This window comes from Pyrgilauda ruficollis, unplaced genomic scaffold (genome assembly GCF_017590135.1).
Source record: "Pyrgilauda ruficollis isolate IOZ18807 unplaced genomic scaffold, ASM1759013v1 scaffold35, whole genome shotgun sequence".
In the NCBI taxonomy this organism is placed as follows: Eukaryota; Metazoa; Chordata; class Aves; order Passeriformes; family Passeridae; genus Pyrgilauda; species Pyrgilauda ruficollis.
Window position 1 is genome coordinate 1,270,515 of NW_024524934.1, and position 72,089 is coordinate 1,342,603.

Consider the following 72,089-nt stretch of genomic DNA (forward strand, 5'->3'; position numbering starts at 1 on the left):
ACATGGAAGAGCTCTTTCTTTTAGAATTATTTTGTAACATGGTCTCTACTTAGCAAATGCACCTAACTGATTATTTTGGATACCCCAGGTATGTTGCACATGGCACCTGTAAGCACACTGTCTAGAGCTGGCTTTTTTAATTACATCTCAGGCCTCCACCAGTTCAGTTCCTGGAAATTGAGTTCAACTAAACTGTTTTCATCATAGTCTCTAGTGGCTTCTTAACTGCATCTTACAGTTCTAGCGCTGCAGGCTTTCAGTTCTTGGTCTGCTGGTGGCTCTTGGCACAACTACATCATTTCTGAAAATTTCACACTCATTGGCTTCAGGGTCTCCATTCTCTCCATTCTCTCCTTGTTCTCCTCCACCCTCTACAACAGCGCCCAAAGCTCTTTGGAGGCATCTTCATTCCACCCCAGCACTGCAAGGAGGATGGGTTGTTCTATCAAATCCTGGGTTTAGTTCCCTTCTCCTGCCCCTTATGTCTGAATAATCACTCCCCTGGTCCACTTAACAACTTCATACTCATCACTTACAGATCCACATTTCCACTCTAGGCATGAATCATTTCAGCCAGGCTAACAACTCAGCCTGTCCTTCCCAACAGCTCACTCTGGCTGTGTAATCATCAGTGGAAGCTTTATATGGTTAATTGTTCTCCCCCTGTAATTGCTTTTCCTGGCTTTGGCAACACAGTCTTGCACCACCCAAGTGTTTCAGCAAAGGTAAATTTTCTACAATAAGATTTTTATTCCATCTCATTTTTTGAGACACCTCTTATCCTTGCTTTTTTAAATCATGTGAAATTTAACCCAAACAGTTTTCTGTTTGTAGGACCCATCACAGTCTATACCCTGATCTAGTGACTGCATGTTTCCTATTGAAATGCTGAGTATGAGAGGTCCTTTCAAATACCTTGTTACACCTGTCCCATTTTGAGATCTACACCTATGCTTTTTTCCTTTATCTTGCTGATGTGTGCCTTCATGTGTCCCTGTAAAATGCTCCATTACAACAAATGTGAGTCCCAATTATGCTAACAGTGAAATAATTTAAGTTTCATCTTCCTTACCAGACTATGTTCCATTGTTATGTTTTTGGGTTACTCTTCGATTATAAGCTCCAAGAGGAGAGAACCACCTTGACAGCAAAGGGGTTTATGGTACCTGAGTAAAAATTTTAATTTTAATAGAAATATTTGCAAATTAATAATGTCTTGTCCTTGTATTATTGTATGGTACTGTGCAGAGTTCCTAAATACTATAATCCTTCTGTAAATTGCACATTTTCCAAATAAAATTTACTTCTAAAGTACTCTAGGCACATTGCAAATAACTGTGTATCAAGTTATTTAGTATAATCTTATTTACTTACTAGAGCAGAGGCATCCCATATTTCACCACAGTCAAGTAAAATGACTCCATATAACATGTATTCTCAGTCTGGAAACCCTGGGAATCAATAAGCAATTAATAAATACAGTACAAATGAAGAGCTCTGATGAGCTCCCTAACACTTATACCTGAGCAGATTTATTTTAGAATACCTTTTTTTTTTTTCTAAATCAGTATCCAATGCATTGCAGGATAATGTCTATATATGCCACTATTGGAATGTGATATGAGTGCCAAGTGAAGTGACTATGCTGTTGCATGAGCAGAAAAATAAAAGCTTTTTGCTTTTATTATATTTTATATTTATATTTTGCTTTTATTATGTTATATTTCTGCATATAAGGATCTATTTAAACAGTGAAGATTCTTGATCTATATATGAAATTTTAGAACAGTGTAATTGGAAAGAACTGCTACAGAGGAATATCCTAAAATTGCCAGAAAATAAAAATGTGAATTGGCAACTAAAGAACATTTATAAATACACCATGTAACCACTTTACTATACAGAAGCATATGTAAAAAATTTAGGAAAAGGTGGCAGTGATAGAAATAGCTTAAGGAAATAGAAATTCTGCATATTATGAAAGCTTCTTAAGAAGTAGAAGTAATTTGACTTTTAAATTTTTCCGAATTTAATGAGTTTGGTTTCATTAAATGCTGTATGGCATGATATATCTAATGTAACACTACACTCTGCTGAGGGACATACCTGATTTAAGGAGGTGCCAAGGTAAGGAAAATAAAAGAAACCTGTGCTTTTCACCTTTCAGGGAAGTTCTTACAGGATCCAACATTGATGAATGTTTTTATCAACATTTGATTATTTCTTAATACATCTTCTGCCGTCATCTACCTTACAGTTTTTGTAAGATGGGAAAAAACAGCATTGTGATTTCTCTAGTCCTTCATCTATTGTAAGTTCAAACCACTAACATTTCCATTATCATTCAGCTAGAAAATTATATTTTGCTGTAAAGATCCTGTGAAAGAAATAGACAAACTTTCTTTCGTTTGGATAGGTTGAAAATTACTTCTTTTTCTGAGTTGTTCTCACAGAACAAACTGTTTACATGAAGGCAAACTTTTATATAAATTTTCACCCTAAACACAGCATAGGATAATGTCCACAGTTAACTTGATCCAGTGGTCTGCAGTCACAAGCGGGCCTGGAAATTAATATGGAAAGAATGGATTTGATTTCTAGATGTATTCACAAGCAGCTGAGCTACAGAGCCAGGTTCCTGTCACACTGTACCTGCCTGTGTATTGACACACGTACAGATACAGATATCTTCCCTGCATAATGTGCCACCAGTCTGTAACCTGTTCTAGTACATTAAATTCCTACATCCCTTCTAGTAAACCTAAGCTTTATTTTTTAATTCTGCAAATATCAGAGGCCTCCTCTCCTCTTCTTTCATCTGATGAAATCTCAACGTGTTCACTCAGCTTTTCCCCACTGCTTTGTGAGGTAAAAGTTCCCATCACTTTCTGCAACCTGCTTTCACCAACTTTCCAAACTTATTTCCAAGGAGTGAGACCAAGATGGCCAGCTTGTTTCACCATGGTACAACTAGTAGGCTTAGGACTCAAGTCTCCAGGGCTTCCAAGTTCAGTCACATCTACTGGTGTGCTCTGAAGATTGTCTACAGAGATGCTTTAGTTTCTCTGAAGCAATTCTTAGGTCCTTTACACCCCTCTCACCTCTTGTCCAGCTGCCTGGGACTCCCCCAGTTGTGGCTGAATGTGGATTTCCCCCTAAATGGGGAAGTTCCCCAGAAAAGACAGGACTCACAGAGAAATAAATGCAAGTCTCCAGATGTAATGAGCATCAAAAAGATTCCCCAAGGGACTAACAGAGGGGACAATTATTTTCTTCCCATGAACTACCTCCTCTCTGAATCTTGTGCTCACCCTTCAGAAAGAAGGAAAAAAAAAAAACAACACAAAAAGCAAAGACTGAAAAATAAGTACGAGAATCTTGATAGCCTAGCAGAGGATGCACAGTCAGGAGTGGAAGCAGGGATAAAGAGGATCATGCATGCAGATATGGCATTTCTGCCTAATACTGGTTTTGAGAAAATGGCCTGGACCCCTGGGAGCTCAACCTCAATAAAGGCTGAACACAACCTGAGTACCACATTCTGCTCTATCACACTTGAGAAGCAGAGAAGAGAGATGAAACTCTCAGAAAAGCTGGAACAGGGACAGTTGGCCCATGTAACAACCTTCATATCCAGCCCAAGATATTTCTGGAGGAAGTTAACTCAGAACAAGCGGGCAGGATAGGTCAGTCCAACTGACCTTGGAAGGGGTCAGACTGTGTCTGCAGGTCCATTTTTGTTGTTAATGATTCTCCTTTTGTGAAAATACTGCCCTGTTGCTTGTCTGATTACAACACATGAATCCAGTCCTACTTCTGAAGAATCAACAGGAGTTTGATATCTGTGGGATCGTGAAAACTGAGACCCATGCTGCACCAGACATTGTCCTATGGCATTTAGTTTAACCTCACTGAATTATGGATGAGGGCAGAAGAAAATCTCTTCATTTGGTGTAATTTTTTTCTCTAATATCACTTCCCCTTTTGTTCCACTTTACACTGTGTTCTGTCCTCACAATTCACACACTTTCTATTCTCCATATTCTTCTTCTTTCATTTTGGTTTAATGATTCAGTCGCATCTTCTTTGGGGTCAAGAACAGCTTCACATGGTAGATGTGTGAAACGTGGGGGCATTTACAGGAACTTGGAAGCATTTCTATAAACGTTCCTATCAAAAAAGGAACATTTTAAAACAGAATTTGGGGTAGGGGTTTTGGGGTTTTTTTCAGATGAAGTAGTTTCACAGAGTGTCTTCAGTGGTTTCCCTTTGTAGAAAGAAAGAAACTAAAAATAATCATTATTAAAGCTTAATGGTAAGATCTGAACAGTTTCAGAACGAGCTTTAATTACCTCAGTGCTTTTTGTGTCTGATAGTGACATCTTTTGTTTACACTGAAGTAGTGCAACCAATATTCTTTACTCTGCATTCTTGCTTTGAAGAGTAAACTTTGAAGCTGCAGTTCAGTGGATGTACATTACACAGTATTAATTCTTTCACCCATAATTCCAGTTTTGCCTTTTCTGTTGTGTCAGTGATGAAATGAAGATTCAGACAAATACTGAAATTAATAATTTATATATCCTGTATCTGAATCAGATCCTGAAGCTTCCAGCTTGACATCCCACTTCATTTCTTGTCTCTACACTGCATCTTAAGAAGAAAAATTTCCACTAGATTCTTATGCCACAGATACTAATCCATGCTATTACTTTCTCCCCCTATTTTAAGAAGGCATGACTGAGAAAGAGCCAAAGGGAGAAAAAAAAAATCTGTATTAATAGTTTCCTGTGGGTGTCTGTCAATATATCCTGTCACAGTCTAAATCAGGGACTGACTTTTACATGAAGAATACAAAAATTAAAGAAATTAGAAATTAAGAACATGAATCTCAATAACCCAATTTTAATATTCTCTTCTTTTGCATGTACTGATATTTTAATGGTAACTTCATTATCGAAGAAAAAATGAATTTTAATCAATCATGAAACCAAAAATCCTAGAAGGTAAAAATGCTGGTCAGAGTAAAACAGTTATTTTGCTATTTTACACTAAGAAACATTTTTCTTTTTATAAAAGATAGCAAAGCAGTACAATGAGTATCAGTTAGAGACTGAACATTACCCACACCAGGCTTGCCTGGAGATATTTGGGTCCATATTATGCCCTCCTTTTCTTCAGATTGGCGAAATAAGCAGTGAACAAAAAATATAATGGAATATTTAGACCCATGGCAAAGAAATATGACTCTTCTACTAAGCAGTGCAGCAAGATCAATGTGCAGGTGTTCATGTCAAACCTTTTCAACTGCAATATGTTTGTAATTCTTCTCCTGGAGTCTTGCTCCATTGTGGATTTGAACACACCAAAAAAACTTCACCTCTGGGGTGAAAAAACACCCCAGATCCAGATGGCGATCATGCCACATGGCCATGCCTTGGTTTACCTCAGCGAAAGACCCAAGTCAAGTTCTGCAAGAGCCATCAGAATGCACCTCTTGGTTAGCCTGACACGCACCCTGGGCCTGCTGTTGCCGTAGCAGTCTTTAGTGCATAACTTATTTCAAACTGCTAGGCAGCAAGTTAGAGGGCTAAATGCCAAGGCAAAAGTAAATTCTGCATGGTTTTATTCAAATATGCTTACATTATATCTTCAAATAACTTTGCCATGTGTAGCACAGTTATGGGTGAAACCAGCAGCTGCCTCTAGTCTAATACCCCTATACCAAAACTCCTCAACAGATCTGACTCTTCTCCCCCATCTGCTGCTCTGTTCTACTCTCTACAAGTCACCCTGTTCTAAGGACAAATTCTTAAAGACCTCTGCTTCCCCATTCATTATGTCCTCCAGAAGGCTTTTGCCAGCTGTCACCAACAAACAAGGATTTATTTTGAGACTTCAGACAGGTGAAGCTTTCTTTCACCAGCCACAATGTATTTCTTACTCCTGGAAACCAGTAGCTGTATGGCAAATGAAGAGTCTGCCAGGTTTTTTTGCCACTTGAACTCAAATGCAAAACTAGATGAAACAGTCACCTTCTCCACTTCCCTAAGTGGCCACACTGGACCTGTCAACCAGACTGTGCAAAGCATTTGTACCCACACAAAAAGAGCAGAAAATCTCTACAGTGCTGTCCTAGGTTAAGAAAAAGGACCCCCTGGCAATTGTATGCGCAATTCTACCCTGCTCTGAAAACTCTCTGAGTGGGAGTAGTGAGACGAGGCAGAGAGCTGGCTTAGCTCCTGAGAGTGCCAGATGGGAAAGAAAGCTTGTGATTAGATGCAAGGCACAGAGAAAAACTTTCCAAGAAGGCAAAGTTCCAGAAACTACCATCAGGAAAACAAGCCAGTGGGAAAAGCAAGTCACAGTCTTTTCCAACCAAAATTATCCTCACTTTAGGTGTCATTGAACATTCAGTCTCTTGTTGTCCTGAAATACTGAAGAGGATGACCAACTACCAGACACAGATGAGGGTAACCAAGCAGCTTACATTTTCCAAAATCTTTGAGATGCTCTAAATGCCTTTCCTTCATGCCCAAGCCAAACATCTAAAGAAATTCGATTCTAGGGTTCACACAAACTGTTTTCTGTTGATACAAACATCAGTTCATCTGCCTGTTGTAGCAGTGCCACAGTGATTTTCAAATCACTTTTCAAATCACTTCGCACCAGATAATGACAGCTATTTAAAGAAACACCACACAATTTCTACACACTAACCAGGAAACAGATTCCTCCTAGTGCACAGAATGAAAACAAAACCTTCCACAGCAGGGGCACTTAATTTTCTTTGTTGTCATCAGTTTGTTGACTGTCCCTGAGAAAATTCTCTTAACAACATTGCATTTTGCTGTCATTCTATTACCACTCATTCAAAACCTGGAGGAAAGCACAAAATGATTAAAGGTGATCTCAAATGTGTGACACTTGCAAGATATCCAAAGCTATTTTGCCACAGACTTCCTCTGAATAGTGCTGGGCAACTTGTTTCATCATTGTGTCAAGCCTAATGCAGGAACAATTTATTTTTCACCAGAGTACAGTAATATCAAATACTGTGCCAGTGGAGTAATTTGGATATCATAAAACAAACATAAAATTTTGTTTACAACCTTTAATGTGCTCTTCAAAGAAAAATTCCAGGTGAGGGGAAGAGTGGTTGCCCTGCACTGGGGGCCGAGTGCCAACATTTAGGAGTTTTCTATCATTAATAACCTCATCGTGACCTGTGAGTTGCAGGGAGTATACACAGCGCCTTTATCATCCTTGCTACCTATTGCCTCTCACTTGCAGAGGATGTGGGTGCTGTGGGTTACCAGAAAATGTTGGTAGAATATGTTCCTCTTGCTTGAGAGCACAGTTCACAGCGAAACCAACTGTTCATGAACAATTCCATGCCACAGCCTTGGATCTCATTCATACCTGCATGGGAGTTATCAAGAACAGGGTCGGGACCTGCACAGGAGTGCTCTTGACTCCGCAATCTCCCTTCAGGAACAATGAGCTAAAAACACTGTTCTACTACCCTGTGAAGGAGTGAAAACACATCAGGGATCTTCTGTCAGTTTTGGTAAATGTTGGCTGTAAAAGTCAGTGTGGTAGTCAACTCAAATCATTAGTTATAGATTCCCATTTAAATAAATCTGAAATAAATTTGAAATGCAATTTCATTCTGAACTTTTTTCTCTGCCCAAGTGGATACCATCATTTAGCACATTAAATATTATTTATCATCTTTCTGTGTATTTGGCAAACCATTAGATCCCTGATAAAGAATGGAACTTCATAAACCTGAGATGATTACTTTCAGCTTTGCCAGGAAACACCTAAATGTCCATAACAAATTTACCTTACTGTATATTTGCAATATTACAAAAAACACTGGTTATTGAGTCTCCCAAGTGACCTCCATGAAATTAAATTTTCTAATAATGTGAGGGAGGGAAAGGATATGTTTAGAAAGAAAACCATGTAAGCCCTACAAATAAAAAACTGAAGAGCTACAGTTCTAGATGGAGGAAAAACCCTCTCTGTAAAAAGCATCTGGGAGTCCAGCAAGCAGTCAGGAAAGGTCCAAGGTCACAGAGCTAGTAGGAAGGCATTGATTTCAGTTCAAGTTTTTAAAATTTTATATGCAGTCATATAAAGCATATATCAAGCTTTTGGATCTTTTGGAAATATTCATTACATAAATTTGGTGAAAATAGCTACCTCATGTTGCTGTATTTGCTAATAGAAAATATTTAGACAAAAATTCCACTTTGGAAGGAAAAAAATGTAATTCTGTGCTTTTGTGCAGGCCTTATACTCTTGTCCTTTACTTTTATTACATATAAAAGTACACACTTTTCATGTAAGTACAGGCATATGCACATATATGTAGTGACTAAAAGAAAAAGAAGTTCACAAAAAATTAAGACAAATTTGTGCGTCTGGAGAGATGTGCTGGTTTTAATCTTACATACTATCTCAGTGGAGAATTGCATATGAAACTGTGCCTGGCACACACCTGAAGCAACAAGACAAGAGGTGCCTTCTGTAACATCTGTAATATACCCAACCCCATAACTACACAGGAAGACTGTGAGGAATAATAATTTTCCTGGAGCCAATATGCCAAAGGGCAAATTTTTTCACATGCCTCCAAACAAGAGGTGGGTCTAGATTTCCTTCACCATCAAGTGGGAACTTCCCTTGATGGGAAAATCATGAGTATATCATGGGCTTCTCTGTCATAGTGATTTTCCAGGCAGGTCTGAAAAGGACTAGAGTAGTATCTGCAAATCCAGCCCTTGATCAATGAAAAATTCTTAGCACACTGCATTTGTGTAAAAAAACCCCAAAAACTAAACAATCACCCATCAAAGGCAGCCCATCAGTACACCACTATCCTATTTCTGATCTATCTTTGACGTCAAGACTCAGCTTCTTATGTGAGCGCAGAAGAAATTGGCAGAAGTTCAATTTGTATAAATTGTAACATATCAGCAATACAATATAACTTCATGCAAAACATCAGCAGCCGACTTCCTCCTAGTAACAGTCACAAGTTGAACTCAAGAAAGATCAAGAGGAAATCATACTGGTTTAACTTTTTAAAAGGACACTTAGGAAATTCACTAAAAGATAGTGTTAGCCTTTAATAAAGGGACATTATGAGATTTTAGGATCTCCTTGGGTTTTTTAAATTTGGTTTCAAAATAAATTATTGGAGTTTTGCTTTAGGCTTCATCTCATGTTTACTTCCCCACACACTTCTAGAATTCCTTCAAACCACAAATCAATTTCTTAAGAGCTGAGCTTTTTTATCTTTTCCCTTCTCAGAACTCAACCATTCCAACCCAGAGGGCTCATGTTTCAAGGCCGCAAGACTTCACACTTATAAGTAAACTTGACATTTGCTCAGTTACTAGGAAATACCTCTGTATTCAGGCAAAGTTCTTCTAAAGCAATAGAAAAAGAAGGCAGCAAAATTGACACAAGACAGCATGATGTACCTGTTCAGATTTTTGAGGTGAAATTATGGATCTTGGCCTTTTCTCAGGAATTTATATTAAAATCTCAATACAAGCGTGGTCGATTCACTGCCTGTTGGAAAAGGTGACACAGAATCCCATTGCTGGGACCATGCTGGGCCCAGGGAGCATTTGCAGGGAATACATGAATTGTAAAATCAGAACTCTACAGCTTCACTCAATTTCTGAAGAATTAAAAGGAAAGATGCTATGCATATGGTTCAGGAAGGATATTGAAGTGGCAAATTTTGTCTTGTTCAAAGCCCTGGGAAGCAAGGCAGGAGGCTGGTGAAGGGAGGGGTGTATTCAGAGAGGCAGAAACCATCAGGGAAACAGCAGCAATTGCTTCCACCATTCTTCTGCTGTCCCAGGAGCATCTGAGGGCTTTCCTAAGCTCCACCATATTTCACTTTCTAATCCTTCCATCTTTGTCTACCTCTACCCATCCTTGACATCCTCGGACTAGTGCTGCCATTGGGCTGCTCCTGCCCAACATGTTGGCAAGTCACCACAGGGAACATCGTGGCACTACTTGTGTGTGAGACAATCTGGGCCACCAAAAAGGGAAAGGTTTTCTAAACAGGGGTGGAAATGAAACAATGCCCAGTCACAGAATACAGTTACAAGGAAATGAAGGCTCAAACAGATCCTGGAGAAAGGGAGGCCCACAGGCCTGGTGGTACTTTTGTTACTCATAATGTAATTTCATTATGTATGTGGTCCCTTTGCTTTCTCTCACAACTTCCTTTTCAAAATCTTGTACAATACATGTGCTAAAATACCACACTACTGTTATATGGGACCAGCTTCTACATGGCTGCCAGACTGCTCAGGATCTGGCCTTTTTTAATCCCTCATGCAGCCTTCACCTTTGTTGTTGCATTTTCTAATTGAGCTCAAAGCCTATTCTCTTCAGAGTCCTTGAGCATAACCCTCAGCAAGGCAAATACAACATCAAACAAATCCCCAAGTATGCAGCAGGACTAGACACCTCCACAGCAGTCCACCAGAGGAAGGAAGGAAGGAAGGACAGGACTTTTAAACAGCTTCTCCTTTTTCACAAGCTCTTCCTGCAAGAGCTCTTACAAGCTAGCATTGTAAAGTGAGAAGCTGCAGAATCAGGCTGCAGTTTGATGCAATCAATTCACTTCACAGGACTTTCATTCACAGGGCTCAGTATTAAGGCAGGTACTTTCAAAAGCTTCTTTTCTGAGTGCCTTTTTTTTCCTGCCTGGTATTTACATGGAAAAGACACTCTAGAACAGACCTGATCTCAACTCCTCTACAACAGCTCCTCCAAAAAGCATTGACTGACAGAGATTGTAAGATGTCTGTTTGTTTTGTAATAGAGACAACTGCCAAGAAGCCTAATATTATTTATTAGGAATATTAAACTGCAGTGTTCAATGGATCAAATCCTACAGAGGCACCTACTGGGGAAGTATGTCCACTGAAGTTCTGTCACTAGGTTCCTCTTAAATTTAACAACAGTAGCAGTTCAAATCCGAAGAAATTCAGCTCATCCTTTCGTCTTTCACGTTATAAATATGAGATAAAGATGTGAGACTTTTTCTGAATATGGCTTCATTTCCAAGGTAGAGTTTTGGAATACAGACATGGAGATATAACTTCATTAAAAACTGGGTTAAAATATTTTGGCTTCACTTTTATAGAGGAGGTGGCTGTAACTGCAGCTGTACTTAGACTACCTGTAGTAACTGTTAGCTATTCTAATTAGTGCTAATTGGGGCCCTCTTAAACTGTATAAGTACTTCTGACATTAAAAACTGCAAATAAAATTTAAAATATTTATGCAGGTAACAGAAATGGCGTCTCGGACTGCATAGGCTGGCTTTATAAACATAGGTTATCAAGCAATAAAAGCTGACTACATACTCAGCTGAGTGCTTAAACTTTGTACCCCACAGATGTTAGGATTAAGTAAAGACTTGTACCCAGTTTAGGATGAACCTTTCTGTTGACAAAAAAAAAAAAAAAATTCTTTTATTATCAATAGGGAATGTTTACAATCAAGACTCACAGTCTTCTTTTCATGCAAGTTATTTAGTTTTGATTCTGGATCCTACAGAAGACTTGTCCTTGGTTTTCATGCTGACAGCTGTTTTCCTGTTAGTCCTGTACACTATCTGAATGCAGCAAAGGTTGCTCTATTTGAAAAACCATGTACAGAGGGAAACAAGGGCTCACTTTCTCTTCTTTCACATTGCATGACATCACTTACATACAATCATTTCTCTCCACACACCCACATTTTTCATTTAAGAACCAAAATTATAAGTACAATCTGACACATGATACTGCACAGTCCTGGGCTCTGGGAAAAACATAGTTAACCTGTAAAGCCCAAAGTCCAAACCTGCACAAGCTGCAGCTCAACCCTTGGCTTTGCGTGTGTCTTTCTAACTCTAGGGGAAGCCAGAGGAAACCTTCCTAAGCAGCACCCCTAACACATGGCAGTGCATGAATTTTGCATTTTTTAGACGCTGCTGGCTCTCAGCCAGCTCTCCCTTTACACAGCATGTCCTGTAGCACGTAGGGGCTAATATGTGTAACACACCTTCAGCCTAAAACCATTTATCTACACAGCCCTCACCTGTACATTCTGCAGGGGGCCAGGAAAAAATGATGCAGTCTAGACATCTGACTAGACCACTGCCATTTCCTCCTCACCACACAGATTCTCCACCCCAAGAAGAGATCACATCAGGGTTTAGAGAAAGGTGAACAGTACAACTGTTCAGTACAGCTGCTGAGTAGGATGGTATGGATAAAAAAATTGTCAGCAAGGTGCTCACACTCACAGATCCTGGATGAATACACAAGCATGCAGTCCCACATCTGTTTCAAACAAATGGTATTTTCATAATCTTTTATATGAATCCCAGCATGTAATTGTAAGCAGGCAGTTTTCCAAAATACAATTGTGTTGTGCAAGTGAGAAAGCAAACAATAGATGCTATGTACTACACAAAGAATTATCACAGTGTCATTCTTCTCTAGAGACCTTTCAACATAGTGAAAGAATGATTTTAAGTTTTATACTGCTTCAGGGTGGCAAGTCAAGCAAGGAGGCTGGATATGGCGATCAAAATGAAATTGAAATTTGTCTTTGAGAACAAGACTTTCCAGAAGCAATGCCATGAGGAGATGACATGGGCATTAGAAAGTCAAGTATCAGCCCTCATCAGAAACCTAAGAGCTTTAGGAGCATTGCCTGCCATGTCCATGCAAATAAAGAAATTAGTCACTACATCATAAGGGATGAAAACATTAGAGTTAGTGAGCACTGAAGAAAATACGTTCACACAGCCTTAATCCAAGTCATGCCCCAGCACACGTAAGGCTCAGCAGAAGCCTGGCATGTTTCCAGCAGGCCTGAAAACACCACTGTTCTTCAGAACATATTGCTGGGGAGAATCGTTTGACTAAATGCCTCTGCAGCAAAACCACCAACACCTACGAGGTTATGCAAGCAGCTCAGTGTTTGTTCTATGATACTGTTAGAGCAATGCTCAGAGAAATTCAAGTGTGATCCATAAACCATCAGATTATCTATTTAATTATATCCAAATCTGCCTGTAATACAACAGATGAAGTAAAATTTTGAAGTCTGCCATGAAACAGAGATGTTTGAAAGAGAGCAGTGCATGCTCTTTTGGTTAAAGATTTTGGTAGAAGAAGAAGGGAAGAAATTGGTTTCTGTTAGCCCCAGACCAAATGTTCCTGTTCAAATCCTGTTATATCACTAATAAAGCAGATGACTAGTTATCCACAGAGGTTTCTATTCCCTTATTATTTTTTTTTAACTCAATTCCATTACTCATTTACACAGCCCAGGAAGATGTAGTGCATGTTCTTGTTCCCATTTCTCTTATATTTCTATTTTCCTATCCTTCCTTACAGTTAAAACAACCTTGGTTGAAGAGATAACCCTATTACGTGGCAACAAGGTCTCCTAAGATCAGCTCTTAATTTAATTCATAATAATTCACAGCTCTGCTGTGGAGCAACATTCAGTCACAGCAACAGTATTTTTGAGCAGAGTGCATCCAAGCTTCATCACCCTTGGCCCCTTTTCAAGCAGGGAGGCAGAATGCTGTCAGCATTCGTGTCACTTGTGGGCTGTGATTCTCCAGAGAAACAGCAGCAGCAGGGGAGACGCCCTTCCTTCCCTCACTCCTGGAACACTCATCTTGGGCGCTAGTTGACCTTTTGAAATAAGCATTCATGATAACCAGCTTTTTCATAACCTTAGCCTTAAAGCCCTTCTTTGAAAGCTTTTTGTTTCTGAGAGCTCAACCCGAGCTTGCTCTCATGAGTGCCTATTGCCAAGGGTTCTCTAAGGAATATGCTGATACAGGCGCTGAGTGGCCCTTTGATACTCCCACCCCATCTGATTCAAGATAGGCATCAAGATAAATGAACTTGAGTGAATGACTGCTCAAAACAGGAGTCTATGCTACTTTCCCATGGCCAAGGAGATTGTCAGTGGAAGAAATGAATTGTTCTACTTCCCAGACTTGCACATATTCCCCTGACTGTCCTGCCTCTAAACCACAATAATTTTTCATGTTTGTGGATTCACTATCACAAACACTAATGCACACTTTTCCAGGAACAATTGTGCTATCATTGCAGTAGTTTGAGAATGGGAAGAAATTACACATACCTTGCTATGCTATCTTCCCACAAAGTAAAACTGCAGTAGTGAGGAATTCTGTTATGGGACAGAGCAATTAAAAGGGGGAAAAAAGGCTATGATGCCTCTTTATTCAAAAATGTATGGAGAATTCTTTAGGTTGAACATTTGAGTTTGCAAAGAGAGGAGAGGGAAAGGAACTTATCTCTCTTTCAATTTTCTACTTGGGGTTTTGCTGTAAGCTTTGACTGCTGCTACATTACTTGTCAGGTTGAGCCCCTGAACCACAGAAATTAATCCCAGAACAAACTATTTTGGCTTGTGAGGTGGTGTGAACACAGGATGCTAGATGACAATAGGCCACAGAAAAGGTCAAAAAACCCAACAGGGGAAGCAATGTACATGTTGAGTGCTGTGAGAGTCATGCTGAGTAACTGCACGGATAACTGAGTTTGGGGGATTTCTCAGCTCTGCTCATTGCTCTTGGGGTTTGCAATACTGCAGGTAGCAAAGAAAGGGGGATGGGAAGGGGCTGGGCAGCAAAGATGTCTGGCAAGGAAGTAATTCTCAAATGTAAGGGCCCTATATCAGCAGTGTTGGATCTGCACTACTAGTTAGGGTGCTGCAGGGAAGTAACTTCGCGCCTGTGCCTTTTGCGTAGGAGGTCTGGGAGCAAACGGGGATACCCCACAGCAACATGAAAAGAAAGAAGTATGCATATAGCTGTATGACTAATGCCCCTTAGTGCCTGGGACAGACCTTTCTGAGCCATACACCAGTCTTTGCCAACTCTTTCATGCAGACCAAGCTAGAAGCAATCTAAAGCAATGGGGCACACTGACTTGTGTGAATTTTAGTTCATACTACAGCAACAAACTTAATATTTCTCAAACCAGAACCTCCAAAACACAAGCAAACTATTGAATTAACAACTTGTATGAATATGTAATTTTGCAAAGCTCTAATCTCCACTCGGTCAATTGCCAAAATATTGTATTGGTCATTCTATAGAACTGTAACATCTGCCCTTCAGGGCAGCTTACCAAGCTGGCTTCTGCAGTGTACTGGAGGAACACCTCCTTATGTGGGAACGCGTTCCTCCTTTCCCTGCATGGGGAGGAGGCATATATGGGTACTGGTTGCATTTCTGTGTAGATTACCCTTTCACACCTCTGATGACTGCGATCCCGAGGGGGCGGGTGTAGCTATCAGATATAGTAATGCTCCAGCCTGGCAAAGGCTTACATTATATACTAAAGTTATAAACCTACTATTTATCTGAGAGAATCACAGCCCACAAGCAGCCCATGGCAGCGCTCGGACCCTAACCTGGCAGGGGCTAAGAGGCTGGGGTGCAAGCAGTCATTTTCCAGAGGGCCACCAACCAAACCCCAGCTGCTCCCCAGGGCAGCCCTTTGCTGGCTGCAGCCAGCACAGGGTCCACTGGCAGAGAGAGAAGAGCCAACATGGACATCCCTGCAAAGAGGCTTTGGGCTTGGAGTCACAGGACCACAGAAAGACAGATTATCTGCATCTAGCCAACAGTAATGCAAAAGCAAGTAATATTGGGAATATGTCTTGAATCATCTGCTTCCCCAACCATTTTGGTACATCCCAAGGGGACAGCTACCAACAGGCCTCCGCTCCCATACACAGAAGTTAGCACACGTCTTTTTCCCAAGCATGCACGTGCTGATTATTTTATTTTTCCCCTTCTATGTTATAGCCCAATGATTAAGACTGGAATTGAAACCCTGTCTCCCTGGAGAGAATTTTACCATAGGTTTCGCACTTCGGGGCATCTCAGCCACGAAACTGTAGAAGAGCAGGAGGTGAGGACAGGGGGATGTCAGGGCACCTCCGTGCTGGAGAGACACCTAGCTGCAGAAGAGAGCTCAGGCAGCAGCAGCTCTTGCACAGCACGGCTGTGGCCTCCTGGCTGGCCCTGGTAATGCAGAGGTAGTTTGGAACCCAGCTATGGCTCCGGGGATTTTCCCTGTGTTTCATGCTATACAATCATTACCTATAAAATTCCAGGTCAAATCCTACTTAAGAAAGTTTTTTCCTGGTGGATTTTGAGCATAACAGATTGGGAAACACACAGTTTCAAGGGCTGAAGTTCTGTCCATAGGCAGATTGGAGGTGGTTGTATCTTTTTGTCGAGTCTCCCTTCGTCTCCAAGCATCAGTTTCCCTATCCATCAAACATTAATCATTACCCTTCGTTTGTATCAAGTACTACGATAACAATATCTGTTCTATGAGTAAACTATTAAACGTACAGGTGAAACCCAAGGTATCGAGATTCTTTATCTGACATAGAAAATGGACCAAGAAAGGATGGTGGAAGCAACAAAATAGCTGCTTAGCAGAGCCACACCTGGCAAACACAAGAAAGATTTTGATTAATTCCCTATTTGTTTTGCAACTCCCCGGACAAGGGAGAAAACACCCTGGTATGGGGGAGGATCTGCTGCTCCGCGCAGCTGAAGGAGTCTAAAGCATCTCACGGTGCCGTTCTCGGCTCTCCAGCACCGCCAGCTGGGCTTCGGCAGGACAAGCACCGTCCTGGCTATTCCGTCGCTCACAACAGGTTCGATTAGTTGGTGTCATGGCACTAAAGAAAATTTTGCTTTGCTCCTATTGAAGCCTTAGACAGTCTGGTTTTGGCTGAAATCCAGAGGTGATTTCCCCCAGAATTATATCCTCTGCATAACATTATTCTTTTGAGCTCTGGCTAAATAGCTGGATTTGTTTTGAAGTCAGTTGTCACTGAGCTGTTCACTATTTCCAGTGCCAGGTTGTTAATCCTGAGCCAGTATTAACAGGGCAGGGCACTGTGTGTTAAAACAATTTTCCTTTGATGACTCTTCTACCAGGATGGCTATTGCTCAGCTCATGGGATAGTGTGTTCCTGTACAGGACTTGATCCCATATTATAGCTTGATTCCTATAGCCTATTCCTAGCTTAATGAAAGGTTCAATAGTAACTGGAAAGCAACCACCAAGTTACTGTCATCGGTGCATCCCTTAACAAACTTCCAGGATGAGGTCATGGCACACTGAGCAAGTGGGTGCTCCCTCTTCATTTCCCTGGCTTTTCTCCCCATGGCCTTTGCAGGTGCACGGAGTCACCTGTCAGCAGATGTTTCAGACTAGTACTCTGGCATGTGAGAGGAACTTGTAAAAATTCCTTTGGAAAGAATATCTAAAATTAGTTGTTTCTGAAATACATAATGTCACACTTGTCACTGGACTCACCAGAGGCAGTACCTTATGTACATTCTGCTGCCTCTCTGGTTGATCAGCTGTATAGGATTGTTATCCCCCACCCTAACAGACTTCAGGCTGGGCTTCTTTCCAGCATCGCTTTTCAAATCCAAAGAAGCATCAGCTTGAATATGAAAACAGAATGCCAACATGATGCATGTTTTTTTCTCCACAATAGACGAATGCAAATTTTGCATTAGGGATAGAAAGCAATTTTGATGTGCAATGACTATTGAAACAGGTCTCCAAAGTTTTTGTTCCATCTAAGGGAAAATTATTGGCATAGAAAATCTTCTTAGTCCCTTTTCCACCTCTCTCGTGAAAAAGCCCACAACCTTTAAAACCGTCTTTCAAACTATTTCAAAGTCAGATAGGTAGAGTTGTAGAATATCAGCAGATTTCAAAATACCTTCTCAGAAAACAATGCTGAGATGTATTAAAGTTCTTTAATATCATAGCTAATGCATTGTCATTCTCAGTTCAAATACTTCATAAAGTACCTTGCCCTGAAATTAAACTGCTTATTTATTGCCTCTTCAAGTACCAGTTAATGTCACTCCGTATTTACATTAAACATTCCACGAGAAATTGAGGGAGAGTGCAGACACTACCTATCGCCTTTTGCTGTCACAAATAGGGCAAAGACAGTCACATTATGCAGAGATTCTCATTATTCAGATGCAAAGACAAATCCTAGATATACTATGCTTTACAGACAAAGACTGAATTCATAGTCAGATTTGAAACTTCAGCCTCTCTTCAAAAGAGCATTTCAGGCCAGACTCCTCAATCAAAAATTACAGAAGGGATTAAAAATTTGAAAGTAACAAATTTGTTACTGAACTAGTAGGACTAGTAGGACTGAACTAGTCCTCTTACACCCTGGCAAAGATCTGCTAGCAAAAGCTGCAATTCAGTTTCAAACAGATAAAAGGCTTAGATATATATTTAATTTATATCATTTCATAACAGTAAATATTTAACATCACAAAGTTTAAAAATAAGATAAACAACTGATAAGAGATGTTTTCTGGGACACTATCCCTGTTCCTGGTTTGCTTTTGATTTAGAGACTGTATTACAGACTTAACCCCAGAGGTTTCCATTTTCAATTTCTGTTACTCATCACCATACAGACAGGCTGAGAAGAAAACAGGTCACAGTGAGAGGCTGTTAGTCCCACAGTCCTCCTGCTTCCTTCCTTCCTGTTGCACAAGCCCATCAACCTTTCTTCTCTAAGGAGAAAGATCAATGCAAGAGTGACTGTCATCTTTATGACATGACAAAACAAGCCTAGGAATAGCTACGGTGTTATTGTGATGTGTATGCGGGAAAGACCTATCTTCTGTTGGATATTATTTTTCAGTTTCTCCTTTTTTCTTCCTTTTCAGTGCAGGACCACAGTACTCACTGCCTAGAACTGTTCCCCCAGTAGCTGTGTTCTCTGCAAAAGTCACGGAAGACTAATCTTAAAGAGGATTTCTCCCACACCAATGGTTTGTTAGCATCGTGTTTCATTGCTGTGTATTATCACTGGCAGCAAAGGTTCTTAAAACATTTTGTCTGGGGTGGAATTTGCATTAGGGATTAAATGCTCCTCCTTGGCGGAGGCTCCTCTTCTGCTGCAAGGATAAACCCTCGCACTGGGCGCTAGAGGGCACAACAAACATCCTTTAGATACACAGTATCTTAAAACATTGATGTACTGTAAACTTCGTATCAAACCTAGGAAAAGGCGTAAGAATAGTTCCTCCGCGGTTATATCCTAATATATTTCATTTATCCTAATTAATTTATTTTCTAAGATGACCATCCCTTGCACTCTAATCCACAGTACACAATTTGTACAGAAGAATATATGTATAAACACACAAATACAGTATTAGTATTTCCAGATGAATTTATACAACAGCTATTGTGCATCAGAACATTGTGGCTGTGTCATCTGATAAAGTGGGAGGGGAAAACTTTCATCTAGTTCAATTGCTGAAGAAATTTGTATTTATGACTCAACTCTTTGTTGCCTTGAAGCAACAAACCTGGCTGTTTCAGAGTGGTTTAGATGGAAGTGCTGAGCTCCCCTCTCCTGGATCCAATGACAGTGGGAATGGTTCAAAGCTGCACCAGGGCAGGTTCAGACTGGACATCAGGAAGCATTTCTTTACCCATCATTCAGTGTTGTTTCCCTCTAATCCTCCCCAAGGGATTTATGAACAAGAACCTGGGTTACCCTCACCTTCTGCAGTGCACCACTACAGCACTCATCTGCTGTTGCATGTTAAAAGTTTCAGCAATTCTTGACATAAAGACTGGAGTTTTCCTGTTCCAAGGTCATCACAGTGCCTAAGTAATAAAATGATGACCACTTTCTCTCTTTTCCTTCACCAAAACATAAAGTACTTTTCTGCAGTGAAACAGCTTCAAAGAGAATCCATAGAAAATCAATTTTTATCAAGTTTCATTATTAGATTTTCAGAGAATAAAAGTTATTCATCTTCTTTGGAGGGTTTGGGGCTACAAATAATGAATAAAAGTATTTTAGATACCAGTAGGAAAGTGTACCCATAATACATCTGAAGAATAGTATTTAAGCTACAAAGCTGTGCCAAATTCTTCCAATAGGTAAATAATTCAATAGTGCAAAAGGGTTGTCTCTAACCTCTGTGAGAACTAAGGCCAGCACAATGTTCTGAATGATGCTCAGGAGGTTAGACAAGTGAAAGTTATTTTCAGTCTCTGTGAACCTTAAGAGATGATTACGGGAGAAAAACAACCAGATTGGCCTCACTTTTAAAATAAAGAGCTTTGAGCTGACTATCACCACACAGGAGTAAAATCTTCTAATTATGACAGATAATTCCACACACTCATCAGCTCAACAGTCCATAGCAGTCAAAAAAGTACGAATTTTTACATCAGGAATTATAGGGACCACAGAGCAGAAAATCATCAGACTACTGGGTATATGCAAGGCATGTCCACAGTGTAAAAACTATGCGTAGAGCTGGTTCCCTCGCTTCAAGAAATAATACAGCAAAACTGGAAAGGGGCAGAGAAGAGCACTGGGAAGGAGTGAAAGTACAGAGCAGTTTCGGAAAACATATCGCCCCCAAAGAACAGTCCAGGAAAGAGGCGGTTCAGCCGGCACATGCTGCAAGTCCACAAAATCACCAGCGGACAGGGGAGAAGAGCACGGACTGACCTTTCACTGCCACTCACAGTACAAGAACTGCAGCTGTGGGGTGTCAAACGAAGCCAGATGCTGAGGGGAAAAAAGCCGGAGCCGTGGCTGCGGGCGGTGCCGATCCTGATCCCGCCCCGCGCTGGCGATGCCCGAGGGCCGGCCCGGCCGGGCCGCCGGGAAGAGCCGGACTGGTGATCCTTGTGTGTCCCTTCCAGCTCAGGATATTCAGTGATTTTATGAAGGGCGGCTCCCAGCCCCGCCGCAGGTGTGTCCGGGGCCCGAGGAGCAGGAAAGGGCAGCCCGGCTGGGGCCGGGGCCGGGGCTGATCTGGAGCCACTTTCCAGAGGGCGGCACGGCACAGGGAGCGGCGCCATTCATCCGGCGATTCCCCTCGCACCTGGTCCTGATGTTTCTCACCAGCAAATCTCTCACTTGAGTTCTCAGGCACTGTCAGATTATCAGGAGTGAAGCTCCCCAGCGATGGCAGGTAAGAACAAACCCGGGTAAACGCTGCTCGCTCCAGGGGGCCGCTGGGCACCTCAGGGATGGGGGCTCTCTGCCGTGTTTAGCTGGCACACTGAGGACTTACTTTCCAAACGACTGAAATTATCTCAGTAAGTGATGCCTTGGAAAACTCAAGTCTCTCTAAACACTCTGCCCAAGTGCCCTCAGCTCCGTCAAAAGGGAAAAAATCTGGCAGCCTTGCAGAATGCACTTTGGGGAGCTTGTCCATCTCCAGGCACTCCCTGTTTGCTGGGAGCTGCCAGGAAGAGCGAAGAGGCAACTGCTCCTTATATTCCACAATAACATGTAGAGAAGGGTTTTAAAAGCTTGTACACACATTGAATTTATGATAGCATTTGACCCGCAGGTTTTAATTGTCTTTTTTGCATAGCTCTTATTTCATGGACACTGTGCACCCTGATGAAATAATTGCCCCTTATCATTTACTTTAAAAATGAGCTGTTGTTTCATCAAATATTCAGTTTAGTTTCTACTAGTTTTCTGAGACACTGTAAACTTGCCTGTCACTTGGCAGGTGTTGCTCTGGGATGAAGCTGTGCACCAGTGAAACTGACCTCAGAAGATGCCTGGATTTTTGCCTTGGAAATCAGGAAACAGGAGCTGCATGTTTTGCAGACACAGTCATTTTCCAAAATCCCTATATATTTTGCTATCTGGTTATCTATAAACAACTGCTATGTCATAGAAAATATTTCCTCTTTCCTTATTGACTCAATAGGAGGGACAGTGTTTTGCTAATGTAGGGCAGTGTGACCTGCAGTGGAACAGCCTCTCTGTCCACTGAGTTCCACCTAGGAAAGACAAGTGTAGCACAGAACTGCTGGGCTGGGCACATGCAGCAGTGAGATCCTCAGCAGTCACTCAGTGCTGCTGAGCAGGAGTCAAATGCTGCCACTGACACCCTGCTTTCACTGCTTCTGTGTCCTTGGGAAAAGACACTAGAGGAGGAGCGAGGAACAAGCCCCAACTCTACAAACTGTTCTGCACCTGCCTCCTAAATGGATTCTAAATGGTCTCCTGGTTTTCTTTCTGCCTCCAGGGAAAAAAGTCCTGATAGTCTATGCACATCAAGAGCCCAAGTCCTTCAATGGATCTTTGCTGAAGATTGCTGTGGAAGAGCTGACCAAGCAGGGCTGCAGCGTCACTGTGTCGGATTTATACGCCATGCAGTTTGAGCCCAGAGCAACAAGGAAGGACATTGTTGGTGAGCCCAGCCAAAATACGCCCCTCCCAAAAACCAGTGACTTGTAAGCCCCCTGTCAGGAATCAGAAGGCTGAAAAAGTCTCCCTGAAATCTTCCCCATGCTGAACAAGCCCAGCTCTCAGTCTGTCTTGATTGGAAAGGTGCTCCAGCCCTTCAGATCATCAAGAGATTAATGAGAAACTCATTTCATTAATAATAAACTTATTCATGACCAGACATCTGCATTTCTAAAAGTCCACTCCTGAACATGAACTTTGTATCACGGTGAGATTACTGACAGGAAGAAACACATTAGCACGTGTCCATAATCAGCCACTAAAGTCCATTTCCAGCATGAACAGATCCCAAAGTACTGTGAAGGAAATAGTAGTCTTATATTTCTTTGTGCCTCTGTTGTCTTAGACATCTCTTTATATATTCCTCTGCCCAATGTTATATTAAATGTAGGATAGGGCCATATCTCAATCATTTCATTGTAAGTGATTGTCATTTTCACACTATCACTTTCTAGATAAGAACAGTAAGACATGCCCTGAAGGAAGTCGTTGCCTTCTCCTTTCCATGTGTAAAATGCTATGAAGAGTTGAGTGTGTTCTGGTGCAGAAAATAAAAAAAAAATTTTAAAAGTGTCTAAAGGACATCATTAAAGAATTCAAAATTTGCTACTGATTAAAATCACCGCTTGTAGTTGCTGTGGTGGTTGCCCAGTTTCCATTTTGTTTTCACCATATATTAAGTTGCATGTGGTTACATGTTTATAGAATTTCTTCCTCTGTGTGCAGTGTGTACAAAGGCTTAGGGGTAGTGAGGCAACCTGGTATAAGAAAGAGTGCATTAAGCAGTCAAGATAATGCCATGGACATGATAGCTTTGGGATGCAGTTCCATGGGTTGACTGGAAGATCTATAAGCCAAGGGTCCAACTGTTAAAAAAGTCTTTTTCTTCTCAGTGAAGGGATTTGGGGTAATGATGTCAGCAGGGTTTGAAAATAAGTCTTTCCTATGATCCCCTGGCATTTGTCACCACACTGGCAGATCAGAACTGGTCACCAGATGACAGTCCTACTAATAAGATTTTCAATTCTTTTGCATTTCAGCCGTAGGAGACATGATTCTGTACAATCCTAAGTCTTAATTAAATGGCACCCTCCTCCTTCATCCTATTCCACCTTTAATCTGGAAGGAAACCCTCACATGCTCCACAGTGCTGGAGTGCTGTAGGTGCTCAGGTCTGGCCCTGAGGTTACCACAAACAGAAAGCACTTCAGCTTCTTTTGCCAGGCACAGGTACTTCCTCTACTGGCAGAGAGCTGGAGAAAGTACATACAGGATCTGAGCAGGTTCAGAGGACAGGATTTGTCCTGTAAACCAGGCCTAAGGGTGGCCCAGACTCTCTGTGCTAACCAGGTAATTTTCTCTTTGCGTAGTTCCCCTTGTTTTGGTTCAGCATGCCTGCAATCCTGAAGGGCTGGATGGACAGAGTCTTGGTCCAAGGCTTTGCTTACGATTTGTCAAAGGTTTATGATGGTGGTTTGCTCCAGGTATGTTTTTGGAACTGTTTTATTAGCATCAAGGCTTGCACCATGTTCTATGGGGCCTTGTTGATTTCTTTTCATTGTAGTTTATTAGAGCTCTCACTTTACATTATGTTGAAGTAATGTATCAGCCCTGCTTCACATAAGGGTGTCAGACACATAATTCCTTTTCTTTAACCTATCTCTTCCCAAAGACACACAGTCCACTGTCTAATTGTATGACATCAATCTTTGCCTCAGAACTGCCACTTCATGTAAGGTCTGGGAAAGAAGTCACCCTCTCCCTTAAAAATCCATGCTGCCAGGTTTACCTGAATATCTCTTGAACTGTTCAGGCACTCTTCTTTAAATATGTCTTAATTAACTACGGCTTTCCTAATTCTAGGACAAATTATCCCTCTTTTCTTTCACCACGGGAGGAAGCCAAGAGATGTTTTCAAAAGAAGGTGTCGGTGGTGATATTCGCTATGTCCTGTGGCCCATGCAGGTATAATATATGAACATTTGTTTGTTGTCTACATAATTTTTTATTATTGTAGTTATTTTTGACAATTGTTTTATTGTGTTTTTTTTTAATTAAATATAATAATTAATAATTAAGTTGTCAGTTTTAAGGATCTGCAGGTTGTAAACTCCTACCTAAAATCCTGGGACTACTTTAAAAGTCCACTGACTTTTAAAGTTGTTTTGTCCCACTTACTCCAGATTAGAATGTAGAGAAAGCTTAACACTGTCAGCCTTTTCAGTTTCCCTGCTGTTACAGGATTTTCTTTAGCTCAGCCATGCAGGATTTCTGTTCCCTGTGGGTTCCCAATTCTTGTAGGATGCAGGGTAGGAGGGGAGCCACACATGACCCTGGCAGTAACAGTCAGCACACAAAAGTTAGCATTCTTCTTCTGATTGCTACTCTTTTTTCAGAAGTACCCAGCATGGTTTGGGAAATACAGGTGGTAAAGCAAGTTTAGCCAGCTTCTTCTTGATACAATACAACAGATGAGCTAAAATTCCATGGTCTCCTCCCCATGCAGTTACCAGCTGGCTGCTCCTGTGGAGCTGTTCAACTGCAGAGCTCACAGGTCAACATGGCAGAAACATGAAATACAACTCTAAATTCAGAAACACACCGAGGGAAAATGGCAAGTTGAGCTGATTCCACAGGCACTAGCCTTCCTACAGGAACCTTTGGCTAAGCCAGAGTCAAAAACCCATCTTAGAAGTAGATGTGGAACACTGCAGTTAGAGACCAATCTGAGGAGTTGCAAATTGAACAGTGAACTTCTGGCCTCCTGTGATCCTTGCAAACTGAACAGTGAACAGCTGCCAAGGAGGACAATTCTGTGGGATTAACAGCAGTTAAAAATAAATTCCCTAGAGCAGAATAAATGAAGTTGCCATTATCTTTCAGTATGCCATTCTGCTGAATTTCTTCGGTAGTGACTGCCTGGATAGGTAGTGAACTTCTGCAATTTATTTTCCTTCTCTGGATAAATGCACAGGTTTAGAAAACCCGACTGATATTGGATCAGAGAAACGGATGGGCGCAAAACTCTTTGTGTTGTTCTCCTTGCTCACAGAAACGGTGTCATCCTGCCTCCTTACGATTGATAACACATGTGATATTTCATGGCAGATTATACCATTGCTGCTTGTGAAACAGTATGTGGCCAAGTTTATTTTAACCCTTTTTGTACCAGTTGCCACTTTTTTTTCCCTTTGCCGGGGAATATGGTGTCCATACTCAACCTTTAAAAGCCCAAGATGGATTGTGATAGCTCTACACTTGTGCCTTGGAGCAACAAAACCAGATCATGAGTAGTGTTGCAAAAGGATGTACCATTGCAAAGTGTCTTAAACAGCTGGAAAGCCTTGTGGTCAGCCCTAGGCTTTTCCAGATCCAATCTAGGCTTCTCCAGATCTATATAGCAATATTAAAGCTATGACGGATACCAGAAAAGGGAAAAATTAAAGGTGAATGTAGTGATATGTGCATGAATTGCCTTCCTTTGTAGACTACAGCTCCCATTTGTAAAGTATGCGTCTTCCCAAAGTAGAGAGAAAAAGGAATCCTGTCTGTTGCCTGCCCACTCACACCAGTCAGTGTTGGTGTTTGGGTCAGAGGGTGTTTGCTTCCCCTTCAGCATCAGCATTGATGGGCATCCTTGGAGATCTCCAGCACCAGCAGTTAGTGAGGCAGAGCACGAACACGAAAACCTGCAGGTGCACTGTCTGTCTATGAGTCAGGGTCTATGGGACAAATGAATTTTCTAGCTCTTCATAGGCAGGATTTTTACCTGGAACTGTAGCAGGATTATTTTTGTGCTTTAGAGTTGTTAACCCTGTTTGTGCATATGGCAAGAGGTGGATTTCTCATTTAGCTATCGAATTACTTGCTTTGACCAGCTCACCTAACTGTTGCCTTTGCACTTTGATATTAAAAGAATGTGGCCTCTATAAGAACCTGTCCCCTGAGTCACTGTCAAATGACACCTAGGCCTCTGTGCATCTGCCATGCCTGCTTTGTGGCAGTCTTGTCACACCCCAGCCTTGCGGTTCCTTGGGGACTAATTGGATAATAAACATGCTGAGCCCAGGCTCTGGAGGCTCAGTGTAAGCTGATACACCAGACTGGGAAATGCCACCACAGGGGAAGAGTCAGTGTTCCAGTTTGCTCCCATATGAAGTGAAGGGCCACATCCAGCAGAGACATTTCCCAGGAAGCAGAGCTGCCCCAAGCTGTTGCAGATGTCTGCTGTGGGTCATGTGAGCCCAAGTCTTTAGGCTGCAAAAGCCTAAAGAAATTTGCTTTGGCTCAACAGCTCTATTATAGGAAAAGGAAAGTGAAAGGGAATAAGGAAGATAGTGTTACACATCTAAGTGGTGGGGAAAGCAGATTCATGCCTTAAAGACTTAAGGAGAAAAATTACCGAGAGAAATCGGAGGTAAATTTCAAAATTGCATAGAAGAGATCTATTCACTGTGTTCGATTAGCAGACTATTCAGGAAAGAAGAAAACTGAGGTGAAAGCAGAAGTTGCAACTGTCAAACCAACATTACTGCTTTGGATCAACTGCAGAGCTTAGTGGGGTTAACTATGAGATGAAGAATGCCAGACTGACCTGTATGTTGAGGATACTGTGCTTACCACTATCTGGCAGACACATGCCAGCTCCCACACATATGGTAGCACTAAGTTTTAATAAGATGGCTGAGACTTTTAGTACAAAGTGTGTGAATGGTTGAGATTAATGCAAGTTCAGTTACAGTTGAAAGAAAACTAATAGCCTTATTAAATTCTCATTAATGCTAAAATTGAAGATTTCTGCTCAAATAAATTCATTATTGAGAAAAGCACTAAAAATGTACCAATCTTTTTGTCCATTTCAATATAATCTTTCCTTCTCCTCAATCATAATTAAGACATTTCTCTGTAAATTCAGATTGCATTTCTGGATGGGTTTATTTTCCCTATTCATTGAATGAAGGAATGTCATAACTGGCAGCACTGGCCTCTAAGCACATACAAATAAATTACAGTTTCTTTCTTTGTGTAGTGCTTGTTGGCAAATCACCACAGAATGAGACTGACATATTTTTAACCAAGCAATTCTTACAAATTCAGCCATCTCTCTTCCTGCCTTTAGACCACACCATTGGCCCCATACACAATGCAAAGCTAAACAGCAGAAGAACCAAACCAGAAGAACCAACCAATCAAAGAAAGAAAAAAAACCCTCAGAAGTCAAATGTTATCAAAAGATTTCTGTAATGTTTTGAGTTGCAGGAGAAGATCAAAACTGCACAATTGGCCCACCAGAGATACCACAACTGTATTTGCATTTGCTTTATTTACCTGGCAAATGTCCCAGTCTCTCTGGACTGCAAGTTCAGTAATGCTCTCCTTGTGATACCTCACAGTGTGGATGGACACAAATTTGCTGCATTCAAACTACAGTGAGCTCAGTGTCACAATTCAGCATTTGGTCCTGAGTCTCCTCTTTACAGTGTGATCAGCCTTGCATCAGGAGCTGTCAGAGCATTAAACTCCAGTTCTGTCTCAATACCAGCTGATCCAGAATGGGTGGAAAACAGGAATGTGCTGGTCCTGCATAAGTTCCACTCATTCCACTGTCAATTTCTGGGGGCTTTTTTTTGGTTTTTTTTTTTTTTTTTTTTTTTTTTTTTTTTTTTTTTTTTTTTTTTTGTAAAGTCTTAGAAAGGAGCTGTTTATTCAGTTTGCCCATCATAGAGCAGTTTTGATACTCAGAGAGAAAACTTCATCTTGAAAGTGATCACCACGGCTGTCCTATCTCTCCAAACCCACAGCCACCTGCATCCTTCTGTGTCCCACCTGTCTTTCCCGTGAGAAAGAAAAAAAGAAAATAAAGCTGGAAGGAAGGAGCCTCTGCTCCCAGCAGATGCACGTGGGGCCAGCACAAGGCACAAAGCAGACAGTGCCATCCCTGGAAGAGCAGATAAGGTAGGTGGGTGAGAGCACCCATACTGCATTGCTGACCATCAAAGGAAGAAATTAAAAACATAATTGTGGGCTGCTATTGCCCTACCACGTTGATAGGCTGCTGCTCTTCTGTCATTGCCACTTGAAAGCACCATAGGGAATGCAACAGTTCTCCCAAATGGGAAAGATCACAGTAAAGACATTAGATACTCATCATCACCATCCTTTTCACAGATGAATGGCAAAGGAATGGCTCTTATATAAAGAACCTGTATTAACTACACACCTGACATCCAGAGGAGGCTGAACTGTGTGGTTTATGGTGATTCTATTGGTTATGTATTCCTCCAACTGCCCCAGGACTGTTAAGTGTGATAGTAACTCTGTCAACAAACAAACTCCTACTTTGGGCCTTCCTGAACAAAAAAAAAATCCTAACACATCCAGCACCAAATCTTCCACAGACAAAGGCATTTCCAAAATGCCTTGAACTCGCAACCTGGTCTCAGACTCAATAGCATCACCAGGTTTTCGAGGCTTGTAATGCTCAGAGACCTCAGGCAGTGACAAGGTCACCGTGCGGCACTGATCGGACTACCCAGATAGCTCGACAGGTGACAGAGTTACAATGTGGCACCGATCGCAGCCGCAAAGAGATAGAGCAGCGGCAGAGTCAAGGTGTGGCACCACAGAGACCTCAGGCAGTGGGAGGGCCACCGTGTGGCGCCGATTGCAGTGCTCAGAGAGCTCAGGCAGGGACACTTTCACTACGGGCACCGATCGCAGATCGCAGTGCTCAGAGAGCTCAGGCACTGACAGAGTCACCATCAAACTTCCTATTGCACAGAGACATCGAGCAGTGCCACAGCCATCGTGTGGCTGCGACCGTAGTTCCCAGCGAGTTCAGGCAGTGACAAAGGCACGGTGTGGCATTCATGGGAGTTCGCAGACAGCTTAGGCGGGGACAGTTTCACTACCGGCACCGATCGCAGCGCCCAGGCAGTGACTCAGTCACGGGGCGGCACCCGCGCCGCTCACAGCCTTCCGAGCCGCCTCCTTCCCTTCGCGTCACCCGGGCCCGGCCCAAGGCATTACTTAAGTGCCTTAGGGGCGAACCCCATTGCCAGCGGCACCCCGGGAAGCTGTAGGCGCCTCAGAGGCCAGAGCGCGGTAAGGCAGGCGCGCCGGAGCGGGGGCAGCTGGAGGGGGCCGCGCTGCTGCCCCGAAACCGAAACCACTGTGGCGACCCCGCGAAGAGGGGTGGGAAGGCGTCACCACGGCGTGATCCGGAGGGGCTGACGGGTTCCGAGGTGAGATGGCCCGGTGTCGGTGTAGCGCTCCGTCCCATCCCGCACCACCGTGGAGGGGCTCCCGGGCACGGGAAAGGGGAAGTGCTTTGCGAGGGAGCGGTGCGTGCGAGAGGAGGCGGCCGCGGCGGCAGGAAGCCGCCGGGAGGAGAAGGGCGATATGGCAAGTCGGCCAACGAGGAACTAGGCCAGAGCAGCCCGCGTTAGGGGCTCCCGGCTCCTCGGCGAGCAGACGCCTCTGGCTGCGGCGGGGCTGAGCGGGAGCGCCCGGCAGCGCCCGTGTCCGACAGCTACGGCCCGGCGCGGCGCCGCGGCCGAGACGGCCTTTCCCGATTCCCATACGGAATGCACACTTCTGTGACCAGAACCGACTGTAGTAGCTTTGCAGAGGTACTGGCTACTGCACAGATCCCATCCTTTCCTCTTCCCACGCTGCCTCTGCTCTTGTGAAAACTTGTGTTGCATAACACCTTTGTTTCCCTTGTATTGGCTTCTCCTCCCCTTCCCGTGGGATCCTTTCTGTAACCTGCTGACGATCTGACACAGGTATTTTCTTTGATATTTCCAATATGAAAAAAGAAAAAAAAAACCCCACCTCTTCCTTAGCGAAAAGATGCATCAGTGAAAAATCTCAGCAGAAGGGAAAGGTTTAGATGTAGTGGGTTATGACATTTACAGCAACAGATATGAGATATCCTGTTTTGAAACATTATTGACACAGGCAATATTTTTGTTATCACCTGTAGCAGCCTTTCTCTTTGTGTCCTGTTGGTCATTAGGGCATACCAGCTTTGGGTATTCCTTTCCATTACTGACTGATAACTCAGTGGCCATGAGTTTTGCTACTTGTAAAAGTGCTAATTTTCTCCAGTTAAAGTTTGTAGCACCTCTTAAGAACTTAGGTGCTGGGAGCATCATTAGACTACAAAGGCTCCATGTTTTTTTATATCACTCTGCTAATGTGCTCAGAGCTCCTCCTTAACCATGCAGGTCACATCATTACAGATTTGTAACTGCATCAGATCAGAGCAAAGCACTGAACTGAGCAAAGCACTTTCGAAACAGTGATTAGGAATATGACATGATGACCTAATGTCTAGGTTATGATTCTTGTGAATTTATATGCCCTTTAGGAGTAGGAGAAGGGCGTTAGGCATTAAAGGAAAGGACATAACCATGGTGTTAACAAGAAAAATGCCACAAAGCCACTTATTGCAGTTCTATCCTCTTCTAAGGAACACCAGTCACACTGGTGGACAGAAATTCCTGTCTTCTAGCAACTGGTATTAAAAATTTTCATAACACATGTTGGTACTTGGTAAATATGAACCCAACTGAATACAAATGTTCAGAACAGTATATGGAAAAAACTGCTTTATAATGAATCAATTATACAGATTACAGTATACAGATGACAGCTACTTCACAGAACATAAATTAACCACTAGAAGTATGCATAGCTTCTGTAAGGATTGGCTAAATTAAGCTACAAAATTTCTGTTCTCTCAACCATAGATACACAATGCATGAACTGGTGTGTCCTAAGTACTGAGGATACATATAAATTACCCTGTATTTCAATAATGTATTTCAATAAGCAGTAAGGTTGGAGTGAACCTGAGTCTTTGAGCTTCCATCCTTGTTTTTTTATAATTTGACATTTCAAGCTATCTTGAAATCATAAGCCTATATCTCATGTTAAATAGCATACCAAAATAAGTAGTCTTTGCTTTAAAGCCTAGCTACGCATTGTTTTCCTGTGATACTCATTTTACACAAAACCCCCCAAAACTCTTGAGTTTGAAATAAGTCATTAGATCAGAGAACTTCTATTCAGAGTACCTCATTACTTAATAAGAACACCAAAAAAAGCAGTAGCATCTTACCATGCCCAAGGGGGAAGGTTCCCTCCCATCTAATAGGAAAATTCCCTCTTCTTGAATGTTACCCAGCTCACTTCAACAGACACATTATGATTTTAGAAGTTATTACTTCTTTGGAATTTCCAAGATTTTTGATCATAGTGACTATATGTGGCTTGGTAGGAAGGAACAGGTAATTAACAGTGTAAATAGGAACAAGGTTCTGCATTTATTGCAGTTTTGGGCAGAGATATTTTTTGCCAGGTTATATGGTATTGAATGCCAGTCTCAAGCTATCAGTGGTAGTAATGCAGCTTTAGAGATTCACGGTTCAAAACTGCACATCTTCTTTGCATTCACAAGAAAAGCACGTGCAAGTCTTATAACTACTACCTAGCTGCATAATTGCTGTTAGCATGGAAAAATGAACATAAGTAAGTGACTTCAAACTTATTCTTGGGAGATCCAGACAAATAAGCAAGATGTTTGTTTATGCCATGTTTGACTCTGATGACTGAATTTAGGCCCTTGTACATGTGACATCCACCCCATCTGCACAAAAGTCAGTATGACCACACCAACAAATCCAGAGAACCATCACCAGAAACTTCCAGGGAGCTGAAAGCTCAGTTATGAAAGCAGCAATGGCACTGCTATGAGTCATTTGTTACCTGCTATTTGATTTGCTGTAAAGGAATTTAGAAACAAAACAAAAAAAAAGCCCCAAAACAAACAAAAAACTTCACAAAAAACCAAAACCAACGACCAAAAAACCCCCTACCACAACAAACAAAACAAGAACAATTTCCTCTAATCATTATTAGGCATAGCAGGACTTACCTTCTTACTAAATGAATGCATCCATCCTCAGGCCTGTGCTCATAATGCAGGCTAGCACTGCAGCAAAACAAAGTCTGCATCTTTTTGAAGTCCATAAAGCCAAAGCAGAAAACTCTGAAGAGAGGACACTGCTCTGGGTGTAGGGAGGTTGTTCCCTATCTGTGCTACAACAGCCCATAGAGTCTCTATAAGTACTTTGAAAAGAAAGCTCTTGCTCTATCTCTTCTACAGGCACAATTCATTTATGTTTTTAAAAATTAACTGACTCTTCCCTGTTTTGGTTTGTCAGTATTGAACTGATCATACCATTTCCAACTCAGCGCTGAAATGTCTCTCTTCCTCAGGTACCTACTTTCCACACACACTAAATCCTTAGATCCCAGGCTCCCCAAAGAGGCTGTTGGTAATGAGGCAGTCAAAATTAGGCTGCAGCTGATTTTCACAACAACATTAAGCAATCTTTTCAATTAGAGATTGGATGATACAAGTGCACAATCGTTTACAGGAGTTAGCAGTCAGTTGTTGGTCTGGAAAAACTTGGGAGTCCCTTTGCTAAACAATTTTGAGCTCTTAGTTACCCAAAGGAGCCAATCTGCTGTTGCTGGTAGTGGCACTTAGAGGTAGTGCCTTTCTCCCAGCTTCATCTGTCTGTATCTGTGTTGTAGTTACCCAAAATGAGTGGAAAATGAACAGCCCTGCCAGTCTCTTGGACTTTGTCTTTTCTCAGCAAACGCTTTCTTTACCTGATGTAAGGTGCTTAAGTTAAAAACTTAGTGAAGGGGGAAAAAAGCAGAGCTTGTTTGCTTGCACCAGTGTAGCAAAGCAGCTTGCTGGCATGTGCTGAAGGCAGGGGCTGTCTTGCCTGGGAAACATATTAGGCAAGAGAGTACTGCGGCCTTATCAAAGGGTTAAAATTATTCTGGCATCCACTTGTGTTTACTTACCTATTACTTACCTGTTACTTACCCATTTCATAGGATCCCCCAAACTCTCTTTTTGTCTTGAGGCACTTAGGAGTTACTACAAGCCTTCATAATTTCTTTGTTCCTCCTCTTTTTAATGGGCATAAGTTGCTGTACGTATTCCTTCCTAGCACTTGTTACCTTGAGATCATGTGCAAATAAGTTTCCCATAGAAGCTGAGTCATTCATTTCACCCTCCATTCGGTTCCTTGGTTTAAGCTTTATGCAAACCCTTTAGAGCAAGGTTTGCAAAGATGCCTAAAAAGTAGCTTAGGGTTATATAGGAATCTGGGCACCTGACAGGCCCATGTTCGGGCACTTCAGAAAACAAGATACCTATCAGAATCATTAGGCACTACCTGCCTTTGGGACCGTCGCTCTTGGTTTTTCTGGGGTTTGGATTTTGCACATATGAAGTGTACAGTACCAATCTACTGCATATTGTATAGATAAAAACTATTTATCAACAGCATTTAGAGGTCCTCAGGTGGAGAAATTATTTTACATCAACTGAATATAACTGTAGTGGGTTGACAGGATTAATCTTTAGGTCTGATTCTGTGAGAACTGCAGGATTTTTGGTTTCCAACTGAGCATTCATAAGGGTCATGAGAGTTTATGTTTCTGTCCCACTCCTTCAATGTACACTTATTTACAGTGGAACAGCTGAATGCTTTCAATGACATTTCATTTTCCCTCCTCTGTACTGCAGGTCCAGAAGCACAAGGGTGCTTGATTTTGTTTTAATTGCTAAGCCACAAAGACCGCAGCCATGTCTCTGGAAGACATCCACATGAACACCAAGGATTTGCTTGAAAAAAAGCAACTAGATGCTGGAGGATTTGGAACAATTTCTTTATGCCTTCACAAGAAACATGGCTATGTAGTATTAAAAAAAGTGTATACAGGACCACAGCGCACTGAGTAAGTTATAGGTCTCAGTTCTGATTTTCACTTCAGTTGGTCTAAGTCCTCTAAATTCAATTAAGACAAACCTAAATGGAATGTAATAATTTCAGCTCTTTGGCTTCTGGAGATACTTCATGTGGGGAAAAGCAAACAATACTAACAGCTGTCCTGCAAATTTTCTTTTTTTTTTTCCATCTTGAGACAACTTTTTTAGTTTAACTCATTGTTCCAGTGAAGTTCCTCATTTCTGTTACAAGGTGAGAACTATCACGAATTGGTAAGAATCAAGAGGACTCTTGCACACTTAAGGAAATGCAGGAACTCAGTGACCACATGATATTTTCAAACTTGCAGATATGTTTTCAATGAAATTGAAAATTTTTATCCAACTGCAGATGTCCACAAGAAACTAAATGCACATAAATTATCAGCAGGACTCCAACCTCATGTGTGTTAATACCACAAATGTAACTGTGTCTTCCTTGAGAAAGAGCTGAGTGAGCCAAGCCCACTGATCTAATTCAAAGATTGAATTAGCTGTTGATTTCAGTGGATTTAGGTCACATTGCATCTACTACCTCACAGCCATAACAATCCTAAAACTCTCCCATGAGTCATCCACTAGAAAGAGACAAAATTCCATGTTTTTTCTACTTTGGGTTATGATAAATAAATTAACCGAGCTTTTATTTTGCTGGTAGAAAGCAAAGTAAGAGATTCTAGTAGTTTGCAGCCTGCAATGAAAGTTTAGGATGACCACAGTTAGAATGGACAAGCCTGCCAAGTGTATTTTTGGGTTTGTGGTTTTTATTTTTTCATTACACAGGCTCATAATTTTGTTATTTCTTAAAATATTGAACCGTAAGTCTTCAGCAAATTTTTTAACTGAGCATAATGCCAACAAAACAACCGGTTTGTTCTCTAGTAATACAGAGGAACACAGATGGAGAAAGCAGTTTCCTTTTAAATCAGAGGGTAGGAAAGCATAAGCAACCAGTAGAGTTTCAATATTTTCTTACAACCTTCCATCTGATGACTAGAACAGGAACAATAATAAAAATACCAGCCCTTCTATTCATTATATAATGGATACTATCCTTTTTTAAGACCCTTAGTGAGCTCCCAGCTATGTACCTATGATTATTGATGGGTTGTACTGAGGCCAAGGTAATTGTTAAACCAGTAATTGTTAGCAAATGCTGTCATCATTTAGTATGTGTGTGGCTCCCTTGTAAGAAATCCGTTTGGAACATGAAGCCCTTTGGAAACAAGACCTCTCTAAGTTACCTCTACAAGAAGTAGTGGAGTGGATCTTGATCCTTCTTGTTCCAAGGCTCTTTCAGCTCTGCCCAGATCTCACCCCAGTTAAAAGATTTGGACATCCACAGCTACCTACAAGAAGAACGCTTTTCTGAAAAAAAAATGCAGTTTCTGAAAAGCAGGCCTTAAAATCAGACTGAGCAGACAGTCTCTGTTTAAGGCATTTGAGCAGAATCTTAGAGGATATAACCTGGCATGAACAAATCTGTATCAATTAAAAATCAGCTGAAGGTATGGTTAATCTTGCAGGGGTTCTAGGGATGTTAACATTTTTGGCCATGGTTTCCATCATGAATCAGTGTGATTTTCATTCCTTTGTTCTTTCTGGGCTGGTACCTAAATTCAGTGTAATTTCTGTTTTACAGGTACAATGTTTCCCTTCTTGAAGAGGGCAGGATTATGCGCAGACTGCAGCATGACCGTGTGGTAAAGCTGCTCGGCGTCGTTTTGGAAGATGGAAACTACTCACTTGTGATGGAGTACGTGGACCGAGGGAACATGATGAAAGTGCTACAGAATGTGAGCAGTCAATTACTTCATCCCTTAGGGTTGGTGAGCTGCTTGAAAGGGGCAGGATATTACTGCCATATCCAGAGAATAGAATTTTTAATTTCTTACTCTTCTTTTTGTGTTAAAAAGCCAGTGGCAGCACTGCTTTCTCTAGAGACAGCAGACAATGGATTTCCTGTGCATCACAGAGGAGCAGGCCAATTACAGATTAAAAAGTTCTAGAAGGGGTGTAGAGATTAGTGGAGAATTTGCTAAATATTTAGCAAACACTTGTAAATATGGAGTGACTCTAGAATTATTTTAATGCCAAAATTTCAATCCAAGAAGGACCTTATAACCATAGAATATCCCTAGCTGGAAGGGACCTTGAAAGATCATCAAGCCCAAGTTGCACATGACAACCTCAAAAATCACAACCACCCTCTGGATGAAGAATCTTCCCCTGATATCCAACCTAAACCTTGCTTAATCCAGCTTCATGCCATTCTGACAGGCCCTATCACTGACCACCAGAGAGAGATCAGTGCTGGTCCCTCTGCTTCCCATTATGAGGAAGCTGTGGACCATGATGAGGTATTCCCTCAGTCTCCTCCAGGCTGAACAGACCAAGTGACCTCAGCCCTTCCTCATATGGCTTCTCCCCAGATTTTTCACCATCTTTGTGCCTTCCTTTGGAGACTCTCTAATGGCTTTACATCCTTCTTAAACTGTGGCCAAAACTGCACAGAGTGTTCAAGGTCAGGCCATACCAGTGTGGAATAGAGTGTGACAATCACCTCCCTCAACATGCCGGTAATGCAGATTTTTCTTACTGTAGCTTAAGCAGAGGTACTCTTGGGAGTGAGGAACTTTTTTTAAAGATTGAGTTTTAATTTGATTGTTGTAGTTGCATTTTTTAATAGATGGCACTTCTTGTTCTTTCTTTTAGCTCTCACTACCTTTGTCAGTGAAAGGGCGTTTTGTCCTGGAGATCACAGAAGGAATGCTTTATCTGCATGAGCAAGGCTTTGTACACAAAGACCTAAAACCAGAAAACATCCTTGTGGACAGAGACTTCCACATTAAGGTACTTGTTAGAATGTCAGTGGAGAAGGCCGGTGATTTGGGTTGAAGAACCCATTTCAGCCATGCTGGTTAGAGTTCCTAACTTGGTGGAATTGGTAGATGAATGCCTTTAGTTTAGTGAGCTATCACTGAGAGAGTGTTGCCTGGATCGCTGAATTATGGTGACCTATACAACCTCCGAGTCTGGATTTGCACAGTATTCCTCCAACTGTGAAAAAAAATCACTGAGGGCATTAAAAAAATAATGTAAATAACAAGCTATAAATAACATAACAGTTAGATTAAAAAAATGTTAATATGGAGATTGAAACAAAATAGAATGTTTTATGGATGATGTCTGTTGTCCTTTATTGCTGTAATTTCTCCTCCTGCCTTCACTTCCTTTTTTTTATTCCTTTATTTCTTTCTTCTATTATCTTCTCCTCTTTTGTATCCCTCTTTTCCCTTAGTCATCATTTTAAAATGATATCCAGGAGCTACAAAAAAAACCCATCAGGACACTACTTCAAAGAATGGTTTATAAGCCTATTCCAAAGCCCTTCTATTAACTTTAGTGGGGCTTTGGATCAAGACACATAAATATAGAGGCTACTGTGGAATAAACCTGAGGGGAATTTGCAGCAGTCCTCATCAAATATCCTGTCTCTGGTCAAGGTGAGTCGGTGAAATAATGACCCCATTACAGTCTGAAACTATAGAATAAATTTATGTGAAGAGAACTCTGCCATTTTCTATTTCTCACACATAAATTAGTAAGTAGTTCTTCGACAAGGTTAATATAGTAGCAAGTGCAGTATGAACAGCTTGCAGATAAGAATTATAAATTTATTTCTTTTCCAAAAATAAAAACCTCATCATTATCTGCTTTAAATGTAAATTGTATGGGGAGTTGGGTTTCAGCTCACTTATATAGACAGGACCAAACTAGGCTATCATCATTTCATGACAAACTGATCTGGAACACAGGATCAAATTCAGAATCAGATACAACTGTCTTAAGTAGGTCGATCAAAAATATAATTTAAGGCAGCTGTTGTATAATCTATCTGCTTGAATGTGTCTAACATTGCCAATAATTAGAAAGGGAAATAGTTGTTCCAGGAAATTGTAAATGTAGAAAGATTTGTCATATCCTTCTCTATCACTAGACCTCCTCTCACTTGTAGACATGAACCTGGACTCCTATTTCCTCAGCAGAATGTTGCCTAGATTTTCCTCTGAATACACAACCTCTAAACGTAGCCCAAGGCTTCAGAAATTCAAGAGGAACAATAAGCTAGTTAGAGGCAATAAGAGAGAAAAGTGAGTTAGAAGTGAGGCAAGGTGTCATCTCACTTTTATCTGAAGTAATTGAGTTACATGACTCTGTTTGACAGCTGCCTATGGCCAAGAGAGGCCCATTTTCTTTCAGCTTTCCTCTCCTGTTGACCTCCTGTTCCTTTGTGTTAGCACTGGTGCTGATGTGAACAGCCTGTCTTGATTTGGGAAGCCAAGCCAGCAGATTACCATTTACCTTGTTGGCAGTGCTATCCTTCTGTTGGGGAGCACTTGGTTCAGCAAGCTGCTTGAGTGCCTTGCACTGGGTCTTCCCGGGTAAGTGTCAGTCCTGGAACAAGAGGAGCAGAGGGAGCACGTAATAAGAAATGGGCAGCGAGGAGGGAAGGATTACTTTCTTCATCACCAGCCATTAGTCTAGTTGTAAAGTCTCAATAATATCACATTGTCAAGCACACAGTGCCCAGGTATCTCTGCTTTAACCTATTCCATTCTATTCTTTTCCATGTCTCCTTGTCATACATATCACATCATTTTAGATCCTCTTCTTTCCTTCTTCTGAAGGAAGATCTAAGGTGGTTGAGTTAAATGGAATCTGAATGGAAAGGGCAGTGAGAAAGGAGGCATATCTGCCCATCTTGTAGATTGATTCTAGGTTGGAATCTTAGATTCTTCTCCTATGAATCTTCTGTTCTTCTATGAGTGCTGCAAGCAGACCTCACATAAGATTGCCAATATGAGTGAAACCAAATTTCTTCTATCCTCACATTGTGCAAGCATTCCACAATTATTAATAAAAGTTCAGCCTAATGGCTCCCAGTTGGCAGTGCTACTTTATTTAGAACAAAAACCAAACCAAATAAACAAAGAAAAACAAGAAAAAAAAATCAAATTATTTGTTTTCCTTTGTTAAGCTGTATTTTTTCACTATTTTTTAGGTAAGTTATTAGATTAGTATTAAGACTTGATAAAATTGAGCACTGAATGCAATACTTGTTTATCTCGTCTTCATTACAGCACTAGCTCTGATGTGTCTCATTTTTCAGATTGCAGATCTTGGCATTGCCTCCTTTAAGAGCTGGAGTAGGCTGACCCAAGAAGAAACTGTCCGACAGAAGCAAATGAAGACCACCTACCAGAACAATGCTGGAACTCTTTTCTATATGGCCCCAGAGCATTTACGCAGTGTTAATGCTAAACCAGTGGAGAAATCAGATGTTTACAGCTTTGGCATTGTGATCTGGGCAATTTTTGCTAACAAAGAGCCATACGAAAGTACGTTACTTCCCAAAGGATGCTATCAGAAAAATAAGTAACAAATATTAAGCATTTATTGTTATAAAATTAAGATTAGTAGATTGCATCACCCATGGCCTAGAATAGCACTGGCTTGGCACCTCATGGCCAGTCAGAGGAATTAGTTGCATCATTCCTGACTTCTAAGCATGGACAAGAACATCTGAATGAAATGCAGCCATAAGCTGAATCTGCTCTCATCTACATGGTGTGGGCACAAAGCAGACTTGGTGGCAGAAATTAGGCAAACCTCAGGTAGGCCAGGATGGAAACTTTGATGGACACTATTTCCTGAGGTAGACAAGTTACACATGGAAATGAGAATGATCTCACAGTCAGTTACTGATTCTCAGCTGTGTGGTGCTGATTTCTCGACATGCACCAATGGGTTTATTTAGAACAATAGGAGCCAACTGTGGAATTCCAGAGTAACATGTTTATAATTTTGAATGGATTTTTTGCTATTTAAATGGCTAAATGTTGCCTGTGTGGCTGTTTTTGTGTTCATATCTAGTGCAGAGCTGATGCACCTGAGAAGCAGGTTCTAGAGAGGTACATCTGTCACCCTTACTCACACTGCACATGTCTTACATATAAAAGTAAATCCATTAATCTTAAAATAAATCTCTAATCCATGGAAGTCAGGGCAGTGGATTCAAATTCACTAATATAAAAGATTTGTAGCAGTAACCTGGACCTCCTTGAAATCATGTTTAACACACAGGGAGCCACTTCATTGTTTCTTTTACCTATGGAAAGGTAGCAAAACCCATGAGCAGAGCCTGACAGGAAATTTTATTTTTCAGATGGTATAAATGAAACCCAGATTTGCTTTGGCATTATGAATGGAAACAGACCAGACATAAAGGAGATCGCTGATAAATGTCCAGTGGAAGTTATTGACTTAATGAAGCAATGCTGGGATGAAGATTCAGAGAAACGTCCGACCTTTGCAGGTAAAGCATTACTTTAGGATTTGTATTTGTTTGTGTCCATTAATAGCTTATAATGCAGCAAAGCAAACCTGAGTATTTTCCTCTTGAAATAAGGTGGGGTGTTTTTTGAAAACTGAAATAGCCATGCACATGTTCTGTAAAGCATGCTCTCTGTACTATGACCAAAAATGGGATCTGATCCAGCATTTGCAGGTTTGAGAAATCCTAGTAAGTGAATGGAGCTAATTAAGACACTTTATCCCTGATAATTTCTTTTCAGCATAGTATAATCTTATTGCTGAAATTTACATAAAAACTAACATCAAGGGATATAGTATATCTTGACCATGAGAAAATATCCTATTCAAAATACTCTAGATTCAAAAGCTGTCCTAATTGTCCTTCCATAAACAACGTGACTGACTTTGATAGCTAATTATCCTTTCATTTGGTCAGATGGCAAAACACTTCCAATCAGTAGAAGTCTTGGCTGAATGGTCTGGGAAGAAGGCTAAGAGCAAATAAGTAAAAATTCTATATCTCATTGTCTCTTCTTTCTGCCTCAATACATAGTGCCAAAAAAAAAACCCCAAACACACCAAAAAACCAAAAAAACCCCAACAACCCAGAAAACCCCAAAACAACAAAAAGAGGGAAAAAAACCACCCCAAACCACAATAAAGACCCCAACAAATAACAGGAAACTGAGGTTTGTATTTAGACACAGGCACCAACAGCTTCACATAAAACAGGCATGCACTTAAATACTCAGAGGAAATGTGTATCCCATGAGGAACCCACCTACTATCTCCAAGTTAAACATATATAATGTACTGCTAATAGATTAAGTTTATGCATGTATTGGATCTTAGCTTCTAATTTTCCTATATGCAAGTCAAGGAAAGATGCTCTCAGCTACTGATCATAGCAATAAAAAGCAATACAACAAGAACAACAAATCCCTAGAAGTCATCCTGTTCTTGTTACTGTTTGAGACTAAATGTACAAATTACAAATGTATGTATACTTTTGTTGTTTCTGACATTGTAGAAGTCTTCATTCTTCATTCCTCTTCCATCAAGATGGTTAACAGTACAAGTCACTTTTACCTTCCTGTGAAAACCATTTTCACTTAGTTCTTTTATTTTTGCAGAAATCAGTGAAAGATACAAGCCATTTTACTATGAAGAGCTAGGAAAAAATATTGAAGAAGATCTGAAGAATTTGAAAGTGAGTAGCTTTCTAAGCATTTTAAGGTTCCCCACATTCCTTCTTCCCAGCCCCAATTATAGCCAGATTCTGCCACTTCAACACTGATCATGCTTGACTTGATATGATTTCCTGCTGTGATAAAATAGCTGGATTTGTGAATGAGGGCAGAGCAATGCATGTAATTTATCTCAGCCTTCAGAAGATTTTCAACTCTCTCCCAAACTACTCTGGTATCCAAGTTCAGATGTTGCTGTGTGGATCAGCAGATGAAAACAAGTTGGATGGTGAGTCCCAGAGGAGAGCAGTTGATGGGTCCTACTTCACCTGCAGGCCAAAAGCAGCTGCAGGAGTGCAGGGGGCTGGGACCTGACCTGGTTTACTCCTCTGTCAGTGACCTGACAGAAGCCATGAACACACATAAGGTGTGCACTGCACTAGAAGGACTAGTCAAGACAGTCACAAGGACAAGGCTGATAGCTGCAGGCTGGAGGAATGTGGTGACAGAAACCTTGTGAAATTCAGAAAGCACAAGAGGAATGTGTTGCACCTGGGATTAAATAACCCCTGGCTTCAGTGCCAACCAGGGGCTGCCCAGCCAGGGAGCAGCACTGCTGAGAAGAACCTCAGGGTGGTGGAGAGAAGCGACCTGGGCACCAGCAGTGTCACAGGCAGCAGATCTGCTGAGACCTTGTTAGTCCTAATAGGAGATGGGACTACTTCAGCCCAGACAAGCAATGGCTTTGGAGGACAAAGAAATAGCAACCTGCCCCTTTGTGTGAGGAGTCTGAGAAGACAGAGCCAAGCTCTTCACAGCAGCACATTGTGTGAGGACCAGAGAAAAAAGACAAATACAGAAACAGGAGAGACTCAAACTTGGATGTAAGAGTGAAATGAAAAGAACCCAAAACATTTCCCTCTGAGGAGAGCAGAGCAGTGGCACAGATTACCTGAGGAGGTTGTCAAGTCACCATCATTGGAGGTTTTTAAACCCGACTGCACAAAGCTCTGAGCTACCAACTCCAATCCCATAAGTGACCCTGTTTTGAGCAGGAGGTGGGCTCAAGGTCTGTTTCCACCTGAGGGGCACACTGATTCTATGATGATATTTTGCAAAAGCTCCTCATATATCCACTAGATCTCACTCATGAAATAAAACGTTATTCCTATCAATTCAAAAGTGGCAGAATCTGATTTAAAGTAACTTCATAAACTCTTGGTAATTTTTGCCCTGCCTTCAGGCAATGTCTAATGAGTCTCAGCCTGCTTGACCAGGAAGCTATTCCACAGTAATATTAACAGGTAAAAGTTAAATTCAGATCGTTTTCCTGAGTGTCCAAGTTGGTTTCTCTTACTTTTCTAGCTGTAAGTTTAAAAACTATGATTAAAAGAATAATTTCCTGACTGAAAAGAAGAGAATCAGAACTTCCTGAACAACTGGGCTGATAATGAAATCTTTTTATCACAGATACTATGAATTTAATCACTTGACTGTATAGACTTCACTCATAGACAATGCAGACAGTATTCTTAACTAAGCAAACAAAACAAACTTCCTTGTGAAACCATTCTTTCACTTTTTTTTTTTTTTTTAAGTGCTTCCTTCTCACCAAGTCTTCAATTGTGGAAATAAAAATTACTCATTTCATGTGATGTTTATGAAGCACCAGTAACTGTTCAAAAAAGCAACAGAGTTTTGCAAAATGAAACTGATGAAACAGATTTCTTGGATTGATTTGATCAAATTCCCAATATGAGCTGTATATATGTCTAATTTATGACAGCAACCCCAAATCAGGACCATGGTAAATTTTACTACGTGCATTAGCTCTCTGCAGATGCACCTCTCATATCATAGGGACAAAATGGCTATTTAGGAAATGGGCTGTTAGTTTATTACTTTCTCAGGAAGGAAAGCATCCATTACAATCAGGGCACAGATTGTGAAGAGTGGATCCAGGGAAAGTCACTATGTGAATTACAAGTATAGCTTCAGTAGCAACATGGATTAGAGAGTTTGGGCATAGCCTCCCTTCTGCCTGCCCAGCAATCATGGGAGCCTCCTAACTAAAAGGATCACAGAATCACAGGATGGTTGAGGATGAAAGGAACCAGAAGTCATTTGGTTCAACCTCCCTATTCAAACAATCCCATTACTCAAGTAAAATCTAAGGACCTATGGTTGTAATGTGTGTTAGAATGTTACTTTTTGCTTTTGGACGGAAGTAGATTTTTTGGGAAGAGATAGGTAGGAATTGTTGACTTTTAATCTGTGGAAGTACTTACTGTGTTTAATTAAAAAAAAAAAAAACACTAACACAGACTCTACTTTTGGAAACTATTTTATAAGTAAGAAGCACTTGGGGAACTTGGGAAATAATTTTTCCAGGTTTAAAAAAAAATTACTTCCAGCAAAGCCTGAATAATGGGAACATCAAAAGAATAGAACAGGAGTAGATTTTGCCTTCACTCTAGTTAAGTGAGGATGAGGGTTATAGAAAGAAAATTGCACTGCTTCTTTCTGAAAATTTACTCAAACTCCTCATTTCTAATAATCTTCATAAAAGTCAAGTGTGCCTATACCTGAATGTTAATTTTTTCTCATCTCTTCTTCCCTGTTGATGAATGAGCTTATTAAATATAGATCCACAGATCAGGATGCATGTTTGCTACCTTTACCTCATCAGCATCCCCTCACTGAGATTGCTTGCCAAAAGTCTGGCTATTAAATACAAGTCAGACAATCCAGAGCCACTCTGGATTAAGGTCACATTGATGTAGGCAAGGGTATTGTTTGGCCAAGTCAGAGTATTACATACTGCAGTTACACTGCAGTCCTCCCTCCCTTCATTGAAGAAAAGATTTTGCCCACCTGTAGCAAAGGAGTGGGAATTTCCTGTCAGGCTGTGCTCTTTGAAAGAGTATGGGATCTTTTTCCAGAGATTGACAGAATCTGTTCATCCAGGTCACTTCACAGTGCAGCTGTGCTGTTTCATACTCTACAGGTACTCCCTTTGTTTAAGCTTTTGCCTATAATTTGATCATTTGTTCTTTCTCACTTGCAGAAAATGCAGCCCAAGTCAAATGAACTGCTGCATAGCATGGAATCCCTTCAAATAGATGCTGTACCAGAAGATAGCAGCAATGGTCAAGTAGGTAAGTCATTAGCACATAATTATTCTGTGTATTTGCCAAAGATAAAGTTGTGTACAAAGCAAGTAACCTTACCATTAAGAGACTCAGTTATTCAGCACCTCAGAAAGAATTGTAATCACTGAGATGTTATTTGCTCCCAGAAGTTACACTTAAAATTTCCATCCCCTTTTACATTCTTATGCTTTCCTCTTCCACGCCAAAAATTTTGTTCAACATTAAGCTTTATGGTGGTCATTTTAATAATTACTTTTCATACTTGATCTTTCTTCTCATCTTTTTAGTCATGCCAACTTCTTGATTTGTAGGCTTTAATTTCATCACGACTTTTCTTTTTCCCCCTCCATCCTTTCTTATGAATACTCTGAACATGACCAAGATACATAATTGTAAATTATTCCTTTGTTTAGGACTTTGCTCTCTAAGGAATCTGAGGAACACTAGTAGACAGGTGTTTTTTCTCTTTTTTGTCATGCTTTCATCAAATCGTGGATGAGTTGCATGTTTTGTGATTTCAAAGAGCGCTATCTAATATGTGATAATATATCTAATATGATAGAGTTTTGTAGCAGTGTATCTGGAATTCTCTTACCAAAGTTTCTTAATATCAAGGGACACAGGATCTTATTCGCAACACTGATTTACAAGAAATAATAAAAAAATCCAGTAGAAATAAAATTCTGCTGAGTTATCAAAGACATGACTAAATTAGTAATGTTAAACTGTAACATGCAACTAGTAAATCTTCCCCAAAGCCAGGTTTCCCACAACTGTTCCTCAGTAGAACTGATGGACTTAGGGCAGCCCCACTGCTCTATTTTTTAGTGTAGTTAATTTCCTGCACAGAAAGAATCGTGTATGACTGCTGCAGTTTGCAGATGCTCTCATGTTTTAAGTACAAAAGACTTTGTTGTGAATCTCCACTGCAGAAAGATGTCATCTTGCCAGACCGTCAGTCAAAGGCAGGGGTTTTTCTCTAGTCAATGGGCATCACTCAGACAGTGGTAGTGAAAGCTTGCCCTGGGGAGCAGATACCATATAGTTTATGCTAGTACTGAATTGCTAAGAGCTGTCACTTTGGATGGGGTAATTTCTGTATTAGCCACTCCTCCCACTCACTCTCTAGCAGTGGTAGCAAAACAAGCAGAGCAAGTCCGACTGAAAGTGTTCTAATATACAGCCATCCAAAGGAACTAGTTTTGGTCCTGCCTAGTATGGGCTGAAATAATGTAATCTGGGGGGGGACCCAGTTCACTAGCATTATATGAACTAAATAGAAGCACATACATACACTTTTTTCCAGTTTTACAGTGCTCTGTAAGTGTCCCTTGCTTCAAGCAATGTGTAATATTTTCTAGAAAAGTGTGAAGCTTTCAGAACTTTAAGAAAGCATCTGTAGTTCTACCCTTAAAAAAATAATTACAAGTAGTAACAAACATATTTTTATGTTTCTTATAGTCTCAGAATGCTACAGCATCATAGAGATTATAACTCCATCTAGCTCAATTCTGAAATAGAGCTTCCTTCGATAATGAGAATTAGGTTGAAAGGTATAGATGACATAGACTATTTTATATGGTAGACATTACTTGTAAAAATGTAGTCTTTGGAAGAGTATTCATCATGACATACCCAGAAGGACACTTTACATAATCATTTTTAAATAAGATTTTCATGATAGATTATTTGTGCTGTGTGAAATTACACCTGCTATTACAGTGGCATTATTTTCCACCCTGTTACACCTCAGTTTTGCACTGATCAAATTCCAGTTAATGCCAGAGGAGACACACCAGTAAATCAGACCCTACAAGTGCCTCCAGGAATGTTTGTTTCAATGGTTGAAAACTTGGTATCAATACAAGCAGAGTACACAGTGAATTCTCACACTACTCGAGATAGTGTGATTTTAACACTGATAGATTAAAAGCAAACCTGTACTTCCTAGATAAAAATCTGTTCTACTTGGCAGTAAAGCTGTGTTTTATTTTATAGAATGTCTTATGCTGGAAGTAATGTTTTATTGAAACCTTTTACATATACAATAATAATAAAGTAGGTAAATAGATCTTACTATCATTGCAACAAGTTAAATACTTGCATTTGAATGTTTTCAAACATTTAATGTTCTTCCCTTTCAGATCAGCCTAATTCTCTACACAGCTCTCAAGGTCCCATGACCAGTGAGGTTAACGAAGCCCTGTTTGCTGCCTCCCCTGAGAACCAGCCCGTTGAGAGCTGTGAGACCTCATTTGCACCACCTGATAATCTGGAAAGAAAACTTCAGCATGAATACAACTACCACGCCTTTGGGAGCCGGATGGATAAAGCAGTTCCACCTGCGCTATACAGCCCTGAAATGATAGAGGAGGAAAGGAGACGGAGAGTTTCCTGCGATCCGTTTGCAAAGCCATCTCCTACTTCTCAACTATGTGAACTGCATCCAAGAGCTGAAAAAATAGGATCAAACACTAATCCGTATTTCTGGCCACAGGTAGCTGTAACAACACCAAAACGGAATGTAGATGTTTTTTATGGGCCCAATCCCAACAGTCTTCCAACAGGAAACCTGGTGGATGCCTATGGATTGTATTCAGCCAATAACTTTACCCTAAGTAAACCTCCTGTGCCAGAATCTGGACAAAACCTGAAGTCACCGACCAATGTAAACTTGTATTCAAAGAATTCAGACACAGATACAGGTGCGGTTCCTCCTTCTCCTACAGCTATGTTTCTGAAAACACATTTTTCCTCTATTCAGTGAGGTGGTCAGGAGAGTTTTGTAGCTCAGGGAACAACCTGCTTATTGCCGGCTGATCCGTAATATAGAAGGGTGAATTTTTTTCATTAAGTTGTCTTTGTTGACTCAAAGTTAAAACACTCTAGCTTTGACTTCATTATGCTGCTTTCACTGATGTCAGGCTGCCAGTTTCAAATGAACCATTTCTAAAGCATCAGGGTAACAGAAGAGTATGAGACCCAACAGCTGACTCCACCAGCCAAGGAAGAGCAGACAGCAAGTACTGCTAAAGCAGCTGACAAAACCAGGAGTTGCTACCACTCATTCTAGGAAAGCTGAGGAGAACTTTGACTCTCAAAACTGTAACATTCATACCATAGCTTCTACTCGTGCAGAAACAACACTTGTAGCATTTCAGACAATAGATGAGTATTTTTTAGCTTGGCTTTCAGCAAGCTGAGAGACTCCTGAACCTAGGGAGCCAGCAAGGAGCTAAGGCTTGTAACTGGTTTCTTCAGAGAGCTCTGCCTGGTGCTGAGGGAGAGCTTCTGTTGGTGTTTGCTGGTGAGCCATGGGGTAGAAAGGTATGGAGACAAAGAAGGAAGAGAATATCAGGCATTATCAAAACATATACATAAGTGGTAATTTGAGACCTACAAGATACTACTTTGAGGAACTAGGGACAAAATGAGATGTCTGCTCCTACTCTTGGATATTTTTAGCATGGTGTTATTTTCCAGATCATCTCACAAGAAAATGAAGGATGCCTAGCTTTTTACAAGCAGAATGCCATAAAGGTGTTATTCTGTTAAATTATTTATGCAGAGGCTGTGATTAGTTGTTTATGTGAGTTTATTTACTGAAATGAATCCGGGGGCTGTCATGTCAGAAGGCAGGCATTAGAATTTTCAACATTACTAATAAAGGAAAAGCTTCTGTTTGAAAGAAATGAAGAAAACATTTATTACAGGAAGGCTGTGTGGAATAGTGTAGCAGATACCAGACTGAGGTGCACAAGAGCTGCATTTCAGTTCGTTACTGACTTGTTGGGTGACTGTAACCCATCTGCTCTTGCTGTCTCCAGTATGAGTTGCAGAACTCATATGTGAGCATCTAAAAACTCACACTTGGGAGTTTGGAATTTGCCAGTTTGAATACCTCATACATGCAGCTCAGTCTGTAACTGCAATGTGCAGTGATCCCACACTTCCAGGTATTCCTACAGCCACATGGAAGCCCATTGTCCTCACTGAGATCCAAGGATGGTTAAGGTTATTAGTAACTCAGCAAAACCTCAATAAGATCATTGCTTAAACTAGAGTTATTCAACGAGACACAGTGCTGCTAATTAAAAAGCTGCTTCTCATCTCTGTATTTAAGAGCACTGTATACTCACATTGTTACAAATATGGCAGTCATTGTTAAGTATATCTACTTTTCCATTTACATAATGCTTTTGGAATTTCTTTGGTTTTTTTCTCTTTCTACAGGTTACAGGGATTCCACTTCTTTCACAAGGGGAACGTTTGCATACTATCCTAGTACAGCCAGAGTAAGCCAAGGTAAGTGCTGTGGCCTTCATCTGCCCTGGTAGCCAGCAGGCTGTGTGTTGCATCCTTACCAGTAAAGCAAAAGACTTCAAGAACTTGAAATAATTTCTGTTATTGCTTAACACCTCTAACCATAGCTGAAGTTTTCAGTATCAGTAGGTAAAACTAAGTCCTGTCTCTATCAGGACCTAAACACACCATTAAATGTGTATTTGATAAATCAAGGACAATATATTATTTAATGTAAGAACTTTAAAAATATGAGAGCATTGCAAGATCTCCTGTACACCTAAACTAGTCACTTCCTTAGATTAAACTTCAGGTTGCTGTCACTCTGCCCAGCTCTGGAACCACACACACATTTGGGACACTTTGTCCTATCTTGCTCTGAATTTTAATACAAATTTCTAGCTACAGACTTCATGCTGATCAGCCTTCATTGGGGCACGGGTCTCTACAGTTCTACTGGCTTGAACCCCTAAAATAATGTAATATCCTTCAGGAGTTATTAATATGTGCTCCTTTAAAGTTACATTGCTGGGGGCACTCTGAATTCTTTAATTAACCCATTCAAAGGCTTGTCCAGTTTCTAAGTGGTCTACACTACAAAAAAAACTTGAAAGAGGAGGTTTCTGTCTTCTTGACTCTGCACCCCTTAAATGATGACCCAAACCTGAGAAGCTGCAAGGTGTAAAGGCTTGGGAAAGGAGATTTATAAGTGTTGTAAGTTTTCCTCTTAATACTGTAATATTCACAAAATGTGTATATATTTTCATATGTTATGCTAAATTAATTTTGTTGCCAGATAAGAACATAGCAAACATGAGGTTTCTTTCTATTTTTAACTACAAATATGATATGTTTCCTAAGTCCCCTGGCTCTTAAAAAAAATACAGGAATCATAATGTGAGTAGAAGTAATAATGTTATGAGATATGATAAAATGCATTCCATTTTTGCAACTTCATCAATCTAATAATGCATACATGTAATATTTCTGACTTGCAGTCCCAGGTTAGCATATATTAGGTATACTTAGTCAGATTTTCATACATAACTATAGATTTTCACACTTCACATTGCAATTGAGTGTGTAACAAGGATGTAACCATGATTCCAGGTGATTAATTACAGAGCTTGGTGTATCATTTTAAGTATCTGTACTTCAAATTTAGACCCAGGTTGTGAGATTCACCATTTAAGCTAGAGTTAGAATGTTCAGAAAACACTTGTCAAGAGAACAGAAAACTGATATCACCTAAAATGAACAGTGACTTATCTTCATGCTGCATGTGGAAATCAGACAACAGTAAACAAAAGATGAAATTATGTGTTTTACTAATCATATTTTATGAGCAACATGAAATGATTTGCTGTAGTCTCACAGAACTCAGAAGTCATAACTGTAAATCTGAACTTAAATCTATGAAAAGTAAAGCTGAGAGGCAGAAGTGAGGCTTTAAAATTTAAACAACAAGAGCGTTAGAGTCAAGGCTGGGCTCCTGAAGCTGTTAGGCAGCAGAAAGCAAGACTGCTACTATGCATTCCCAAGGCACAGAGAACATTATTTACAGTCTAGTAACTATCAGCTTGGTTGTGGCACTCTGTCATAAAATAGACTGGGCTTTCACTAAAGTACACTTGTGTCACACTGCATAGTGAAAATACACTCGCAGCACAGTTGCCAGTAAACGGTTATTTCTATATCAAGTGCAATGAATATCACTTCCCTTATTAGTGGAACTCTTTCCTCCGCATGTTACTTCTTGACATTTGAACCTTACGCTGTTGTTTGTAAATTTGTACAGATGATTCAATCAAGTACAACATAACAAACAGCTCTGGAATTCAAATTGGATCCTACAATCACATGAAAATTGAAGAGCAGAATCCGCATGTCAGCACTTGTTCTGTTGCTATGGAAAAAATTTATACTCATTATGAAGCAGTGGGTGCATTTGGTAAGAGAAATATCTCCCTAGTTTTCATGTATTCACGTCATATAATTACCTGAGAATCATTTGGTTTGGAATGTATAAAACATTCACACTGGCAGAAGCAAGGCTAGGATTGGAGATCCTCACCTAACTTCTAGTTTAAATCATAGAATATCTTGAGTTGGAATGAAGCCATGCAGATCATAGAGTCCAGTGCCTGACATAACACACAGAAAATTAAACTGTGTAAGCAAGAGCCACGACAACTTCATTCAGATAGAAGTTGGACAGTTTTGAAATGTACTTCATTTTTATTGGTCAATACTGAATTAAACTATCTCTGTGTATTCCTAAGTAACATTTGTGTCTCAGAAAAAAACATATACAACTCTTTAGGAATTCTAGAACGGGTCTTTTCAACCTTGCAGGTTTAAGTGACAACCTATGATAGCTTCAGATCAAAGAGCAAATCCAGCAACTGACGCGTGAATACACGTTCTGTCTGGATATTTCTTGCCTGCCATGACTGGGTTATGCTGCCTCCATGAAATCCACTTCTGATTGCATCATTAAGATTCTGTCTCTAGATATTACCAATAAGTCTTTGGGGGAGGACAGGAGAGAGAGAGTGAAAGGAACAGAAGAACTCTAGAAAGATGCAATTTTCTTACACTCTTCTTCTTTTTGCAGACAATACTACTGTCCTGACAGACAAGCATTTGAATCTAGTGAGAGAAAAGCTGGCTAAGCAGTGGAAGCACTGCGCTCGGAAACTGGGCTTCAGTGATCCTGAGATTGATGAAATTGATCATGACTATGAACGAGATGGACTAAAAGAAAAAGTTTACCAAATGCTGCTCAAGTGGGTAATGAGGGAAGGTGCCAAAGGTGCTACGGTTGGAAAACTTGCCAAGGCCCTCTTTGGCTGCCAAAGACTGGATCTCCTCAGTAGTTTGATGCAAATCCAAGAAGAATAAGTTTACTGAGAACAGACTTTCTAGAGCTCTCCTTTTTGCACAGGCTTTTTGGAACATTTTTTTTTACCAATCTGTTAATACTGCCAATAAATCAAAAAGTTCATGTCACAATATTTTGTCTTCCAAAGGATAAAAAACAAAAAAGCATCTTCCTTCCAAAGAGAACGATTGTCCCAAGATAACGACAACAAAATGCAAGACAAATATCAATTCAAGAAGAATATGTTACACAAAATTTCTACATTCTAATCTTGAAACATGTTGGTAGTCTTGTTCCATTCTGAAGATTAACCTATTGTTTGAAAAATCTGTATATAAACCAGAATCAACCCTTACATTTTTGCCAAAAGTGCCAATACTTATCATGCCAGCATTTGACTGGTCGAAGTTAATAATACTTTTCAAATATTTTTATAATTTTTATTAAATATAGATGTATATAATTATGCAGAACAGCAACATGAATAAAAGCAAAACCTGTTTCTGGCTTTAAAACTCTGGTATTGATATTTTATAGTTATAATGTTGCATTAGATTTTTACATTGTTTGGTAGAAAATATTTTACAGGGTAAGAGTCTCATCTGCTTTATGAAATATTGAAAAAATAAGTTCAATCAGTATGCAATCCAAATTAAAATCTCAAGAATACAAGGGTTTTGGGAAGGAAAAGGTACCTTATTACCACTTGACTAAAGACCCATTCTCCTGTCTGCTCTGAGGGCTCAGTGTCACTACATTCTGAATCTCTTAGGCTGCATTTGTATTAGTTGGTTAAATGTGCCTGGAGATGTTACTGGATGCTGAGGTTAAACTGGCATGCTGCAGCCTGCTGCCAGAATAGCATATTCTTTAAACCTCCAAAATGTTGTGCAAAGACTATTTCACAGCACTCAGGTTTTTCTGGGGAACACTGGAACAGCTCTGTAGTTTAGGTGATGGTATCTCAGTGCCTGGAAATGTTCCTTATCATTCTGACTTCCTAATATTGACATAATCTCAGTGTGCAGAATCTATGAAAGAAGAATTACTGCAAGATTTTTTTGTCCAAAGAATTATGCCAGACTCTTCTTATGAGGGACAATGCCTCCTATTCCATCAGATTTACAGACACAGATTTTCAAGCAGATGTTTTGGAGCAGGTAATTGTTTAAGCTGTACATAGAGCACTAGGTGTTCATTAGTATTCAAAACTATTCATTTTAATGGTAAAAAAAAAGCTAATAACTTAATGAAGTGTAGTCAGAATGGATTTCTGCTCCTTCATACAGCACCCACCATTTCAGTGGAAGCAAAATGAAACTGCAATCAAAGCAAGCATCACCATATTTGTCATCTTTAAACTTACTTAAAATGCCTTATAGTTTAGACTTAGCAACATGCTAAATTTTCTATAAACTCTTGAGTACAATATAAGGATGTGGTTTATCTGTCTAATATAATAAGCATACACTTCCCAGAAAAAGAAAAATTATTCTTTAAGCCAATAGAGAGAGATGGGGTATCTTCTCAGTCTTCTGACTGACTTCTATGTCAGTCCACAGAACTACAGCCAGCAGTTACTATGTTAGCTCATTAAACAGATCCCTGAACAGATCACAAAGCCCATTTATGTACTGTTAACGCTGGTTGCACTGTATTGCTACATCAATTCCTGCGCCCCCCTTGGTTTTTAAAGTCTCCCATATCTGCAGTCTTTATTTAAACAATATGCAATTTTTCAATTATAAGATCTTTGACTTATTTGGTACACAGAATGAATGGTGACCATTTAATGGGCCTACATTAAATGCTTCGTTTGCTCTTTATTAAAGCAAGTCTGGACCCTTCTTTCTGAAACCAGAACAGAGATGTAGAGCACAAACATGAAGCATTTTAGAACAAGACTTAGGCATGGGGCAGTCCTAGATCTTTAATGCAGGATGTGGGAGATGAAGGTCATTTTAGTTTTGGTGCTTGTTGAGTTCTAGACTAGTGCTCATAGTTCATGTGACATTGTGGATGGTACAGAACACAACTGAACCCACCTAGAGACAAACTCCACTACAGCCCTTGCAGAACTCAATCACAGAGAGGATTCAGCTTCTGGGCAGAAGGGCTGAAGTACTACGAGTCCTTTAGCATATTGTGGAAAAACACATAATAGGACACAATGCCTGAAAGCAGCAGCCAGGCATGCCAATTAGAATACATATTCAATAATAAGGATGATGAACTACTGGGATAAACTACCTAGGGAGTCTGTGGATCTTCTTATTATCTCTTAATTAAGATTGGTCTTGTTTCTTACGATAGCAAATTGAAATCAAAGCTGTAAGTCTCAATACAAGGTTAACTAGGTGAAATGTAAAAGCAAATGGTGTACAAGAGGTCCAAGGAAAAGTTAGCGCTCTCCTCAACCTAAAAACTTACAGAAACATTAAGTATGGAAGAGAGAGAGAAGCTAATACTAACTTACTGGATTGCTCATTTCGTCTACCACCCCATACCCCTCTCCCACTGCTCAAAAAAAAAAAGAAAAAAAAAAAGAAAAAAATTAAGGATGGAGCTGATTTTTGAAAAGCAACCTTTCATGAGAGATAAAAAATGCAGGAAAATAATGGGGACAAGGATGAAAGAGAGTGATGTGTTATGGCAAAGATTTGATACCTTTCATGGCAAAACAAAGGAGAGAAAGGACAGAAGAGTAATTTCACATCAAACTGGCAAGCTATCAGCCTCAAGGGCAGAGGCAGCAGGAAAGCAGCAGCCTTACAGAGATTTTTCATAAGACTGGTGAAGTGCAAGACAGTGAGGAAAAGGCAGCAGCTCTCCTCATGGTCTCTCCTTGAAGAACAGGAGGCGAACTCATCCAGTTATGCACAAGGACATTATATTTTCCCATTTTAGGACAGTTTAATTTTGTTAGTATGCCACCACTAACAGTGTACAAGCAGCTAAGGAATATGAGGAATTTTTACTCCTTCCAAAATAGTTGCTAAATAATACCAATTAATAATGCTGCATTAAAAACTCAGACATTGTTGCAAGTATTTGATATGTGACCTCTGAATTGAGCTGGTAACGTACAGCTCCTCTTCGACAGAGGCCAGTTTCCAAAGAGAGGCAACACTCAGCACTTAAAGCTGTTCGATTAGTCAGAGGTTAAGTAAACTATGCCACTTTTCTCTGATGGATTTTTCAATAACAAATTAAAACCATCTTTCAGCATGGAGGCACATAGGAAATTGAGTGAGAATCCCTAAGCCTCTGAAAAATGCTCAGCCATGTACACAGTGAGAAGGAGCTGCAGGGAAACAAAGTAGGAAGGATCATCCAGTACAAGCAGGGACACGTTACAGCTAAGTAGCACTTGGAAGAGCTTTCTTCACGGGATCCTAGTGTACTCCAGGCATTTTTTCCTACCCCTTCCTCATTGCATTCTCTACAGGCTACAGAAAGTGCCACTTGCAGCATGCTAGGTTTCCCTTCTAGCATACCAATCAGCAATAGGAGTCAGCCGACCATGCTCATTTGTTCCTCAACACACAAGAGCAGCTAGTGAAAGTGCAGCCCCTGGGGAAAAGGGAAGGGGGAAGGCAGGATCAGAACAGGCTCTGGGCTGTAGAGACTAGAAGTGATCTTTGTGCTGGAGGAAGTATTGCCTATGAGTGAAACAAAGCAGACCAGAGTTCTGACTTATGCTGGGTTTCCCCCTCCTCCACAACTCTTAAGTAGGTCACTTCCTTTCTCTTTAGCACAGTCTCCTCATCTCTTTGGTACAGACACTAACTTCTGCCAGAACTAAGATGTGATCTGATAATAAGCCCTGTAGCCTATAGAGCTCAGAGAGATGCTTGATAAGAGCTCCTTGAAACAAAAACCCACGCTAATTTCCTTAATAAACCGGTAATACTGCTGGATTTTGAATGATGGGTTGCAACTTCTGTGCACACCACACACACCCCTCTCTCATGAGCTGAGAAACCCAAATGCAGCACTGGAAAGGATGTCTTGGTTACCAAGTTCACCAAAATAGAGTCGCACGACCCCTTCCATAAACAAATCAATAACTATCTTCTAAATGTTACTCTTTCCTTCTCCAAGGGACAAGTTGTTTCTTCCTTCATATTCTGGAGTCATTTCAAGTCTCTGTGTCTAGAATGTCCTAAATATGGTCAGAAATTATACCAATATTATGTTTGAATTTACAAGATGGAGATTATATTCAACTTTGAAATTATGAAGCCACCTCCCATGGAAGTGGCCAAGTGCAGGTGTGTCAGATTTATAATGCAGTTATTCATGAACATAAAAAAGACATGCAGACACTGCTTAAGTTTCCAGACACTATCTTTTGCTAGCTTATGCTAGCAAAAACTACAAAACTGCAGGCAAGCAAAAGAAAACCGTTACATATTGTGTTTTAGTTTTTCATCAGTCTGAAATGTTCTTTGAGCCAAGGTATCTGGGATCTTTTTCTATGATCTGTTCTGCTTATGACAAAGCATCCTTTCCTTTGTGCTTGGTAACTAAATAGGCCTCCTGCTACAAAACCACATACTGCCACTCCCCACATTTCACAGCTTCAAAAGTCATGCCATATTGAGTCTTTCTTGTTTGGAAGGTCAGTACCAAATCACAGAAACGTCAGTATTTTCACATCTTTGTTCTGAATGTGGCAATTTCCACTACCCAAATCCTACCTCTTCGTGGAGCTGAAGCAACAAGATTTTTCTCCTAAGGCAAAAACATAACAATCAACATTCAAGAGCCCAAGCAACAAAACAGTCCTGAAAACGTGTCACCTCATAGAAGCAGCTAAAATAAATTAGGCAAAAATAATCAGTCAGCGTGTTCACAGAGTCAGGAAGCAATGTCTACAACAGCACCTGGATCACAGGAAACCCCAGCAAGTCACAGAGATGGCTGTAACACAGCTAGAGCAGGGACAGGGACTGATGGCACTGAGCTGAGCTGAAATTAGGCCCCAGGAGACATGAGTCAGGGTGTGGGGGAGACCCCAGCTGAGGCTGATTGTGGCCATTAAAGCCAATTAGCGCCCTGACAAATGAGCTCCTTCTTGAAAACTCCAGAGTTAAATCCCTGCTAATGCTGATGATTCCGGTGTCTTGTATGGGATCGCAGCTCCTGATAGGAGAATCCCATGTGTGGGTGAAAATAATACCTCTTCAGAACTGGAATTAGTCTTTCTGCCTGATGATCCAGCACACATTCTGAGAATTTGTTATGTTTTCTTCAGCTTTAGTAAGTAGTTCATATGGACAAAGAAAAGATTGAAAGGCATTTTAACCAGCATTATGCTGGATACAAGTTGGAGACCTTTCCCTCTCATAGTGACACGTGAGATAGGAGCTCCTTTTGATTAAGAGAAAATGCAGAATTCAGGGAAAAAATTACATTTTTACATCAGTAGATCAAGCTACTTCTTTGTCCTAAACACAGAATAGTCAGCCATCTCCTCCAGTCATTTTCCACCAGAAAGAATCTTAGCCAGTGAGACTCACAACAAAGATGAGCCTCTGAAAGTAGCCTAAGAACCGAGGAAACTGCAGGGGCTTGTACATGTCATCGAGCAAGAGCGACGGCAGCTTGTCCTGATGAAGGATTGCTTGTAATTATCCATACTAAAGACCTTAATCTTAAATGGTTTGATCTGCTCAGGGGATAAACTGAACCAGTATGCTTACACAGCTGAGTTAATCTCTTTATGCACTGGGATTTGTTATGACTGTCATTCGTCTCTAAGACTTGTTAGTTCCATGCACACATATGGCAGTGGGATGGAAGGCTGACAGCTATCCACCCTCAGGGCAGTCACTGTGCTTCGGCTGGGCTGGAATACATAACACTGACCTGTCCTGAGGAAGCTCCTCTCATCCAGGTATAAGGCAGGAGACCTTTAGGTCTGTTTCAAGCTTTGTGTCAGCTCTGCAGCTTTTTGCTATTTTCCTCACTACCTTCTCCACCATCACCCTGGCCGGCTGTGACTCAGACTCATCCATTCTCCTCCATGCTTGGAAAACAGACACCAAGGAACACAGCTGGACACCGAGGAAAGCGGTTGGTCCCCTTGGTGTTTTATGTGCAAATTGTGACAATGTGCAGAGGAAAGCCCGGCCAAGTGCCGCGTTAAACAAAAGCAGCCAGGCTGCCCCAGAAGTGGCCAGCCCTGATCAGCACAGGGACTTGCCAGGGCCAAGCAAGGCCCTACAAACAACATTGGTGAGGCTGGGTTGATGATCCCTGCCACGGGCCTGGGAATGCCTGGATTCTGAGACGCTGAAGGCGCGGCCATCGGGGAGGCTGCACTATCCAGATCTGCCCTCAGTGTCCCAGCTGCCCAGGGAGCCGTTCTCCAGGCAGACCCGGAGCCACAGACCACCCGTGTGCTCTGTGTTCTCACAGTCCACGGAGCTTCCGCATCACGGCCACTGCTGGAGGAGCAGGCAGTTCATGGCTTCAGCTCCCATTATCTCCCAGGGCTGGGATCTCTGCTCCCTGCAGACAGCCCGGGCGCTGCCATGCCTCCGTTTGCCCCCGCCTATTGAAGAGGAGGGAGGCGCTCACAGCGCCCCCCTCCCCACCACGGCCGACGGTGAAGCCAAACACCTGTGCTGCGCTGGGCGCTGCTGTCCTCTTGGAGGCGGCTGGAGAGGGAAAAGCCCTCAGCCCTCGCCTCATGCTCCCAAGCCGGGGCAGCACTACCGCTCCCTGGGCTCCAAGTGGGGATCAGAAATCGGAAACCGACCCGGGAGGAGGAACCAACTGACGCCCGGCCCCGCAGCTCCCGCCGCTGACCAATCAGCGCCACGGGGGGGCGGGACCACAGCCTAGAAGCCAACCTATCTGCCCTGAGTGACAGCAGCGATCACCAATCAGAGCGCGGACAGTGCACGGCCCCTCTCCCTGCACAAGCCGTGGAGGCGGCTGGAGGAGGACACGGGAAGGGAGGCGAGGCGGGCCGGCCCCGTGTGGGAGGACACGGGAGCGGACAGTGCACGGCCCCTCTCCCTGCACAAGCCGTGGAGGCGGCCCCGCCTCACGCCCGGCGGAGGAGGACCCGGGAAGGGAGGGGAGGCAGGCGCCCCGGCCCCGTGTGGGAGGACACGGGAAGGGAGGCGGGCCGGCCCCGTGTGGGAGGGCACGGGAAGGGAGGCGGGCCGACCCCCCCGTCTCCTTCCCTCCCCGCCGGGCCGGCCTCGCTGGGTGCAATGTTTTGCCGGAGCGCGGGCCGGGCCCTCCGGGCTCTGGCGCTGCTGCAGTTGCAGCCGCCCGCCCGGGCAGCGCCGCTCACGGCCCGGGGACCGGCCGCCTGCTACGGGTAAAATCCACAGCCGCCTCCTTCTCCCTTTCCCCAGCTCCCTCCTCCCTGCCCGCGGCTCGGGGAAGGGGATATTTGTCAGACAGGCGGCGGGACAGACAAAGCGTGTTAGCGGAGGGGGTGGTGCATTGGACCGGGAGGGCGGAGGTGACAAAGCGGGGACTCGGGCAGTGTCCTGAGGAGCCTGCTCCTGCTTTCCCTCAAGGATCCGTGCCAGGTCCCCGCAGGGCAGGACGTGCTGCTGACCGCCAGCCCTCGGCTGGTAAGGGGCTCCCTGGAGGTCGCCGAGGTCGCCAAGAGAGCACATGTATCTGATCTGTATCATACTGTTTATTCCGCAGATCCTATTGAGGAAAACTGACATAGTACCATAATTTTTTTTTCCCCCTGCACAGATAAAGAGCAGGTCGTATTGTAGCACAGCTGGAACAGGGGTAGTTCCCAGATTAAACTGCGTTCCTACGGAGTACGAGGTGAAGCACAAGATCTGCCCACTCTGCATCTGTGCTGCCTTGGTAAACACAGGCAGTATGTATCCAGTGCTCCTCAAAGAGTTATGCACCTTAACATTACTAATTCAAAATACCAGGGTGGGGTTTTTGTTTTGTTTTACCAGAGTTTCCAATTCTGTCAACCAACAAAAAACTCCCATTCTTTAGGAAAACTTAACAGAAGTGAAGTCATTCTGCTGACAAGCAAACTGATGAAGTGATTTCAAGCTCACAGAAATTTGGTACTGGGAGGACTAAGTATGCCTTAGGTGTTGCCAGTTCCAGTACAATTTCTCAGTGCATAAAAACCCCAACTCATTTGTAGTTAGTCCAAAAAGTATTGAAAATAACCTCTGCCTGAAACTCCTGGATTTCAGTGGACTTCACACCGAGGCATAATCCAAGAATAGAAAAACATCCCAGACTCAGCAAAATTCTCAAGGCCCTGATGTTAATAATTAATCCCAAAAACATAGAACTATGTGAAAAAAAATCTGAATCAGGAAAGCACAGTATGTAACTCTGTCTATTAAACTGTACATTGCTAACATTTCTAAAAAAAGTTACAAGATATTGTTTCTGTTTTGTTAGGAACTGAAAGTGGGTTTGGCAATTATTAATCATAAGCAAAAAATCCCATGATACAATTCTTAAAATTTTATAAGAGTAATGTGCTGATATACTGTGGTAAAAATTATAATAAAATACCTGTTGAAATTAATGACAAACCAAAAGATGGCATATGAAAAAATAAAAACCTTATAAAGAAAAAGAGTGAAAGTCAGTATTTGAAAAGGGACTAAGGCAGCCATATGAGTGCTACATACAGAATTTTAATTGTGAGATGTAATAAACCACATCAAATGTGATACATGGTCTATAAGGACGTTTGGCATTACAAGCAAACTATCGTTTGGATCACATTAGCATAGCAAGTCAGCAAAACTCACCAAAGTCATAATTACATAATGAATTTCTTTGAGCTGTACTCTTGCCACAGATCTGTATTTGTACTCCACTTCTCAAATTGAATCTGCACATAAAGAGCTGATACTATTCTGCACAGTCACAGCTTTTATTCAGGCATGTGGCATGGTGGGTTACATAGACCCAAGATTTTACATAAAATCAAAATTGGCTTTGTGTAGAAGAGCTTCTGTGGTTTAACTGCCATCTATCTATTGTGAACCTGAGTTTGCAAGCTATTATTCATTTTTCTTATGAAAAGTGTTTAAATTAGTGGGATTGTTTTTATCTGTAATTCACCACTTCCAACTCTATATGTACTGTAAGTAGTTCAGACTTTATATATTAAAATTAAATTGTTAATGAATTGCCCAGTGCGTATCATGGAATAGAGACTGTTATATCTAAGACTGGAAAACAACATGTCTCTATGCACATGAGATTCACAGTGGTTGAACTCACAGGGCATGAATATTTAATCTAGGTAAAATTATGGCTACTCAATAGGTAACCAAATGGCAAGATTTTTATCATGTTAGCTTTAAATAAAATGAATCAGGCTGTTGAAAAGGTGTTTTGCAACCATTAGGGCACAAACTTGCCTGGGTGAACAGATGTAATGGTTTGTACTATTAAGAAGATACTTTGAATCTGTGCTACTTCTGCTTTCTCACTAGGGGTTTGTATCTGGATGTGGTTTCTTGGGTCACTTATTTGCATTTACACATATGTCTTGCTTTGTACTGAAGATTAGTGTAGGGGTTTAAGTGTTGGGGCTGAGAGATGACCTGTGTGTCCGTTTCTGTGGTGGTTTTTTAGTGGGTGAATTTATTGTTCATGTGGTGTTTTCCAATTAAGCGTTATGTCCTGGTGAGATTACACTGACAGAAATATTATTATCACATTCTTCTTCTCCTCTGTCATGTCAGTGCAAAGTGGTTTTCATTGTAGACCCTGTGGTTCATGAGGAACAGCAACAATAGATTGTGGTTTCTCTGGCAGATGAAGAGGCTCAGTTTAGTAATAGCAAGGTGAACACCAGCCATTTTGAAAGTTATGCTGTGACAGAATGAGATTTCTCCTCTCTAATGTATTTATTTCAATGTTTCTGTAGCCACGTAAAGCTGCCTTTGTATTTTCCTGTTGCACCATCAAGACTTTTCCCACCCCCCAAGCCTTTAGCCCAGATATGAATGCTACATAGTGGTCACAACTGAACAATTCTCTGCTACTGAGAAGCTTTTTTTAATCTTCTATGCACCCATGAAAGGCAAGCAACCCATTAAAATCTCACAGTGCTGTCATTAATATCTAGGAAAAGTAATTATTCTGTATTCCTAGACTGACCAGGTAGTAACTAAAATTAACTGTCTGAATGTTTTCCTATTTCTCTCCTTTTTCCCTATCCTTAGTACTTCAATAACATCTGCCAAAATCCAAGTGAATGGAGTCCACCTGCATTACCAACAAACAGGAGAAGGAAGCCATGCAGTTCTTCTGCTTCCAGGAATGCTAGGTTTGGAAATTTTGTCTTGTCTTTGTAGAGCAACCACTTCTTTATCCATTTGGTCTCCAGCAAGAAGAATGCACAAAACTATTTTATAATGTATTCAACACCTGATTATGGAGCAATGCCATTTTAAAAAAAAATTGCCACACTTAAAACAGAAGGAAAAATGCAGAGTTGTTGCCATCAGTTAACAATTTTTAGAAGATTTCACTTACCTTTTATAAAGGCACCTTTTATACAATATCTTGACTTACCTAGTGGTCACTTGCAATTTGGGATTTAACTGTGCAAAGGTGGTGTCCAGGACAGGTGGCAAATAGCTTCACAAGGTAGAAAATAGCAGAAGGGGGGAAAAATCAGGTCAGCTATATTTGTTACACAGACTGAATTATGCATTCCTCTTTAGAAGCTGGATGGATTCCAACTGAATTTATAGACATAATATAACCCTTACAGTTTATTGTGAAAAAATCAGTGTTAATTTTTTTTTTTTTTTGCTTAAAGATGTATTTTCACATTTTGTTTATTCAGGGCAACATCATTAAGATTCTCCGTGGTTTTTTGAGATGGACAACAGGTTCTGCTAGCTAAGTGGTGTCTGTCCATTGAAAATGCTGGTTTTGATAACAACCTTTTAAAATTAACTCAACCTATTTTTTCTGGGTTCTTGCACTTCTGAAGGATCCATCAGACTTAGCAACAGTTCATGGCAGGCTGTCAGTAGGACTGTTACTGTGCTCAGAGTTGGGCAAATACTTAATTGAATTGCTGGATAAGATAATGTCAAGAACTGAAGAGCAGGAAACATTTCTTCTTCATGGCAGCAACGTTTTCAAGTCTTCATGGGGCAGTTCTTTCTTTCAAAGAATTCTCAAGGGGAGGGTGGAAAAAAATTAATATTAGTCATCCTTCAAGTAGTCATATGTATCAATCTGTTGTTTTTAAACTAGCAATACTTTTGCCAATGCAAACTCTTTAAACAGCAGTAATGTATTTCTTCAGTTGTGAGCAATATTACTACTATTATTGAAGATTATTTACTATTATTTTTATGCATACATTGCTATCATCATAGCAGGCTATATAAAGCCACTTTTATAACTTGGACCTGTTGATGGTATCTGAGGACTGACTTGTCCAAGTAAACATAAAAAAAAACCTTTTAAATGCCTTTAAATGGCCTTTTTAATATAGCAATTGATAGCAAATTTTGTATTTCAGTACATTAAATTTGAACATGTTTTGGTCAAATAGCATTTGATACTATTACCACATGACCACAACACAACACAAACTGCAGTCTTCCATTCATGCTAGGTTACCTTCATTCATAGATAGCTTAGTGCAACAGAGAGGAGTACGTCATTTTTAAATCCTGTGAAGGTCTGAGTCATTAGTAAAAGAAATGGTTCTGCATCAGAAAAAAATGGCTGTATTTGGTTTATTTTTACATATTAGAAAAGTAAAATTATATATTTTTATGCTTCTGTGTTGCCACAGTCTCCTCAGGCAACAATGTATTTAAAGGTCAGCTTTAAGCACCAATAGAGATGCTTTATCAAATAGTAACTGTCTGGCACAGTGCTTTTCACTTAAAATTTGTAGCAAAATATTCCTGCCCTCTCAACTTTCACCTCCATTGCCCAGGTAAACAACAATGACCATGCGGGTGCTTTAAATCTGTCACATACAAATCCCTACTCAGGTAACTCAGTTTAAGATACTGTATTTTATCATATGTGAGAATGCTCTTCGTGATAACCTTTCATACCTACCAGAAAGGGTTTGCTCTGAACATACTGCAGATGCTTCTAAAGATTTTAGTTGTGACGCTTCCTGTCTAAGAGTTGCAATGAATAGTTACAATTAAAGAGTACTTCACTTGTTGGATAATCTCTTATTTGGAATAAAGTTACAAGATTTCCCCACTTTCCCTTTAGAGTATGTATACTATGTTTGCAGTATGGTGGTTAATAAAACTGAAAAATTATAATGTTTCAGGGAGTGGTGAAACTGATTTTGGGCCGCAGCTTAAGTCTATGAATAAGCAACTTTTCACAGTTGTTGCTTGGGATCCTCGGGGTTATGGAAAGTCCATTCCTCCATCTCGAGACTTTCCTCCAGATTTCTTTGAGAGGGATGCAAAAGATGCTGTGGATCTTATGCAGGTAAATCTATTATGAGATTTATTTTTTTTAAGTTGTTTGCCTTAAATTTTGAGAAGGAATAATGTTGCTTCCAGCAGACAGCAGATTATGAAAAGACCGTACAAATGCAGACTTAAAAGTGAGCATATACATACTATTCCAGAAAATATTTTCTTCTTCCACCTATTCTGCAAGATGCATGGAGGTTCAGCAGTAGGAATTAATGTAGAGCAATATGCTTTTATTCTAAGACCCTGCCCTAAGAGATTTGCAGCCAAGGACTATATAAGTTTAGTTTAATGTGTGTATAAGAAACAAAATCTATGCAAAGTAATTTAATTGAAGGGATTATCATACTGAAGGGCTCTTAGAAAATTTTCTATCGAATAGAATCTTGGCATTTTGCCTTGAGCAGCCCATTTTAAGCAACATTTGATTCTAAAAATTAACTTTGTGCTTTGCATTTTACAGCATATTACTGAAGTAATTTTTGTGGGAAATCAAAGGCTTCCTGTGACCATACCAAATCTTACTAATTAATACAGCTATTGTGGTTATAAAGAATATGGCCTAAAGCTGTTATTATTTCTCCTTCCTGCAGAATTTTTTATTCAAATCTGTATTTCTGTGTTCCTCTTTTATTCTGTCTTATAACTGCTGACACTATTTTCTGGTTTAGCTTTAGCTAATATTCTGTCTTTTTTTTATATTAAAATATACAGTCTCTTTGGTCCTGTTAAGAAAGTTGGCAGAGCATTAAAATTCCAAAAATATGAGGCAAGATTCAGATGGTCAGTCCAACCATGTTTTTGTAGTAAACAATAACCTTGCTGAAAACCTATCTGAAACTGGAAATGTGGCCTTCCAGGTGGATTCTGCATAGCAAAACAAAGCAAGTCTGACAGCAGAATTGGGATTAAGACAGAGATTTGGCCTCTAACTGTAAAAGCTATCTCTCTGTACTGTAAATCTTCAATTTCTTCTGCTACGCTAGCAAAGAAAATATATATGCTGCCATGAATAGGTGACAAACTTGCAGTCTAAATGGTTGTCCCCCTTTTCTGGTCTCTGATCAAATACTAATAAATGCAAAATGTTAAACAGAGCTTTCCCCAAAGGGAATGTAACCATGTAGCTTCCAGCCAAACAGAACAGCAGCCTACCAGTCTCTAGAGCTGCCAAAGCAAATGAGGCATAGCATCCTGTTTTTCTGAAGATGTTTCTCAATATAAGCATATAATAACAACTTACTAAAGTGTTTCCAAGCGTGGGTGACTAGGTTCTATTTTAGGATATTATAAAGGATAAATCCTAAGGAATCATTCCAGCTATGATTTCCAGAATATAATGGTTTATATACATCATCCAGCCTCCATCCAATCAGACAAAAACCACATCCATATGGGTAAGCCTTCAAAACCTTTGTTCTAGTCGCCTTCATATTCTGGTGTCTCTGCTGGGGCTGTGAGTGATGCAAGGTTGAGGGATGTTTCTGTGAAGCAACAAAAGCTGAAATTCTGTGGAGTATTTAGCACCTTTATGCAGAAGACTGTTCTGTATCTCAGTTTGTCTTCTTTGAAGGAGTTTACTTGAAATAAAAGGAATATAATGCACTTGAGTCTACTTTGCTGCCCTCCACTCCAATGTCTAATGCTAACAAAGTCAAAAGCATTAAAACAATCATTAGGGAAGTAATTAGTGTTGATATTTAAGAAGTTCTTACTCTTCAGAGCCAGTGTCCTAGCAAAAGGTTGGGCTTAGGCTTCTCCATGTTTTTGTAGATCAGCTGTAACTTTTGCTTGTGCTACACTCCCTGTGATGCAGTGAAAGCATACATGCAGTGCAGAGTGATGTTGTGTTTCAGCTCACTGTAGTACGTGGTCATTGGATTGCATTTCACATAGGCCTGGATGGAGAAGGTGACTTGAAAAGAAATTTTGTTCTCTTGCTGGGTAAAGGCAGCACAAAATTACCCCCAAAACTGTGCAATCATATTTCAGATTATTGCCTATGTTAGGTTAGTGACCTGTACTGTAAGTAGTTAAAAATGAAAGCAAGCAAACATGCACACCTTATCCAGTGCATCTGTTACATCATATTGTTTTTCTGAAGGCTGCAAAGGAGAAATTAAATTCCTCCTGCTGGAAAGACATCCTGAGATACCCCAAAGAATGCATCAAGATAAAGGCTAGTAAACACGAGAAATACTGAAACTGAAAGTTCTCTTTTCTTGCTATCAGCTCTTACTTTCCGTGTCCTTTTCTTTCCCCTACCTTATTTCTTTTCTGTTTAGTAATTACAGCTTTGCAGAGTGAAATCTAAAGTTGGTCAAAACTACAATGAGCAGAATACCGAGGATGAAGCCAAAACCAGAAAAGCCTTATAGAGATAGAAGTCTGCTAAATATTGAGTTATTAGTAAAGTTGTGCCTCACTTGAGCATCAAGTTTACAAGCAAAGTAGAAACTTTTTTTTCCTCTGTAGTTGATTCTCTCATTGCCTGAATTTTTGCTTTCTTCTGTCACAACAAATCAGGCTTGGACTTCCGACATCACCAAGCACCAAAGAAAGCAACTCATTCGACTAACTTGCTCTTTTTCCTCCAAAAGTACAATATCCTGCTTAATTACATCTAAAAGGCTGCAATTTCTGCAGAACAAAAGCAAAAAACCACTGTGAAATATATTTTCCTGTGAATGAGTTCACAAACCACAGTTGCTATATGCAAAACTTCAAGTGTTGCTTAACCATTGAACCATTGGTTAACCATCGTCCCTCTACAACCTTCAGACGAGTGCCTTTACCTTCCCCACTCTTTCTCCACTGAACATAACACACATAAAATTCTCTCACTTGTGACTATTAGTACTCCCTACAAAATATAGTGATTTATGAGGAAACAGGGTTTCAAATTCTAATGGTAAGCATGGCCATAGAATCACAGAACATGCTGAGTTGGAAGGGACCCATGAGGATCATCGAGTACAATTCCTGGACCTGTGCAGGACACTCCAAGAGTCACACCATGTGCCTGAGAGTGTTGCCCAAATGCTTCTTGTACTCTGTCAGGCTTGGTGCTGTGATCATTGCCCTGGGCAGCCTGTTCCAGTGCCCAAACACCCTCTGGGTGAAAACCCTTTTCCTGAAATCCAACCTAAACCTCCCCCAACTCAGCTTCATGCCATTCCCTTGGGTCCTGTCACTGGTCAGAATGAATTAAGGTCTTGGTTGTCATATTTTTTGCCCTGAGCCTTCCTTTTGAAGAAAGAGGAATTTAGTTATTAATGTTTCAAATTGCAACTGACCGTGAAGTAATATTTCAAACATACACTTACAAGCTTCAGAAAATGTGAATAAGCAACTAAAATTTGATACAATCCTTTAGAAAATACTTTAAGCATTTTTTGGTTATTACCAAAAAGCAGATTTTTTTTTTTTTTTTAGCTCAGATAGCATCAGTAACCGAGATCACTGGCTTCCATTTTTCAAGTCTTACACTTTTCTAAAGTTTAACTTAATCTTGCATTGCTTACCATCCACACTGTGATAGTCTTTGCCAATTTTACACCAAGAGAATCCATGGATTCTTTATATCATCAGGCTCTCTGAAAAGGTCTTTACTCTCCATTTTAAATCACCTTTTCTTTTTTTGGAGGGCTTTTTAAAATGCAGCAAGAATCTAATAGGACTACTGCCTGTTTTATTAAAGAGTTATAGAAAATTGAAATGGCAGGTGTAATTTCTTGTTTTCTAAATTTTAAGCATTATTATGTATAGCAAGAAAATTATGTTTTCTAATTATAAAAGGTTCAACTTATATTCAATTATAAAATAGTTCAACTATGTAGTGTTGTGCCTAAAATATTACAGTTAATTTTCAAGAAACATTTAACATTTGGCTGTAAAGCCATCTGATGATTTGCATATAACTTTCTTGTATGAATCAAGGCACTGAAGTTTAAGAAGTTCTCCTTGCTGGGGTGGAGTGATGGTGGAATTACAGCTCTCATTGCTGCTGCGAAATACCCAAATCTTATCCACAAGTTGGTTGTCTGGGGAGCAAATGCCAGCGTTACTCAAGAGGATGTGAGAATTTACAATGGTATGTAAATGAATTATTTTACTTTCTACTTAACCCAAGGTCATGTGGCAGCTAAGCGGAGACAGAGCTGTGGACACAACAAACCTAAAGAGACAGGACACAAAATTCAGTACATTGCTAGGTATAGGGATAGATTAAAGTTATAGTGAGAAACTCTCTAACAATTACTCTAAGGGCAATATAATAGATTTTTTTTTAACAAGCCCTTACCAACTTAGCCTGATGAAAAGTAGAAGTTACAATAGCTTATCAGCAGTCTTCAGAAAGTCAAAGTTTTGTTGTTATAACAAATTTCTAAAAATAAAATCCAAATAATGCTATCAAACCCCGGGTTTGATTTCTTATCTCACATTTTGCACAACCTTTATAAAACCAGGTCCACAGATAATTGGGCTAGCTCATTAGAGCTTTTGCCTCTTGGGGCTATATAATATAGACAGTAAGAAAACAAGTTCATAACTTACCTTTTAAGTTCAGGAAGCAAATGAATCATTCAAGTAAATGTCCCAAAGTGTCTTTACATTCCTTCAGAGTTAATTATATAATTAGAAAACCTTTGCAAAGTAAAGAAATATGGGATTTCTGATCCTTATTCCACTCATGTGAAATAGAGTCTAAGATCACTGCTCACTATAAAGAAAAATAGGAAGAAATGGCTGGTGAACTCAGAAAGGGGCTGCATTTCCTGTTGAACACAGAAATGAGAAGAGTTAACCATGTCAGCTCTCAACAAATGTAACCCAGTATAGTTTCATTTTAGTGACTGGAGTTTGATTTATACCAGCTGTGAAATCTCTCTGGCTTCAGCAAAATTACAAGTGTATATATTTACATCTGTATTTACCTCACCTATACTAGAACTAAAAGTGGTAGCAGCAGTAGTAATATATTTTTTAGTTCAGAAAGTAAAATGCTTTTTAGCTCTGTAAGATGCTTTATTTCTTTACATGTTTTTATAGTTATGAAATTTTTGTTGTATAACTATGAAATGCACATCTTCTCCCTGCACAACAGACTAAAATGTAAAAGAAAACTTTAAAAAAACCCAAAACAACAACAGAAAGTACCCTATTTACATGGAGCACCCACTGCAATATTGGCCTTTGTCCTTTGTGAGTTGTTGCTTACAACATCTCTTCCCGGCTGACAGAGCTCAGAGAGTAGCAGCACAAGTCTTCTACAACTGGCTCATCAGTACATGTCAGCTGCAGCGGAGGATTTGGCAGGAAAGAAAGGTGCTGATTTGGTATCCATGTCCTTTCAACATTGGCTTCTCCCTTCTCTTTTTAAATTAATGCTAGCCGCAAGGATAAAACCGTAGATTCTATATGGGAAACCATTGTTCAGTAGCACCTAGCCTGGGGTGGGCAGACTCATTTCCAATCAGATGCTGTTATAAAATACTTTCAGTCACTGCTACCTTTGTCATTTGGCTGGACAGGTTCTCTTTGTTAATTAACACCTCACTCCTTTCTTCCCTTAATTCCCTTTTGAAACCAGTTAAAACCTTTGCTAGTGGCATATTTTGCAGTTTGATGATTCAGTACTGTCCTGTTCTCTGCTGTGCCAACTTTGTTTCAGATTTTGTCAGTACAAAGCTGTACAGCTGGAATATAGTTTAGTGAAAATAACCCTTTTGAATACCTAGTTTGTGAGCAGTACTGAAAATTTTAGAGGAAAAAAGTTAGAAAAATATGATAAATAAATAACTAAAATGTCAGATTATTTGTACAGTTTTAGCCAGCCTGCCATGAGTCACAGATCTCTACTGAGTCACTTGTTTTTTGTGTAAAACTATGGCAAATGTACCATGATGTCAGCTTGCTGGAATGCCTCAGTAAGAGCTTCCTTCCTCTTGAGAGTTGGTAGGAGCCATGGAAGAACTTCCATCCATAAGTCGATGCAAAAGGCTAGAGGACATGAAAAAGAACTGCCAGGTCTAGAACACTGTTATGAAACAGTCCCATTTTGATACAAGGTAGCCCTTTGAACTTCTCTTGTGAAAGCCTTCCAGAAAGAACAATCAGAAGTTTTAGGACTGAGTCCTTTGTATATTATGGTTTTTCTGTTTTTCCTTGTGACCATAATAACAAGGTGTTCTTCTATAACTGAGAATACCACAGCAGAGGTTGTACAACTGTCTTTTTTACACCCTTTCTATACTATGAATTATTTGAAATATTCATTGCAGTTTCAAGTTTGAAATACATATTTGCAGTCTGGTTTGAGAACTTCCCCATATTAGGTGTGGTTTGTAACATTTTTGCTTTAAAGGATATAACATATTTCAACTTTATTTTATGTAGGCATCAGAGATGTTTCAAAATGGAGTGAAAAGGTCAAGAAACCACTGGAAGAGCTGTATGGACATAAGTACTTTGCAGAAACCTGTGAGGCTTGGGTAGATGGAATATCGCGCTTTGCTGAAAATTCAGATGGTAAGGCTTTCACAATGTTGAACTGAGGCAATTAGAGTAGCAGGCAGTTCTGGATAAAAAAATCTAACAGTACTTCTAGCAGCCAGTAAAGGAAAGACTCTGCATATGGCATTAAAAGCTGGGTCTGACCTCAGGAATAACACAATTACTCTGTAGATGGTTCACAGAACCAGAAAGGTACGAAGGAAAACATTTCTGGAAAACATTAGCTGATGAGGCTCTCTTCTTGTTTCACCACAAAACTGCACTATTAAATCGTTGCTTTTGTGCAGACTAAATAGGAAGGATTCTGCTCAGGCAGAATCTTTCTCTCCTCTTCTGTCTCTGTGTAAAAGGATTATCTCTTGGTGACAGTTAAGATGTACCAAAAGTAAGGCATGTTCTTTCCACTTTTTGCAAGACAGAGCTAAAGAACTCTTTCAAACCTTGTAGTATGTGAGTTAAAAAAGAAGAGACTTCAGATTTTGAGAACTCAGAATTAAAAAAACACATTTTAAAAACACTGTTGAAGCAGCTCATGTGTTTAAAAAATAAAATGAAAACAAAACTACACAATATTACTGTTTATCCCTGAAGATTTCTGCAATTACTCTTCATAGACCTTTTCAGCCAAGGATATTATGAATAATAATCTGCAGTTCTATTTTGATTCAGAGGGAATTTGCTTTTAATTTGCTTAAAGGAGTAATACATAATTTATAAAAAAAAGGAATTTGTAACTCTTATACATATTTTCCTGTAGCTCTTAAAATGAAAGATAGAAGGTAATGTACATTAACAGGCAGCAGGTACTACAAAGAAAATGTTCCTCCATGTCATATTTTTTCCATAAATTTGTGTATAGGATCAACACAAGACTGGGACTTTTCCCAGTAATGTGATGTAACAAATTATGTTCCAATTTTATTTTAGCTTTTCTGG

At 40.5% G+C, this 72,089-nt stretch overlaps 3 protein-coding genes across 5 annotated transcripts in view; all 3 read left to right on the forward strand.

Moving 5' to 3' along the window:
* The first annotated feature begins 22,213 nt into the window (after window positions 1-22,213).
* On the forward strand, window positions 22,214-25,379 carry NQO2 (N-ribosyldihydronicotinamide:quinone reductase 2). The gene is given in 6 exon segments (XM_041475344.1): window positions 22,214-22,235; window positions 22,238-22,400; window positions 22,805-22,832; window positions 23,784-23,897; window positions 24,277-24,378; window positions 24,920-25,379. Coding segments are annotated over 6 exon segments (498 nt in total). The 3' UTR covers window positions 24,989-25,379.
* A 4,000-nt stretch (window positions 25,380-29,379) lies between these two features.
* On the forward strand, window positions 29,380-52,258 carry RIPK1 (receptor interacting serine/threonine kinase 1). Of its 3 annotated transcripts, XM_041475464.1 has the most exons (12): window positions 29,380-29,657; window positions 34,031-34,242; window positions 35,913-36,066; window positions 36,986-37,123; window positions 39,444-39,672; window positions 40,500-40,649; window positions 41,782-41,858; window positions 44,903-44,993; window positions 47,132-47,692; window positions 49,221-49,292; window positions 51,088-51,240; window positions 51,907-52,258. In XM_041475464.1, the coding sequence occupies exons 2-12, from the start codon at window positions 34,091-34,093 to the stop codon at window positions 52,191-52,193; spliced, it is 2,064 nt and encodes a 687-aa protein (XP_041331398.1). In that variant the 5' UTR covers window positions 29,380-29,657; window positions 34,031-34,090; the 3' UTR covers window positions 52,194-52,258. The 3 variants fall into 3 exon arrangements, with proteins under 3 accessions (XP_041331398.1, XP_041331399.1, XP_041331400.1); XM_041475465.1 differs by lacking the exon at window positions 51,088-51,240; XM_041475466.1 differs by lacking the exon at window positions 34,031-34,242.
* A 6,976-nt stretch (window positions 52,259-59,234) lies between these two features.
* The window catches only part of BPHL (biphenyl hydrolase like), a 19,150-nt gene continuing 6,295 nt past the window's right edge, over window positions 59,235-72,089 (forward strand). The window contains exons 1-6 of the mRNA XM_041475355.1: window positions 59,235-59,311; window positions 59,366-59,515; window positions 62,385-62,488; window positions 64,484-64,650; window positions 68,577-68,730; window positions 71,037-71,168. Coding sequence (XP_041331289.1) covers window positions 59,406-59,515; window positions 62,385-62,488; window positions 64,484-64,650; window positions 68,577-68,730; window positions 71,037-71,168 — 667 coding nt within the window. The 5' untranslated portion in view covers window positions 59,235-59,311; window positions 59,366-59,405. The remainder of the gene's footprint in view (window positions 59,312-59,365; window positions 59,516-62,384; window positions 62,489-64,483; window positions 64,651-68,576; window positions 68,731-71,036; window positions 71,169-72,089) is intronic.

Coding starts and splice junctions, on each gene's coding strand:
- RIPK1 (XM_041475464.1), top strand. CDS start 34,091: ATGTCTCTGGAAGACATCCACATGAACACCAAGGATTTGCTTGAAAAA. Junction 36,067..36,985: donor TGATGAAAGTGCTACAGAAT/GTGAGCAGTCAA, acceptor TCTTTCTTTTAG/CTCTCACTACCTTTGTCAGT. Junction 37,124..39,443: donor ACAGAGACTTCCACATTAAG/GTACTTGTTAGA, acceptor CTCATTTTTCAG/ATTGCAGATCTTGGCATTGC.